The following is a 65,612-nucleotide window of genomic DNA, read 5'->3' as shown; positions in this document are numbered from 1 at the left end:
ACCTATAGTGGTTATTTGAATCAAATTTTAAAGCAATTTTAAGCTAAAATAATATGCAATGTGTTGCTCAGGAATATTAATGTAGAAAATTATTATTGATAAGGTTTGTGAGGTATGCGCGAAGAATGCTATTATGATGTGAACAAAATTGAAACAAGAGTGTTGTGGAGAGGATGCTGAGGAAGGGAGAAGTTGGACAGACCAGACAGGCTGCTAATTCTGTAATTCCAATATATTCAAGACCCTGGAATTTATCGTTTAAATTGGGTTATCATTTCATTTGTGGATGTAAATGAAATATCCAATTTAGCTCAAAAACTATACATCAAAGCATAGCCGTTTATCCCATCCGTATAGGGATAGCTGTTTGATATCAGATTCAGGAATTCATTCACCAGGATTTTACTTTGCAATAATGGTCTTCAAAGCATTATAACGGTCTAATGTATATTCCCTATCAGTGTCTACTAAATGTTATGCTACTTTATCATAAATCTTCATAATATTATAATTTATATGTGAAGCAATATTATGTGTATATCCTGCTGTAATGGCTATTAATGATTATTATGATATGATGATTAAAAGAATAAAACAAAAGTTTTTTGGGGTTTTTAAGTATCCAAATAATGGTGCATTTTGAGATTGTAAGAAATGATAATGCCATGGCCTTATGCATCTATAATAGCACTGTTAAGTTAATGCTGTATACTCCTTGCTCAAATTCAGAAAACTGCTTCCCTTCCAATTTAGTTGTTTTGCCTGGTTTCTGTCATGCCCCGAATTCGGTCCATGACACGGCTGTGCTATTGCAAACCTTTGCCCGCAATAATACGCAGCCACTTCAAAACTTCAAATCAATTATGAACAATTTTATTCATGAATGTCATCAAATGTTTCATGTATTAGAATCGATACAGAGCTTCTAAAAAAATATCAACATTTAACATTCCATTTTTTCCATAACACTGAAGCATGTCGAGCTCCTTGCTCCTAATCCTATTTATCTAAAAAACTTAAATGAATTGATGTGAGCTATAAAAGCTCAGTAAGTAACCATATACATTCTTACTAGATCAAGCATAATGTACTTCATGCTAGTGCATTAATTTGAGGAATTAGCAACTATAGCAAAATAATCATTGCATATAACATACATTCAAACCATACATAAAACAGTAGATGCCCAATCATACAAGTTCATAAATATGAATACGCATCATAAAACATTATTGCCATTATTCATGCTTTGAAATCCGTACTCGTCATTATTCATTCTTTGAAATTCGTACTCGTCATTTATTCATGCTTTGAAATCCGTACTCGTCATTATTCAGCTTTGAAATCCGTACTTGTCATTATTCATGCTTTAAAATCCGTACTTGTCATTATTCATGCTTTAAATCCGTACTTGTCATTATTCATGCTTTGAAATCCATACTTGTCATTATTCATGCTTTGAAATCCATACTATTATTATTCATGCTTTGAAATCCGTGCTTGATATTATTCATGCTTTGAAATCCGTATTCTCAGATGATAGTGCAACTATGGTCACTATTATTACCTGTGACAGGGCCGTAATCTTTACCAACTATTATTCCCTGTTGGCAGGGTCTAAACCTAGCTATTATAACCCACTGGCAAGGGTCATATGCCGAGCTACTATAACCCGCTAGCAAGGGTCATAATCTTTGCTAACTATTATTCCCCATTGGCAGGGTCTAAACCAAGCTATTATAACCCGCTGACGAGGGCCATATACTGAGCTACTGTAACCTGCTGACGAGGGCTGTATGCCGAGCTACTATAACCCGCTGGCGAGGGCCATACATAGCAATCTGAGAGTTCATAAACCATATCATGCTTTTTACGAATCTTATTTCATAGATACATTGGAAAGTGAATAATGGCGTCATAATGTATAAAATTCATGATCATATTGAAAACTTTAATTTTTGTGCAGCTTCTACATCATCATAAATTTATGTACATAGCATAATAATCATGATGAATGCCATCTATTTAAAATCATGCAACATTTGCTGACACATGCTTGATCCTAATTTTGTGAAAACATAAATAGTCATATACAATTTCAAATCCAAATAATTTTATGTATTTGACAAACAATAAAATTGTGTCATGGTCACTTACCTAAATTCGCTCACCAAATCTTATGCTTAGATACCAATTCTCTCATGCCTAGCAATATCATTTAATTACATATCACTTGCACATTTAATTTCTATTTATTGATATCTTAAAATTATTTACAGCCCAACCATAGGACTCAATTTAATTTTCGGGTCCATAGTCAAATTCAATTTCTAGTTCAGGCCCATGGCCCAAGTCCATTTCTGGTTCAGGTCTAATTCTAACTTATGGTTCGGATTCGATTCAATTTCTGGTTCAGGTCTGGTTTAGCTTTTGGTTCGGGTCTGATCCAATTTCTGGTTCAAGTCTAATCAATTTTCTGGCTCAGATTTGATTCAATTACTGATTCAGGCCTGCTTCAGCTTCTGGTTCAGACCTGATTCAACCTCTGTTTTAGGTCTAATCCAGCTTCCGGTTCAGATCTGAACCAATTCCAATTCTGGTTTAGACCCAATTTCCCTCTAGTTCAGGTCTGGGCCTATTTGCATTCAGGCCTGAAGTTTAATTAAATTCTGGATCAGGCCCTTCGCCTTATTTAGTTAGTGGGCCCATTTGTATCCATGCCCAGTAACATAATTAATTAATTTATGATTAAACCCTATTAGTCCTAGTTAATTTAAAAGGAACCTAGCCTCAAACTATATTCGATTTAGTTCTTCTATTAAAATTTGTGTCCTTCAGCCTAGTTAATTTTGGGTTTAAGAATACTGGGCTCGGACCAGGGCCTAGCCCGACCTCAGGCTTCTAAAGCCAAATTCATTTGAAGCCCATTGCCAAAACCAGACCCATTTCGGCTCAAAGCATTATTATTATTATTATTATTATTATTATTATTATTATTATTATTATTATTTTCTTCTTTTCTCTTTCCTTTTTTTCTTCTTTCCTCTTCCTTCCCAAACCCTCTTCTTCCTTTTCTTCTTCTCTTCTCCTTTCTTCTTCCCTTCCCGATCTCCTCCTCTTCTCCTCTTATCCCATGAAGCAACGAGGTGAGCTCGGAAGAGGCCGGCCTGAAACCGGTGGCGTTGCGGCCGACTAATGCGCCTGCGACGGCTGCGGTCCGACCAGCAGCAGCCGTGACCCGGCTGGTCACTCTCCTCCACCGGAGGTGGAGGAGATGGAAGCTCAGGCACCCACCGAGAAGGAGGAACCAGCCAAAGCCAGTGGTGCCCGCATAGCACACGGCCGACGCCCGCGGTCGGCCCAGTGGCGTCCACAGTGCCCCAAGCCGGCGGCGTCCACGGTCGGAGGATAGAGATCCTCTTCCTCTCCTTCTTCTCTGATTACCTTCGGTTGAGATCAAGCCGGTTCCACCCATGGAAACTGGATTTTGCTCAAGCCCCCAAGGACCCTTCTATGAATCGGAAGATAGGTATGCATTTTAGGATTTTTAGATCTAGAGTTTGATGGGAGAGGAAGCCATAATCGAATGGAAGGGAAGGCTCTTCGGCATAGGCTGGTCATGGCCTTCGATCGACCGAGCCAATGTTGGATCACGGCCGCTCACAGGTGAGATCTTCCCTTTCCTTCCACTACATCTTATTTCTTTCTTTCTTCTTTTATTTCCATTTTGATTATTACATTAGATCGACCGAATGTAACTCATGAACAAAGGTGATAAGAAATTTACCTAGCTCCAAGGAGCTGTGAGGCTTTTCCGGCAAGCTACTGTGTCTGCTCCGGTGGCTCAGTACGGTAACGAGCAGGAGGTCCCTCCTCCTCCGGCGCCGCTGCTCCCGATCTGGCTCTTTTGCACAGAAGGAAGAAGGGTGAGGAGCAGTGAGAGTGTAGTCGATGGAGTCCCTTACTGAGGACTCTATGAGCTTTTATAGCTCTCGATCAAGCTTAGAGGGGTGATGATCGTGGCTGTCAAGTGGTTATAACCGCCTCAACAGCTGCCGATCTCCACCACCATTCCTCCCAAAGTTTCTAGATGGGCTGCTAACTATGGTCCAGGTCGGCCCATCTGGCCTGGTATTTACGGTTTCTGTCTCGTCAAGGATTTTGCTGTTAAAGGCAGACCAAGTCAGCCTCAGCCTATGATCTGGATACAATATATAGCCTTTTTAGTTCTAGACATTGCTCATTACATAGACTCATTTTAATTTTCTTTAGAAGTTGCAAGGCTTCTCAAATACAGTTAAAACAGGAATCCCAGAATCAGATTCACTAAAGACTGGTATTTCTGAAGCTTCCAATGGAAATCGGTCAGAACCAAGTAGTAGTTCATCAACATCCAGCAGGGCTGGATGGAAGAGCTGCCCATCTTCAGTGTTCTTGCAAGAACCCACAGCGCTACTAGTTAATCTCTTCATTTCATTTTGGCCTTCAATATTATTTACAACCACCTTCAGGGTTTTACACATCGAGCCATCAGTTTTCTTCTGTTTACAGCAACATAAGTTATCAAATGGATAGTGCTCTACAAATGATAATTCAGACTAAGCGCTGAGATTTTGCAGGCATATAGATTTTCTTTTTTTTCAAACCGAATAATTTTATATCATTGCTTCTTATACTTGAGGTGAATTTTGAAGTAGAAAAAGAAATAATGTTGTTTGGAATGGCTGTGTGAGCAGCTTTGTTCCTATTGAAAGATGACAAATTATCTTGCAGCATTTCTTTTATGACAGCCGTAATGTATCTTGCAGCATTGTTTTTATGTCAGCCATTCAATTTACTGCGGTCCCAGAAGGACATGTTTTATTTAATAGATCTCTGAAATCTGAATTGTGAGCTAAGTTGCAATAATATTTTTTCTATGTTTAAAGTTCATCACATAATGATGTAGTGGGTAGGGTTTGGAACGCTTCATGATATGCAAAACTTATCGCTTTGAAGAATTATGAGAAAATTGTTTCGAAGATGAAAGGACATTTTCCCAGATTGATGTGGCTCTTTGATGCATGCCCTGCATTTATGTCTGAGAGGTTGCTACCCATTCATTGTGCCTGATGTACTGCCTGAAGGAAGTAAAAGTCTTGGCTGCATGTTATCTGTGACTCTGTGTTTTATGATTCTTCATTGGAATAGGGTTTGAAGTGTTAATCAAATTGGTGATACTTTATAAACCACTAAAAGGCTCGTTATATATATATATATATATATATATTAAAATATTTTTTTGAAAAACTAATTTTTAAAAATATGATGCTTGAAAAAATGATTTTGCTGATCATAAAAAAGTAGTTCATTTCAAAATAACTTATATTTGGTTGAATATTTGAAAAAGTTGTGTGAAATATTTATTATCCTTAATAAAGAAAAGGATGGGTTTTGATGGATTAAGAATAGTTTTGGAAAAAAATCATAATTTTCAACCGGTGGAAACGTAAATTTTTCATGTCTCTCATTTTTTTTTATGAAGCATGAAAATCTTATTCTCATAAAAATATTACTTTTCTATCTCTGTCCTTTGAAAACTCCAATCAAATAAGAGGCATTTTTTCGTTTTTCAGTTGGCCACACTTTTCTTCTTCCTTTTTCTGCGAACCAAACGAATCCTTAGTGAAAGTATAGACAATTATATCCATGCATTCACAACGTAGTTTTTCCATACATATGTCATTGGTATTGTAGAAAGCTTGTATACTGATACTCCCTATTTCGATGCTGATTTATACTCTCATGTAATCCACAACATTGTGATAAACGTAGACCATCACTATGGGCCCTTGTATGTAGCCATGATGAAGTGGGTAGCCATGGTCGCAATAGGCTGTGCATATCGATTGCAGTGTGCTGACCAATTCCTTTAAAATTCACTCATGCTAGTCGTGTACTGCAGTGGGATGTTAAACAATTGAACCTAACTTCCATCTTTCTAATATACAATGGACAAGTGGGATAGCTGGCTGCTGCAATGGAGTTCGAGTTCCGGTGAGAATTAATGGTGTTACAAAGATTAGAGGTAATCTATCTATTTCCCGATTAGCTATTCGATCTCCAAATGCAAAGATTAGAGGAAAGATTTGAATGGCTAAGATGAACTTAGTTACCACAAATTATTTCTAGTTTGATAGCAGTCAAAATCCATAAAAATGTAAAAGGATTTATCGATTTAGCACTTACTATTGGCAGCAAACACAATAAGGGCCGGTAGCCGCACCCCTTTGCATTTGAGGGCCCTGAATTGATTGTTGAAAGATATTTATGTGCCCGGAAGCCCACAGATCTTCGATACTTCAATCATCAGTGCTAAGCTTAAAGCCATATGGAAGGACATCATCGATACGAGCTTTGTTCTCGATACGGACTACATCCTCCTCGAGAAAAACTCTACCATGATGATTAAGTGGATTCGAGATCGGCGCAACTCTACTGGCGCGATGATGCTGTTCCACGACATGCGTACTCTTGAGAAAGTATGATTTCTTTCGGACCACTCATGTCTTCCTCTTTTTTGCCTACTCTTTTTTCTGATTTTATTGGCTATACTAACATTCATCGTGTGTGCGACATCGTTGCAACAAAAAAAAAATATATTTATCAATTTTCTTTACAAATATTTTTATATAAATTGAAGAAAACAAAAACCCTTCTAAGAGAGAAACCTCAAGAAGACAGCCACCATGCTATCAGGAACAAAACAGCAATCTCCAATCACACTAATTCTACCCACCAGGCCAAAACTCGCTCCACCTCTCACCCACTGCCATTTAAATATTCTAAACTGGAAACAATGTCACTACTAAACAAAACAAATGTAATGTTATTAAAATGTCACTACTAATCCCGAAATTTTTATTATTATTCATGCCTGTGGATCCAGAACTAAAAAGTAAACAAAACAGAAATAAAATACTAGGTTTAAATATAAATTAAGCAACTGAAAAAAATGGAGGCCAGCTCAGCTCAACGCGGAATCCCGACCCCCTCTTACACCAAGAAAACGCCAAAAAAGCCCCAAAAAGCAAGTCCGCAGACCCCGCCACCGATCACCCTCGCCGGCGAAGCCCCATTGTAGAACCTCTCCCCCTGGTCGCTGGTCCCCGGGATCGTCGACGACGACGACATCGGCGGGGGCGACGGGTCCTTGTACGGCGGCGGCGGTGGCTGGCTGAGCGCCGGCGGCAGCCCTAGGCCGTGCGCCACCGAGATCTGGAACCGCATCCCCTGGAAGCACTGGATCCCGTCGTCCGCGTCCGAGAAGAAGTAGTTCAACCCCTCCTCCGTCAGCGGCACCGCCAGCGCCGCCGCAGCAGCCCCTCCGGGGCCACCAGCGGTGGGGGAGTAGACGAAGGTGTCGTCGCCGTTGTCCTCGTCGGTACTGCATTTCTGGTACGTCGTCTCATTCTTGGTCTGGATCACCCTCGCGTTCGCATTCGTGTTAAAAACTGCCAGACATTGGGGGAAAAAATTAGCTAAAAGCCGGATTTTAAAAGCGATCGATTTAGGACAAAAGGGGATGGAGGATTCTGGTACTGAGGTAATCGCCCAGAAAGAATTTCTGGGATTTGGCCCAGGCGGAGTAGTTGGTCGCGGAGGAGTTGGAGGAGGAGTTGAAGAGCCAGCCGGCGACGCCGCCGACAGTGTGGTTGGTGTAGGCCGGCGGTGAGTTGGCGGCGGAGGCCAGGGGGGCGGTGGCGGAGAAGAATACTGCCACGGCGAGGGCGGTTACGGCCAGCGACAGCACTGGGGAGCGGTGGGCCATCAAACCCTCGCTCCGATTCATCAGTGACGATGAATAGATCTAATGAGAAGGAAGTCTATTTAGTAGTGGGGGAGAGAGCTCTCTCTGGTGCTTTATTATATATATAAATAAGTTGGTGTTATTTTCCTACGAGTTTTTCAAAGTTCTCACGGTCATGAGGTAGGAAAGAGACTTGGTTCACGAAAAAAATTACGAAATTTGATTAAAATTTTAAAAAACAAAAATTAGTATTTTTATGAGAATAAAATTTTATATTTTATAAAAAATATAGGAAATATAAAAAAACTATTTTTAAGCCTGTATAAAATATTTTTACTAAGAGTACAATAAATATTTTATATATTTTTTTAAAAAATAAATACTCAACCATGTGATATTTTTTATAATTAATTAAATATACTAAAATTATTTTTTGAGACATTATATTTTTAAAAATTATTTTTTAAAAAATAAATATTTTAGTAAAAAAAATTGCTGACCAAACGAGTCGGGCTGGCTCAAGTGGGAGGCTAGTGAACGTGACGGCCCAATGGACCTGCTCCACCGGCGGGCCGGGCTCTGCCTAGGATACCATGTGGTTTTGTCAGACCCGAGTCTGATCCGGCCGTGGCCTTTGGGCCTACTTTTCAGGTCTGAGACGATTGCTTATCGGGCTTCGGACTTTTGGGCTTCGGATTTCCCCCGTCTTCTCCGCGATGCCGTCCGTCTCCTCTCCCCAACCCAGGGAGCACATCCTACCGACGACGACGCCGCCATCTACACCATGGGCGACGGGCGAAGAAGATGAGGAAGGGAACCACGGCGAAGGGTTTGGAGAGGGGGAGAGATGGGAGAGAGGTTTGAGGGGGTTGAGGTGGTGGTGGGAGAGGGATTGGGAGAGAGTGGGGAGGAAACGGGAGGATGTGTGGGCGGGGCGGAGGGAGGAGACGGGAAGAAGATGAAGAAGGGAACCGCAGGTGGAGGGTTTGGAGAGGAGGTGGATTTTGGGATTTGGGAAAAATTAGGGAGAAGTTGAAAGGAGATGGGAGGAGCGGGTGGAATGAAGATGAAAAGGGTATATTTTATGTGATATTTTAATTATAATATATATATATAATATTATAGAAAACTAAAAATACTGGATTCGGGCCGGGTCGATCTAAACTCGAGACCGGCCCGTTTAATGGGCGGGCTCTATTTTCAGGCCCGGCCTGACCCGTCGGGCTTAAAAACCAGGGCGGGGCCCATTTTTGACAAGTCGGGCTCAGGCGGACCTTGCGGGCTGCTCGAAGGATGCGCTTTAGGTACAAATTTGCAATGCAATCTGATACCATGTCTCTTTGAACCCACCTGCTATGGACAGCATATCTTTAGATTCGAAAATCACTCGTTAACCAGTTTTTCATGAACCAATTAATATTAGAGCTGATCATAGGCCAAGCTTCAAGCCTAAACTATATTTATTTGTTGTCGAATTTCAGACTGGGTAGGGGTGGCAGTCTCGTTGGGTTGGGTCGGATCGAATACTGGTTGAGTTGGATGTAAGTCGGGTTAAAAATTTGTGGGTCCTAACCTATCATGTCTATTAAGAAGGTCAAATATTCAAATCTAAATATGGCATACTTATTATATACGTAACTCGACCCGACCCACATAACTTGTTTATTAAACAGATTGAGTCATATTCAATAGATTAAACATGTTAATTGGAACTTTAATGGATTAAATAGATTTCGACGGATTAAATAGGTTAAACAGGTAAGGTTAAATGGGACAAAAATAAGTTAAGCAAGTTTTAAATGAATCAAAAGTCTAAATATGAACTTAGCCCATTTAATAAACAAGTTTAGAGAAGTTAACCCATTTATGATCCAAATTTATTTATGTTAAATCTAAATCTGCTTAAAGCAAATAGTTTGCCGGTCAGTTGATGGATCTGATTATAAATTACCATCTTTAGAATTGGATCTATTTAAAATTTGATATTTTCTGTCCTCAAGCTTGGCCTATGATCAACTCTACCTAATGTAGAATTTTATATTAGAATTCTAGATAGTGTGTTGTATGGTAGGCAGGTTTAAAGTACAAATCACTGTATCCAATTTATGAGCACTTAATATTTAGTTATGGAATAAATTTGGAAATGACAAGAGAAAGCTATTTGGTTAAGTTTGGAGGAATAAAACTTATTCTGTGGAATTGAAATATTATACTTCTAGTTTGAAAAATAAGTACAAAACATGGGTGTGTGCATTTGATATTTCTGGGAATTTGTAACAATTTGAATTTTATCGTACCAACAAAATTGCCCTCTTATTTTTTATTTACCTAGAGAGTGGATAAAAGCAACAAATGCAACAGAAGAGGATAACTTTTTTTATTCTACGGTACAACTCTATTGCACCAACTTATCCCTTGGCCGGGTATAAGGCGATTTCACCGGATAAAAAAATGGAATTTTGTTGCGTAACCATAGAATAAGAACCTGAGCCTTTTTCTGTTGTTATACCGCCCAACACTTACGTACATGGTTCTATTTGCTAAAAATGGCTGTGAATGGTAGGCAATGCATAACAAGGTCTTGGCATACTATAAGAAAGAGATTTTCGAAAGTCAAGTGTTTTCACGATTTGTGAGGGGTATACAAATAGATGGGCATATACATGTATCCACAACGCAAAGTTAAAATATCATTGAGAGTATTTGATTTCATATATTTTTTATTGAAATATAATAATTGATCAAAGAGAAGGAAGAATTTTTTTTTAGCCCATATACACTTGGAAGGATGCAGAAAGAATAAGGGACGTTCGAAAAGTAGGGTTCTATTCTGATCAACTTCTTAGATGCTTTTAATATTCCAGTCAACAGGTAAGCCCCCTAACAGCAAACTCATCATTATCTCGATGACATAACAATATTTATTATATTCTAACAATATTTATTTTATTATTTTTTTGTATATAATCATATTATTCGGTTGTACATCATATTCTTGTTGTACTTAATGCTCTGTATAAATACAAAGGCTCTCCAAAATCTGATGGTGAGAAAGTGATTGCAACTAGGGCTGCTAATGAGCCGAGCTGCTCGGGCTCGGCTCGGGCTCGGCTCGTTGGTCAAACGAGCCCGAGCCCGAGCCCGATATGAGGCTCGTTTACATTCGAGCTCGAGCCCGAGCTCGAGCCCGAGCAGCTCACTAGCCCAAACGAGCTCTAGTCTCCCACTAAAAAATCTTATTTCAGCAATATAATTTATAAAAATCTGACCACATAGAGAAAAATAGTCTGTTATCGAGGGCTCGAGCTCGGGCTCGTTCTAAAGCTCGTAATTGAAACGAGCTTTACAAGCTCAAGCCCGAGCCTTTGCTTTGCTAAGCAAGCCCGAGCTCGAGCCCAATATAGAGCTCGTTACCGAGCCCGAGTCCGATGAGGATGATAGTGTTATTTTGATGATTAACAAGCAATTATAAAGAGTATGTTATAAGTTAAATCGATACTTCATTTATAAGTCTGTTACTCTCAGTATATTTGTATAAATTGATAAAGATACATTTCATTGTTTATATGAATGAATCTAACCTTGAGATGCAGCAAAGTGTGGATTGAGTCGACCCAAAGGATGATTGGGTCGACCCCGGCACATCAAGAAAGCATTTGGCACACTTCTGCAAAAATGGCACAGATGAACAGTAAGTTGGGTCGACCCAAGGAAAGCATGAGTCGACCCAAACTTCAAGCTTCTCAACAACTCAGAAAATGGTTCTCTGAAAATACTGAGAGGGTTGACCCAAGATAAAGTTGAGTCGACCCAAGCTTGAGTCGACCCAAACCCTGAGAGGGTCGACCCAAAGGCAAGACAGAACAGATGACAGAAAAGGTTCTCTGGAAACCCTGAGAGGGTCGACCCAAGAAGAAGTTGAGTCGACCCAACTGAACCTTGAGTCGACCCAAAGAAATGTTGAGTCGACCCAAGTGAAGGAAGGCTGAATTGCAAGTTTCTGTGGTTCTGAGAGGGTCGACCCAAGGAAAGGTTGAGTCGACCCAAGTGAAAGTTGGGTCGACCCAAGGACAGGTTGAGCCGACCCAAGCACGGGCAGAAGCATAACGGCTAGTTGTGCAGAAGTGCTTTTTGGACTCCCAACGGCTATAAACGACTAGTTTCTTCAATCCAACGGTCAGGAAGGACTATTTGGAGGTTGGAGAAGTATTTAAGAGTAAGTATTCATCAAAGGAAGCAAGCTTTGGAAAATACATCAAGTGCATTCAAGAGAAAACCCTAGCAAGGCAAGCTTCATTCAATTGCTTCATTCCAAGAGCCAAAAGAAAGTGGTTGAGCAGATTCCAAGAGACATTAAGAGCTCCACCAACCCTTGAAGAGTGAAGCAATCTTGACAAAGAAGAGAAGAGCCTTATTAAAGGGATAACTATATTCTAAACTCTTCTTTGTTGCTCATAATTGTTTTATTTGCTCATTTAGGAGCTTTCATTCTTTACTTATCTACTCTTGTTGTAAGGTTTGTTGGTAAGCCCGTAAAACCAACGGTGTAGGTTGTTGGTAAGCCCGTAAAACCAACGTAGGTTGTTGGTAAGCCCGTAAAACCAACGTAGGTTATTGGTGAACCTGTAAAACCAATTGTGAAGGTTCGTTGGTGAGCCCGTAAAATCAACATAGGTTTTTGGTGATCTCGGAAAACCAAATTGTAAAGGTTTTGGATTGTGAGCCCGAAAAACAATCCTACTGTAATCTGAGGGATTATAGTAAAATTTTCAAGGGGACGCTTGGGGAGTGGACGTAGGTGCCTTGGGGTACATTGAACCACTATACATCGTGGTGTTTGTGTTGTGGATTCACTTGTGATTATTCTTGCATTATCTTTCATCTTTGCTATAGTTTAATTCATTGAAGTAATTTAAGAAAGCATTCACCGCACTCAACAAAGGATGTTTATAAAGCACTAAAAATTTAGAAAAACCCAATTCACCCCCCCCCCCCTCTTGGGTTGTCACCTTGGGCAACACCCGAGTCCGAGCCCGAGCTTCTGTGAAACTAGCCGAGCCGAGCTCTCCCAGGCTCGGGCTCGGCTCGGCTCGTTAACAGCCCTAATTGCAACTTCTTGCTTGGTATACAGAACCTATTGACTTGCAGCAACCTATCCAATGCATTTGGGGGCCTAAGGCGAACTCACTAAGAGGGGTTTTTTTCTTTCTCTTTTATCTTTGAGGTCTTTTCTTGGGCTGGCCTAAGGCAAACTCACTAAGGGGGGCGTTTTTTTTTTCTGTTTTGTCTTTGAAACTTTTCCTATGATGGGCTTTCTTTGGGCCGGGGCCTTAGGCGACCGCCTCAGTCGCCTAAGGATGGGGCTGGCCCTGCAACCTATCTAGCAGGCACCTTGTCTTCATCTATCGCATCATCTTCTCTGGAGACAATACACACCCCTACATTACCAGCTATATCTTCCATGCCACTACCATCCCCTACCTCTTTTCTTCCATTGGTCGATGTTCATCTTGATGGCCCCAACTATTCAGTCTGGAAGACATGCTTCAAGCCTTTTCTTTGTGTTACTCCTTGATCAGCTATGTGGATAGATCAATTTCCGCACCTTCACCTTATCTGCAATTAACTAATTCTGATCAAAATGTAAACAGTAAAAAAAAGCCCCAGTCTAGAATACCATCAATGGCTTGTATAAGAGCAGCTTATTCTTGAATAAATATTAAATTCCAAGGATGAAAATGGGTCAAGTCTACCCGTGACCTAACTTGGTATTGGCACGATTAGACTCCACCCAATTCATACTTGAAGACCATAGGTTGTGTTCAAAAATGGGTTCTAAGTCAAGTCGCAATCCAACCCAACCTGTATACTCGAGTGATCCAAATCCATTCTAAATCAGAACATTTTGGGTTTGGTTCGGTTGAGTTCATACTTGACCCTGACCCAATCTGAATGACTGAGTCTAAAATTCTTTCCATAGATTCGATCCAACCCAACTTGGTCGATTAATGGATTAGGTCTGGGTCCAAAATCATAACTTAAATATAAAAATAAGATCAGGTCGGGATCAAACATGTCTGGTCCAACCTAATCTATTTTCTATCTTTGATCCCATTGTTGCTCAAATGGTGGAGAGGCGGAGCTTCTAGTGGAGGATGACCCTCCTCGAGCTCTCAAGCTTCTGCTCCTCATTTTTGTGGTTTTCGAGGGCTTCGCCATTTATTGTGAGGTCAAGCTAATTGAGGAAGAATGGGAGTGTGAGAACTAGGGCTGCAAATGGGTCGGGTTGGGTCGGGTCCTAGGTGACCCCGATCCGACCCGGTTGCATGTTCGGGTCCTAATTTTGGACCCAGACCCGACCCGGTTGAAAAACGGATCGGGTCGGGTCGGGTCCATACCTACCCCGATGGGTCATTCGGGTCGGGTCGGGTCCGGATCTGGTCGGGTCCGGATCGGGTCCGGGTCGGGTCAGGGTCGGGTCCGGGTCGGATTTGCATTTTTAATTCAATATTTTGTCAACTCCAATACTCCATCACCGATTCACCAATTCACCATCAGGTGAAGCCTTTTGCAAGCTCAACAATTCCTCCTGAAAGGCTGGAAGCGTGAAAATAAAGATTGCAAGCTCAACAATTCAATATCTATTACATTCAAAACCGGTTCAGAATACGTTTCACCAAAAAAATTGAAGGCAAACTGATCAACCAGGTTTAGATCTAGCTTATTCAAAACACATTTATCCATCTATTACATTCAAAATAGGTTCAGATCTAAAACAAAATCAACTTGTCCAACATTGAGACTGCAAGTACCTGCATCTAAAACATTTGAACAGATGCAACTTTCCATCTAAAACATAAACATTTGAACAGTTGCAACTTGGAATTTGTATTCATAAAGAATCAAAGCTGGTTACAGTATTAGCATCACAGGATTTTTCAAAGCAAAATTCAACCCCATATGACAAAGGACAATCCAAACAACAGCATTACAACCTGGGTCACAGTTTTAGGATCACAATATTACAATTTACTACATCACAGCAAAATTCTACCCCATATGACAATCCAAAAGGATGCATCACAACATCAACATCATGTTCAGTGAAGATGACTTGTCCCATTAGTTAAGATAGATTACCACCATCCTGCATAAAGCAAAGAAGCAATATCAGTTTACGATCATTATACTATAAAATTATAAAATTTAAGCAAAGAAGCAACATCAGTTTACGATCATTATACTAAATTTTGAACATGAACTTCATGAATTCTACTAATTCAACTCAGTGCCTTCTGTTAACTTGATTCATCATAAATTCCCAATTGTATTTAGATACCTATCTCTTTTCAGCAGACTTCAGTCCACTTCGAGTTGATGTTGCGAAGATTAAAATTTAAGCACAATTTTCTTACTTCATAACGAGCAATAAAAAAAGTATTTTGCAGTCAACATATAATAAGATAATAATCAACAACAAGATAGTCTCAACTCTCAATGCAAGAGATGAGATGATACCTTTCCACAGAACTCACAGAAATACTTGGCATGCTGGGAGACTTCCATTTTCTTGATTTGCTTTCGCAAACTAGCACCATATCTGGTACCTGGATCCCAAGACATGACAATGAATCGGAGAAAATAGGCAACAGCTACTGCAATGGTAGAAATAGACAAGCAAAGGAAAACAGCTATGAAGAATTTGGTTACCATATTTGCCAACAATTCCAGCCTTCTTGGTTCACTTCGTCTGCATGAAGAAAAGAAGAAACAAAAAACACACTTGTCAGGAGGAGTCAAACACCTAAAGAATTATAACAACTTCTTTCTCAAACCATTCCAATTATTGATATCCACTAGTAAACATGAGACATACAGGACAAAGGCCAATAGACACTTCAATTCCACCACCTATGCACTAAGATGTAAGTTTATAATCAAAGCTGGTTACAGTATTAGCATCACAAGATTTTTCAAAGTAAAATTCAACCCCATATGACAAAGGACAATCCAAACAACAGCATTACAACCTGGGTCACAGTTTTAGGATCACAACATTACAATTTACTACATCACAGCAAAATTCTACCCCATATGACAATCCAAAAGGATGCATCACAACATCAACATCATGCAATTAACATCAACATCAAAATTCAGTGAAGATGACTTGTCCCATTAGTTAAGATAGATTACCACCATCCTGCATAAAGCAAAGAAGCAACATCAGTTTACGATCATTATACTATAAAATTATAAAGTTTAAGCATCAATGAGTACACTTTTATGTTTGTGCAGGAGCTTTGAAGTTATGCTGTCTTTGCTGGTTATGTAAACAGGTTTGTCATGCAATGTATACATCCTTCTAACTTGAACACATGGAATCATAAATTTCTCTTTGCTTGCACCTACATCTGATAGCAACATATATAATGAATCAATGATGCAAGTAGGTGGTCATGTCACATGAAATGATGCAAATCGGAGAATTCAAATGTAAGCATAATAATGAAGATGAACTCTACTACTTACCAGCATAAGTTAATCATCGATATTAATATCAACAATAAAATTCAACCCCATATGACAAAGGACAATCCAAACAACAGCATTACAACCTGGGTCACAGTTTTAGGATCACAACATTACAATTTACTACATCACAGCAAAATTCTACCCCATATGACAATCCAAAAGGATGCATCACAACATCAACATCATGCAATTAACATCAACATCAACATCAACATCAACATCAAAATTCAGTGAAGATGACTTGTCCCATTAGTTAAGATAGATTACCACCATCCTGCATAAAGCAAAGAAGCAACATCAGTTTACGATCATTATACTATAAAATTATAAAGTTTAAGCATCAATGAGTACACTTTTATGTTTGTGCAGGAGCTTTGAAGTTATGCTGTCTTTGCTGGTTATGTAAACAGGTTTGTCATGCAATGTATACATCCTTCTAACTTGAACACATGGAATCATAAATTTCTCTTTGCTTGCACCTACATCTGATAGCAACATATATAATGAATCAATGATGCAAGTAGGTGGTCATGTCACATGAAATGATGCAAATCGGAGAATTCAAATGTAAGCATAATAATGAAGATGAACTCTACTACTTACCAGCATAAGTTAATCATCGATATTAATATCAACAACAGTTTCGTAATCTTCAATCTTGTATTTTGTATGAGAAGGTGGATCATCTACAAATGAAGAAAATATGAAATTAAAAATCTCAAAGTTTTAAAGCACTAGTACAACTGATGCATGATAAAATTTATGAATGTTATAGAAATTGAACCTGCAAGATGAGGCAAGCTGTCTCGAAGCCAATCCTGTGTGCACACCAATACCTCAACCGTATTTGGAGATAGACTACTACGAAAATCATCCAAAACCCTGCCAGCAGTGCTAAAGGCAGACTCAGATGCAACGGTAGAAATGGGAATTGCCAAGATATCACGTACCATCCTAGACAATATTGGATATTTTGATTCATTGAATTTCTAATACTGTAGAATGTCAAAATTTTGATCTTCTAATGGATGAATCTGCTCCAAAAAATTAAATGGCATGTCATTTTTATTAGTATTATTGACTAATATTTTAATGTAAGCATCCAAATTAGAGATCGTAAAATACCTTCTCTTCCAAATAAGTCTCTAATTCTGACTTAGATGGTTGGGTAACTTGTACTCCATGGATGAATTCTTTATAGCCATGCAGAAAACGATTCTCATCTCTTCCACCATGGGATGTAGACACCCTCTCATCCACTTGATTAAGAAAGACATTTGTGCCATATAAAATTGCATAATTATCATACAAAGTTTGAAGAACATCATGCACTTTGTTGATCTCAAATGAAGCACGATCATCATTACCATGGATTGTCTGAAAGCAATATCTAATAAGATTCATCTTATGTCTTGGATCAAGGACAACCCCTACAGCAAGAATGTGAGAGCATTCCTTCCAATACTTGTCAAATTTTTCTTGCATCTTTAAAGCCATCATCATCACAACTGCATTTGAACTCCTAGATTCTTCAATCAAGAGCATATTTATTCTCCAAATCTCATAGAAATACAAATTTGCAGTTGGATTTTTTGTTTGTGAAAAAACTTCAGTTATAAGATGAAAAACCTTTAAGAAGTCACAAATAATGATGCCTTGAGACCAATCTTCCTCAGTTGGCGCACCTTCAAAATTAGGATCCCGGGCCACAAGTCGCATAAATACATCCTTGAATTGTATAGCATCATTTAACATGAGATATGTAGAATTCCAACGAGTAGGTACATCTAAGCATATCCGTTTTTTACCATTCATCTTGAATTGTTTCACAATTCCCATAAATAATTCCAACCTTCCTTGAGATGATTTTATATATTTAACAGCCTCGCGGATCCTATGAATAGCACCCTCCGCTACCTTCAACCCATCCTTCACAATCAAATTAAGAATATGTGCACAGCAACGCACATGAAAGAATTTACCATCCAAAAGTAAATCTTTTTTAAATTGTTTTTGAAGTTCTGTTGCTACAACTGTATTTGCTGACAAATTATCAAGAGTGATTGAACCCAACCTTTTCTCAATATTCCAAGATAAAATACAGTTAGCTATAGCATCACTAATGACTAAGCCTGTATGTGGTGAAGGAACCAACTTAAAATTGATAATATGCTTTTTCAGTTTCCAATCATTAGTGATATAATGTGCAGTGAGACACATGTATCCCAATGTTTGATTTGATGTCCACATGTCCGATGTTAAGCTGATTCTTCCACAGTTCATCTTGAACAAATCTTCAAGTCTTCGTTTTTCCTTTTCATAAATTTTAAAGCAATCAGAAGACAATGTTGTCCTTGAAACAATATGAAATTCTGGTCTAAGGTTCCTAACAAAGGTCTGAAATGCTGGATGTTCAACTGTTGTAAATGGCATCTCTTGTAGAATTACCATCTTTGCAAGGTCCTCACGACTTCTTTCCTGATCAAATGAATAGGGAACTAACTCGTTCAATGGAACACCATCTTTTGAAGTCACGGTGCCTATTAATATTTTCTGTTTCTTATTATTATATTTTTTTGCCTTACAAATATTTGCATGTTTGTGAAGATGGCTTGTCCCATTTTTAGGATCAGCTGAAAAAATAAAATGACAATAATTGCATCTAGCCTTGTCTTTTTGATTTTCTACCTCACAATAATGATTCCATATCTCCGACCTCCTTTTTCTGTTCATTTTAGAGCTATCTGTATTAGAAGGCTCCATTACTTGAGAACCACTACAACGAAGTACACTTGAAACTTCAGCCATGTTTTCATTGCTATCCATCTCGGACATTAACCTATTTTGCATGCAAGCATTAAATAAAGATGTATGAGCATAAAATGCAACTTTATACAATGAAAACAAAAAAATTAACGGCTTAATAACGATGTATATCTATGACAAATAACTGAATAAGCAACAAATATTTTAAATTTATATAAGGACAAAAATTTGCCACCAAAAATATAAATAAATAAATTCCTTCTTCAGAGTAGAAACTTCAACTTGAGAGTACAGATTTCAATTGAATAGTTACACACTTACACTGTTACACAGTTACACTAGCAGGAGCTAATTAATATACAGGCATACGGACAATCTAAACTTATTGTGAGCTAATTAATATACAGGAGCTAACTAATATACAGGCATACGGACATTAACCTATTTCATAGGCTTATAGCGTATTCATTGAATTTCATTCTCCACCATCCATGTTTTTTCATAATTTACAGAATTACAGCATGCAAAGCCAACTATAGAAATACCTACTGTATGGATCCTCCAGTCAAGACCCAAGCAGAGAAAGTAGATCGAGGAAGACCACAGCACTGTTCAAAACCTCTTGCAGAATATCACAAGTTATGCAAAAAAAAACAAAAACCACAGCACTGTTCAAAACCAGATCAAGGAAGACTTTAGCAGAGAGAATGTCGTGCATATAAAATCTTGAAAACTATGATTAAATCTCAAAAAAATTGTGCAAACTAGGTTAGATCTCACAGATTGGTAGAAAATAAAACAAGTAGGCCGAAATGATGCTCCCCAAGTGTGGCACGCCCCTCCTCCAAATCTTCCGACTATCCCCGAGGACCCCGACGACCCCCACCTCTCCCTCTCCCTCTCCCTCAAGTCCGGCGTCGTTGCCCTGTTACAAGATAAGCCCCCTTCGCCGGAACCATCTCCCGGCCTATGCTAAAAAAAATACGGAGGACTGGAGGAGGGACATACCTTGGGACGCCGAAGAATGGGAAGAGGAAGATCCGCGGAATGGGGAGTCGGAAGTCGAAAGATCTAGGGCACCGAGCACGGAAGCGGGCTACTCTTCTCCAAATGATCCTCCGCCGCAGCTCAAGATCTAGGGCACAGCCGCACGGGAGATCTAGGGCACCGAGCACGGAAGCGGTCTACTCCTCAACGTCCTCGTCTCCTCCAGATGATCCTCCGCCGCACGGGAGATCTAGGGCTAGGGCACAGCCGCTGCGCCGCACGGGAGAGAAAAAGGGAGGAACGAACCGTCCAACAGGTGAAGCGGTCCAGCGGATGATTTATATATCATCCGTTGCAGGCTGCGGGCAAAGCACAGAGGCCAGAGCACAGTAGTCAGTAGCACTGCGGGCCTGCGGCCCAATGGGCTGCATGTCTTAAAAAATGATCCAAAAAATTGGGTCGGGTCGGGTCGGGGTGCGGGTCGAAATTGGGCAGACCCGACCCGACCCGAAAAATAGAACGGGTCCAAATTTAGGACCCGACCCGGCCCCGCGGGTCCTAAAATGCGGGTCGGGTCGGGTCTTAAGCGGGTTGGGTCGGGTCGGGTCACGGGTCGACCCAACCCATTTGCAGCCCTAGTGAGAACCGGCCTCTTGGGCCATATATGGACTGAAGTTGGCAGGCCTAACCGGTTTCAGGACTTCAAAAAAAAAAAAAAATGAAGAGCGAGGTTTTCACCAGCAGAACTAGAGGGGCCTTTGGGTGGGTTTCTTTCTGGGAAAGGGTTTAATGTCGAATCCCTATTCGAGAGAGAGAGTAACCTTGCAATTAACATGAAGTTAGTAGTTAAATGGTGATCCATTATCATAAAAATCTAATAAATTGGGCATATATTAGGACAAAGATGGTCAACAATGAACCATGGAAAAAGGCAACATCTCATACCAAACTACACAAGTAAACTAAACACGATACCCTTTTCTGAATTAATTGAGGCAAAAATATCAAAACGCTAAACAAATGCTAAATACCAAGTTTCTCATTCAGTTAGTCAGTATCGATTTTAGTATAAATATACCTTGAAAGTAAATAGCATTGGAGGAAAGTGAAATCCATGAAGCCAGCTACAAAATTCAAAGCCAATCAAAAATATCAAACCCTTTTGGTCTTTTATTGAGAAACTATTCATTTTACGGGCATTTCACGACATAGGTAAATCAAGTATTAAAACTTATGAAATTTTATTTATAGATAATTAAACATAATAGATCAGAATGTGTGGTGTAGATTATCTATTTGTGTGTCCCATCACATACTACAATTAAAAGGCATAGCTCGTTTAGTTATGCCACATGTGTGGTCTTCTTCTTCCAAGTGCTTAAAGTATTCCTTAAGATATTCCGCGACTTCGTCCTGAAGAGGTTCGACTACGCACTTTCCATGCTCTCTTTGGTACCTTTTAAATGAAATGCAACAGCTTTCTTTATTAAGGAATTGGGTGCTGCGGTTGGCAAATTATTATATTAATCAGATAGGCAAACGATTTCTTTAAATATATTCAGATTTGATACATATAAATTTGGATAATAAATGGATCGATTTGTATGAACCTATTTATTAAATATATTTTGATCTATTTACCATTTGAGTAGGATGATGATTTGATCTATTTAATCTATTTAAGATCTATTTGATCTATTTGAATTCATTTAATCCATTAAAAACTATTTAACTTATTTAATTTGATTCAACCTGTTTGATAAATATGTTATGTGGATTGAATTGGGTTATCTATTTGATAAACAAGTTGGTTCAGATTTTAATTTTTAACATATCCAATAAACAAGTTAGATTTGAGTTGATAAATTTTTGGCTTAACCTATATTTAATCCATCCCATTGGATTAACACCCCTATTGGTTGCTGTTGTTCCATTATTTCATAGCGTATGATAGAAGAATCAGTCCAACTAGACTTTCAAAATAACCAGCAATGAGCACAACAATTGCGCAAGAGGACAAGGCATGTTCTGTCTTATGATTTAAAGTTATTCTAAATTTGTGGTAGATGGACTTATTTTTTACTGCTATATTGTTGTTATTTGTCCTAGAAGCAGAGAGAATTTAGGCAGCTGAATCAAGGCAGGTGCAAAACTAGGAACCACAAAATACCCTGAAAAGGTGCGGGGGAATAGCCGTACCAGTTGCATCATACAACTAGGCCATCCGAATTCTGGCTCTGACAGTCTCAATGGTCAGAGAGTCAAAAGATCCACAAAGCCTTGAGCATAAAAGGCTTTCATTCAGATTGTTTCAAGACAGCAGGAACAGGACAGGCAATAATGTCATATTATATGGTATTATCACATTTGAAAACTATCCAGGCAAAGTTTAGAGAAAGAAAAGAGGCAGGCTAGTTTAGACATTGTGCTATTTAATCACATACAACAACAGGGCTCTGTACATTGCTCAAGAAGTCATAAAATGGTCAGATGCCATCGGATCAATGGTTTACTTCAGGGAGTAACTGCTAGGTCGCCGTTGGGCAAAGACAATGGTAAAGTTCGAAGTTGGATGACCTTCCACGAGCTTGCAATGGTGAGGCTGAAAATTAGTGAAAGCTGGCGAATCCATTTCGACAAGCATTCATATACAGTACACATCACCACCTTGTAAGCCTTCCTCTGTATTTATTCTCCAGCATCCTCATCCGACCCTTCTGCTGCGTCTTCTTCTCCTCCAGCATCCTCGCCCGATCCTTCTGCATCTTCTTCTGCTCCTCCAGCATCCTCGCCCGATCCTTCTGCATCTTCTTCTGCTCCTCCAGCATCCTTGCCCGATCGTTCTGCATCTTCTTCTTCTTCTCCAGCATCCTCGCCCGATCCTTCAGCATCTTCTTCTTCTCCAGCATCCTCGCCCGACCCTTCTGCATCTTCTTCTTCTCCAGCATCCTCACCCGACCCTTCTACATCTTCTTCTTCTCCAGCATCCTCACCCGACCCTTCTGCAACTTCTTCTTCTCCAGCATCCTCTCCCGACCTTTCTGCATCGTCTCCTCTTGAAGCATCAGCATCATTGTCTTGATTATCCTCTTCATCATCGGTGAACACATCGTCAATGATGCGCCTTACCTCTTCCCATCTGTGACTTAGGTCCATTTTGAAGTAAGCCTCTGCAGATGAATATATGTTGCAATGTCAAAAATCCAAGACCCAGAATATGGGAGGGGGAGAAAAAAAATAAAATGTTCATTACGAGCCGACATGAAAAAGGATCACTAAAAGCTCCAGGAGTAACAACATACCTAATTGCCTGAAGATATCACCCGCACTAATCTGCATCCAAACATTCAAGTTCCCATATATCATACTCAGGAAAGGCAGAAAACAACACCACCGAGTTGGAGAATACTCACTTTTTGGAACTCGAATTCGTCCGCAAAATCCATGACGACAGCCCGCATCTCTTCTTCTGTGGGTTCCGGGGGAGGCTTCCTGCCAACTTTCACTTTTCCTGATGTCAAACCAGGAAAAGAAACATCTTAGAAGGAAAAGTGCATACTTGCTAATCTGTTGCAAGATTTTTAAGTCAAAACTTGTTGATTACCAATATAACAAATCAACACTGACTACTCATGATGCATAATACAAAATTCTTTCTATAAATCATGGTTGATATGCAATATATACAAATACTACTGTTATGCTTACATAAATATAAAAAAATTAATTAAAATTCAAACCAATATGTACACCTCTTATCTCCTGTTAAATAACAGCCATATTTCCAAACCTTTTCACCCATATTATATGACAACTGGTAACAACCATCATGTTGCTTGGAAATTGTGGGCAAGGAAATGAATATGCACGAAAATTGGATTGGATTATGCCTAGGTTGATAGATTTCAGCTGATTTTTTCAATTTCCCACACTTTCTCAGAATCTGAACATGGACTTGATAACACCTGTCACCAGAACCATTAATAATGTGACCACATTTTATAGCATCCACCAAACATCCGCATCATATCTTTCTTTTTTTTTCCTAGGTAAAGGGGAGGTTAAAGACCACCCAGCTTGTGAAGAGAAACGAAATACAACAAAATTAAAAACACTACAGAAATAAGCCTCACGACTTTCGAGGCAAAAACAGATCTTTTCAAGTAAGGACTCTAATTCTGCTTTTTGGAAGATACTTGGCTGGATAAAATCCTTTAGGTTCTCTTTTTCCAGCACTTTATACAGCATGTCAGAAAACTAGTATTTTGATTCTACAATGTTAGAACTGCATGAGTTGCTGGAAATTGCCTCTAAGAGTGCTGCCCCGTCAGCAGGAAGATCTTGAATGGAATGAATTATCAATTATGCTGAATGGCTTAAGACCTAATGCTGGACCTAACCTTCATAAATGGAAATTCAATGCTAACAACAATAACAGTCAATACTTTCTTTCTGAATAATGGACGTCTAAAGAGCCATGTGTATAAATTGTTATTGAAAGCAGCAGTCCCTGAAAAGTTTCAGATTTTCTTATGGTTAGCTGTAGAAATCGTCTACATAGAGGGGAAGTACTCTCAAAAAAGGTGGGGAATGTAAGTACTGATTGCCTTTTCTGCAAGAACCCAACTGAAACTACTAGTCATATTCTTCTCTCTTGCCCCTTTACCAAGGTCTGGAGTTCAATTAAAATAAGAGTAAAAATTCAGAGGTCTTCCACCTTCCATCATCACTCTGAACAAATTGGAGAAGGAAAAGAATGCAAAAGAAGATAAGACTATGGAATCCGCTGGCAGTTGCTATATACTGGTGCATATGGAGAGAGAGGAACAAAAGAATTTTCTTAAGGCAAGAATATGACTGGAAGACCATCCTATGGGATGCATTATTTATTCTAAAGGAATGGAGCTTGCTAGGCTATTCAAGAAGTAGGAAATCTTTTCAACTACTTTAGAATAAGGTTGCTTCTCTACTACCAGCAAACGGCCTCTCTCGTGGATGAATGATCAGGTTTTGATGTTGGCAGGAGCTAGCTAGTTTTGAATTCTTCAATTCTGGCCTTTTTTCCCTTTTCTCCTACACTTTTTAACTTTCTCCTTCTCTCCTTTCTTCCTTTAGCTTTGTAACTGCTCCACTTTTTCTTCTCTTTAATTATATTTGGTGGATCTAACCCTCCTTTAACCCTCAAAAAAGACTTGAGGCAAGAACAACCTGAAAGAACAGAATGCAAATCACTAACCTATCCATCAAGGATTCAACAAAGTGCTCAGAAGATTGAACTGCTGGAGTCTTTCCTATTGCAAAGAGATGCCCATGCATCAAAAGTTCGAGGATGTATGTTCCTTATAACTACCTCAATAGATCCTTTCTTTGCGAGGAAAATTCTTTTGTTTCTCTTTCCATAGCACCCAGCTGATTGGCATATTTATAACTAGTCCCATGCAAATCTCCACTGACGAGGAACAACCACATCATATCACCTTAATTAGTCTCACTTAACTAAAATATATAATCACCAATCTCTCTCTCTCTCTCTCTACTGTACTCTACTAGATTGTGCACATTCAAACGAGCATATCTTTTGCACGGACACAAAATTAGTTACAAAATAGTGCTATAGTTGAAAATGCTATGACAAATAACCCACATAAATCTCCCCCATTTGGAAAGAACCGTCCCAAGCAAGCGGGACTTCTAGCATCATGACACTTCTCCAAAGAAAGAAAGTATTGCAGCAATATTTGTCAACATATAATTGCTACTAGTCATACAACCACCTTGGAGGCTATTCCACTTGAAGCAAAGTTGCCACATGCCGTAAACCTCGGTTAGCATCTTGCAGGGAGGCTCAGCAAATGCATGTCAAAGAAACTCTTAGCCTTTTCCACACCCAATTGTTTTTGGACTAATTGTATCGGTCATTCATTGGACACAGCTGCCTCCACTCAACATGGGACAGTCTCAGAACTTAGCGATGCAGGAACTGCTGCATCCTATGCATGAAATGAAGTGAAGGTCGATGATACATACTATAAGCAGCTGACCGGGCGGAAGGAAATGGATTTTAAAGGTAAAGTAATAAAGATGACATGCATTATTGCGTACCAAGATGCATCAATGCACATCAGCATGCATGGTAAAAGTTATACATAGCAGTTAAGGGTTCATATCCTAATCTGCCTTTTGGGCCCATGCTCAACCTTTCCAAAGTGTTTTTTTGACAGTTTAAAAATCTTCCTGTTGACCTTTTTTTTTAGCTTTTTCTTGAGGATTCAAAGACCTACTAGACCACAAGTTGGATATTGTGACAACACAAAATAATAGCTTGATGCTAAATCAAAGGTTCAATATGAACGAAGGCCCTATTCTTTTTCATTCTAAGCTGTCTTCATAAAAAGACAATTGAGATCACTTTCTTGAATGTCCACTTGAATCAAATCAAGATCCTAAATCTCAGATCTTTAAATCCACTAAGAGACATGTTGAGATCATGGAGACTATTAAGGCAGGTCTTTGAGTGACTAAAAATCTATCAGACCAAAAGAGTTGTCTCCATTATCATATCAGCATGGATTTTAGACATAAACACATGATATTTGTTTAACCTATGGTTCATTGTTCTATGTATTTCATGATCAAAGTCATAAACACATTTACATGCATTAATTGCATGATATACAATCGAAGGCCAGTAGGTGCGGAACAAAAAACCATAGCCTTCCCCTCATTATGGCTAACCCCTCGAGATCAACCTTATGTAGTATGTTTTCTGGTACTTGAACTAGGAAAGGTGTTTCATGTCCACAAGAATAGAGTATACAGGGTACTTAAAGGCGATACCAGAGAGGTATTGAGAATATATGAGCTTCCCATATTACCAATAGCGAATACATGACAGTGCCACTAATATGTAAACATAGTTGTATGTATCCTTGTAATTCTTACTATAATTTCAGCTTAATTCTACAGTGTATATATTGCTGTATAATGCTTCTCTATGTTTTGAATCATAAATTACCTGAAACTGCAGATTGCACACATGAAAAGGTAATCAGGACAGATATCAGAACAAGAAATGGTGCTAAGATTTATACCCAAGCAAAAAACAATGTATGTTTTTCCAAAAGATGTCCATGCAAAAATATAAAGCAGTTAAAATTGGCTTTGATTGAACGCAATGATGGTAATCGCCAGTTATGAAACTTTTGACATATACTGCATACCTTTCTGGTCAGCATGGGCACAAGAAGCAATATTTTAGTCCTTATTCCCATTCGATCGATGATTTGACCAAATTACTTCCAAGAATCACTTGTATTCCTGCCTCAAGTTAGAAACAACTAGTGCCTACACTAGTATAGCGAGACTACACTCATCCAATCAAGCCCCGCCTTTGTAGGACAATTGTCGTTTGTTTCCTTTCTATAAAAGATCATAATCATCCACTCTAACGACCAAGGTATGCCATACCATACCGAATTAGACGGTACAAAGCGTAATATACCATACCGGTTCAATACCGATACATGGTAGGGGGTGTACCAACACTTGGTACAATGAATTAGCCCCCGTATCAGATGTACCGATATAATAACAAGGTGTCACTGATACAGAGCCTGGTACCGAGATGGTGTACCTTACCAACGATTATACGAAGGTCGGCGGAATCGTCCCGAACTGGACGGTTCCGACAATGAAAACGAAACCATCGCCGAAGCCGGAGAAAGAGAAAGAAAGAAAGAACGAGCGAGGGAGGGAGGGAGAGGGAGAGGGCGGGACGCCGGCGGAGGCCGGCCTCGGCCGCAGCCGTTGCCCCTTCCTCCGCCGGCCATCCACCGAAGTCCCTCCCTTTCCCCCCTTCTCTCTCTCCCATGAGCTGCATGCCATCTCCATCGAACAAACCCGACACAGCCCATACCGAGTCGTGCCACTGGGGAACCGGTAGGGTGCCCGATACCGGTTCTGCCGACCTTGGATTATACACTCCATTTCCACTCCAATCAGCCTTACTTCTAGCACCTCCACAAAAATTGCATGTGTGGAATTCTAGCATTATAAACATTAATCACCAAGATTATGTGCTGCCCTAGCACTCACATATTGCCACATGAAATAATTTAAGATGGGTTGTTCATCTCCTCATCCCTTCTCCTTTGTTCCATTCATTCCTCCACATTAACTAACTCTTGTATATTTGCTGCCAATGATGTCTACAACCTCTCCTCAAAAAATGCCAAGGTCTTCACAGCCAATACTGGAAAAAAGGATGAGAAGTGGAAGGGGATGTGGTTTCTAATATCCTCATGAGTGTCGATTCTACCAAATAAAGACAGAAAGTTGTTGAGGTACTGCAAAACTTACCATTTCATCCCCCCTTCCCCTTTCCCTTCTTTTATCATTTATTTCTCTTGGTTTTCTAACTTCTCACCCACTTCCCTTTCCCTTGGTGAACCACTTCCATATTCTTAATGAATCGGCAATGGATAATTTATCTTTTCATCAAAATAAAAAGGACTCTCCAATCATGAAAATCACTCTATCTATTGTTCAAATGTCATCTTTTTCATGCTTTATTCTTTCTCTAATTTTAGATCACATTAGCTCACTGAATACCCCACTTCACTTACCATCTACTTGGTCCTTCTGCCCAACTTGTATGCAACCCCAACACGTATCTATTGCCTCACACGCTAGTTTGGGTTTGACCCACTAAACTTAGCCCATGTTTTAGATGGGGTGGGCCAAGATATCACCAAGCAAGAAAACTCTAGCCCGAGTTGAAAGTGGAAAGAGCATGGACAACAAACTCCAAGCCCAAAAGCATGATGCAACCAGCCCAAATATGGGATCCAACGCACAATACACTTGTGTAGGAATCTATATATGTGTGTAATATAACATAGGTAGTGACAGCAAAAAAGATAAATTTGTTGACACTTAAACTTTCAGAATGTAAGCAAAAGATTAACTTAGTATTGTCTTAATTTAGTCCAAGGGGCTGTTTGGTTTCTATAAGTTTTTTTTAAACACATAACTATAAACATAATTTCTATAAACGTGTTTTATGAAAAATAAGGGGGATTTATTTTTCATTAACCTCATTTTTCATGTTTTGCAACTTGCCAGTTTTGGCAAAACAGGTTTTATGGAAAACAACCAAACATTTTTGTAAAACTCATTCATTTTGAATTCTTTATAAACTTGTTTTAGTAAAACTTGTCAACCAAACAGCCCCTAAATTGAATAAGAAATAGAATAACTTATTATATAGTAGTCAAACATGCTTTCTAAAATAGGATGATCTTAGATTTACAAGTTGAGATTACTGCTGGCCCCAATCATTTACTTAGTTTGACCCAAGCTCAACCCATGGTACTATGCTCTATGCCTGAAATGCAGTATGTACGATCAGCTTCAAACTACGGTAAACTTGGGCCAAGCTTTGACATTGTTGGCAAAGCCTGAGTCCACTCCCCAACAAGGTTAGCCGAACCAGTACTGAGACCTGTGCCGATCGGCTACTAGTTCAATACAGGGTTAACCGGGCGATTTATCTTGGTTCAACACATTATTTTCAAGTATTTTGAGATATTGAAAGAGGAGGGGGGCCCGAACCAATTCAAATTGGTGTGGATTGAGCAGTTCAAGCTATTTTCTGGAAAAAAGCATCGAACCATGCCGGTTGCGCACCGGCTCAGAGCGGTTCAAGTTATTTTTTGAAAAAACGTACCGAACCCGATACCACGCTGGTTCGATTCGGTACAGAATAAACCGGAGAGCCTGGTTCGGCAAACCATTCACTCTTCCAACAATGTCGGTAGAACCGATACCAAGCACCGTACAGGTTATCCGGTGGGATGAGTCAGTACGGGCCCGCATCATACCATATTGAGTCCGTACCGACACAGTAGAGGAGGCGGGGGAGAGAGAAAAAGAGAGAGAGAAGGGTGAGAGAGGGAGGGAGGCCGACGAAGGGTAGTGAAGGCTGGCGGAGGGCCATCGAAGGCCGGCAACTCGGGCAGGAGGTGGAGGAAACCTCCGTGCCCGAAAAACAGGGCAGGTCTCTTGTTTCGTTCGCAAAGAAAACCTTCACGACCGAAAAACAGGGTGGGTCCCTGGAGGAGCGTCCTCCGCGCGGCTCTTCGGCTGGCCTCCACCTCCCTCTCTCTTCCTTCCTCTCCCTCTCCCTCCCTCCCCCGTGCTCTCTCTTTCTCTCTCTTTCCTTCTCCTTCTTCTCTGCTGGCAATAGATTTCGTTTTCGTTGCCGGAACCATGCCGGTCAGCCACCAAGATGACTCGGTACAACCGAAACCGCCCAATTTGAGACAGTTCCACCGACATTGCTCCCCAGTTTCACCTAGCCCACCTCATGTGCAGTCACGCTCTTGCCCGCTCACCTCCATTGTCATGTAGATCTAATTCTAACACATGAAAATTAGATGGAAACTGCAGTTTACAGAATCATCTCTTTCTCAACATTCGATCTAAAGTAATCGCCTTAGATGTAGAAACCGATTAACACTAGTTTATTCAGTTCAGCTTCATGCAAATTAAGCATATGATTAGATCAACTAAGACAACAAGTGTCTGAACCTAAGATAGTATTAATTTTATTTGACACTTAAATAATCTATAAGGCAGTCATATCCCTGTCAAGTTAATAACCTAAATTAATATTTCCTTCTTCAGAGAAGTGAAAACCTCTGGTTTCACTACTCTTATCTCTTCCTTCTGCTGTAAATACTGCCTGTTTATACCTTAATAAAATCTGGGTGGTTTATTTGCCTCTCATTTCCATCAAAAAAAGAAAACTTAAATTAATATGTATCATCTAACTGATGCAAAACATTATAGCCCAAATGGATTAATATTATCAGAACACAGAGTTGAATGATTTTTGAGTCAAATAGCAACTCTTTCCCACTAATTCAGCCTTCGATCAAAGAGGATGAACCAAACTTAACTACATGTTTAAAGAAAAGTGAAAGAAAAGAGAAAGAAAAGAGAAAAGAAAAAGGACAAAATTTAGTTTCCATATATTAAATTAGTTCATTGGCAGTCACGTATTTTTGATAACTCTGAGTAAAACTATTTTTTCAAGATAAAAATGTGATGACAAATGGCAAAAACATAACAATATCTGCTTCTATTCAAGAAATCAGTGAAAGTTACCTTTTCCCTTGGTGGAAACATTTGATGCAGACTTAGCAGCCTTTTTTCCAACTGTCTTCTTGACCACAGTTGCTTTCTTTTCATCATTCTGGCCATCCTTTTTACCCTTCATTTGGGGATTGAATGTTGAAGACTGGCCAGAATCTCTGTTATTAACAGCAGCACTCTTTTTTGATGTGATTTTGGTGATTTTCACAGAATTTTTTTTGACTGAAACAGCTTTCTCCTTCAGCTTAGCCTTAGAACCTTTTCTCATTGGCTCCTTGGAAGAACCCTTGTTTGGGTGAAAGTTCTTTACTTCCTCGCTGGGACTCCTTTTCTGTTTCTGGACATCAAAATAGTTCCTATCCCAAATCAAAAGACAGCGGCCGAAAAATTAAAAAAAAAATGCTCTAACCAAGAGGTACCATTAGCTTGTAAGAAAGGCTTTATTGCAAACTTTAAATGCTGATGCCACTCACTCATGTATGGGTATCACTATATCCACTGGATTCATGCATGTGTTTCTGTGGCATGCATGTCAAATTCTCAAATTTTAAAAAGGTGACCTTGCATTCAAATGGAGTATGACAGTTTACCAATACCTCTCAATTAAATATAATGGTAGACCAATGATTATGTTATACAAACATCTTGATTAATAAAAAACTGCAGATGGGAAAGTAACACTCTATAAGGATGCAAACCTTGTTTTCTATATTAGAAAGTGTTTCTCCATGTGCCTTCTGACTAGACTCTTTGATGCTCTTCTGTTTTCTGCCCCTCTGCAAGAAAAAATCATCAAAATATCTCAAGAAAGTGTCATTTAACTAACAGTCTCATGCAAGTTAATTCAAAAAAAAGCATCTCAATGTCAGAAGAAGCACAGGACCCCTACATTCTCAGCAAGTACAACATGTCTGGTAACATGTGGAGATTCCAAAAATTCCAGTAATCTGGCTGAGACTTCTTCCTGGAAGTACAATGCAGCTAAACAAATTGAAACATACAATATACTTTTACCAAAATCATGACAGTATCATTTACTACTAACCAACCTTTTTTGTGGTGGCTTTCATATCCAGGATGTCAAGCAACTCACAGAAAAGCAGCAATCTTTCTTTATTACACTTATGGAGCTGTTCTTTAACTTTGGCCCTCTCTTTTTCCTGCAGAGGGATTATGAAATGACAGGTCAAAATTGTGGTAATAAAAGAACTTATAATAACAATATCTCTGCAGATGCAGTTGATTTTGTTTTCAACAAAATCTACTATACGTCCATAAAAGGCAGCCTAGTGCACGAGGCTCCTTCTATTACAGAGTCTAGGAAAGGACAAATGTACGCAGCGTTACCCTGCTTGCAGATTGTGTTTCCATGTTTCAAACCTGTGACACCTAGGTCAGAATGGAGAAACCTTAGCATTGTGCCAAGGCTCATCCTCTATTATACGCCTATGCCAACAAGAAATCAATTTAAATTTCTCATAGTTTACCCCACATATGCCATTCATATGGGAATTTAAAATCAAAAGTAAATAAAACAAGCAATAATGCAATATCATCATTGAATGTTAATATTATCATAGTAAGTTGATGGAAGAATACAATAATAGGTAAATTATGGTACCTCATTTTCAGCCCAAACAAAACCAGAAAACTGTAGAATGTTCTTCTTCCAAGAGTATACCTGGAAACAAGTACCCTAACTATGAAACAATATTCAAGTGAAATACATTATAGGTCTAGTTTGCATCTACACTAAAACAACAGTCTGGTATTCAATTCTGGTTCTAAGTAAAACAATTTAAAAAGGTAGCCTTACATTTGATTTTCTTCCATAAAGAATTGTGTGAAGAACTTGAAGATTCTCATCAGACTTTCCCTTTGACAGCTTGAAGACCACTGGAATTTAACACAATTAGAAGAAACCACAAAGCAATTGACTGTTAGCAACATGACTGAATGAGGACATTACACATAAGGAAATGCACTTCATTACTAATATTGCAAATATTTGCGCCTAATTAACATAAATAAATAGGGTCTTCTTTTTCTGAATGTAAAACTAGTTAAAAAATATTTTAAAAAAATAAAACATCACTTGGTTCATACTGATATGGTTCAGTACTAGTTTAGGACCAATCATAAGCTAAAGCAAGAAATATTGCACTTGCAATATTCCCCTAAGTAATGAATCTTTACTCTGGGAAGATGGGAAAGCAATAGAGTCGCATATAAGGCAACCAAAAGGATCTGAAGAAGATTTTAAGAGGTGAAGTATAACAGCCATCTGAAATGGATCTGTTGGAACAGGTGAAGATATTGTCAACAAAGTACTGAAAAGGAAGAATGCATCAACTCATTTCCATTTGACCAATTAAACTCCCGAATATCTTAATCAATCAATAAAACATAAGCAGAAATGTTGACCAAAGATAGTAAAGCAGCTTCAAGGATGATTGTCGAATAGGACTTTAAGCTGGCTTCTCACCAAGCTTAATATTGCAATGCTACAGAAACTTGGTGAGAAACGAATCCCGTAACTCATGCCTGCAACCCTCTGAATAGTTATCCATGAGTGCAAGCAAAAAAAAAAGCATGAATGGCATCAAGCGAATAAACATGCTCGCTTCTTTGATGTGGTAAGCAAGAGAAGAGAATGTATGATGGGTTTCCCCTGACTTCCCCTCTCACTCTCATACCTTTATAACACTCTGGTCTCTTGAAATAGATATGCAATTTTCATTGACTAAAGCATCTTTCACTTAAACGGGGGAGAAAGGAAGCATGTTTCTTGATTTCATCATTGTGAATAGGAACAGGTACCTCAGTTTTGAAGACACAATTCTCAGATTTAGTCACGGTCCAACCTACATAGTTCACTAGCAGCATAAAAATTGCAGGAACCCAAATTAAGTTACATTGAAAACAGGAAAAGGCATATAAAGCAAATATTTTTTTCTCAAAAGTGGCTTATTTGATCAAGGAGGGCAAAATTTGATGAGAGAGATGATCTTATTTATGAAACCTTATAAAACCAGGTCGGTTAGATAATGGCTCGCTCAGTTATCCACTTTCGATGGTTCGCCCCTCTTCTCCCCCACCCCAAACCTCATGATGCTTTGAGAGTCCCCCCAACTTTGCGATAGCTCGAGAGACCTCTTCCCCCCCCCCCCCCAGCAACTTAACCCTTCACCTCTCTTTTGCTCTTTCTATTCAAAACCCTAAAGCCATGATCGAGAACTGCATTGCCGGATTCATCATCCACTCGCCAACGGACTTCACTGCCCAGATTTTGCCCCCATCCAAGCTAATGATCTTGAGTCTAAATGATCTCCCAAGAGGTGGATCGATCCCATCTTCAATCTCATCATGATGGCCGAGAATGCGTCTGCTATGCCCTCCCTTTCCCACCCTCTCTCTCTTCCTCTCTCCTTCTCTCCCTCCCCCCTCTCTCTCTCACTATTTTCGGTCTAACTCGGAATGGCATGGTGCAAACCTGTACCATACTGAAATGGTCCCCAACTGGTACGACCTCCATTACTAGTTCGGCGAATCTTGGTATATACTTTCATTTTTGATTAAACTACATTCCTTCTTATACAACCACCTATTTTCCTATAAATTTCATAACTAATTATCAAGGATCGTCGAACCAGTATCCGGTGCCCTACCGATCGGCACCCGATACAGTTCGGTACTAGTTCGGACCAAACCAAACTAGTACGAACTGGTTGGGCATGCCGGTTCACACACCGGCACACCCTAATTTTTTTGGGAAGAGTTCTCTCTTTTTTCGAATATTTTCTATAAATTTAAGTCTAATTTAATGTTTTCTTGATGTTATTTTTTTCATTTTTTTGCTAGGCCCTCGGGCATGCATAAAAGGTTACTTATTTCTCAATTTTTTTTCAAATTTAGGTCTAGGCTACTGTGCGCATAATCGCATCAAAACTTAAATAAATGGACACCAAATTGTTATATAAAATAGCTTGCCTGGCCCTAAATACGTTTCTGATTTTACAAAAAAAAATAATTTTTATTTTTTAAAAAAATATTTTTTAATCCAAAAATATATTTATGATTTTAAATATTATATATACTTAGTCCATAGATCTATAACATATAAAAAACTCAAGCCCAAATCAAAAAATTTGGCATGATCTCCTCTTATTTTTGCAATTTTTGAGCTATGTCCTACAAAAAAAAGAAAAGAAGAAGATAAAAAAAAGGAAGCACACCTTATTTACCCTTGGCTCTTCCTTCTGATATAACATGAATCAATGTTGTAGATTTTTTGGAAAAAAAAAAGAAGGTCCAGAATCCACTTGCGTGGCATTGGGGAAGGCCTTCTTTGGCCTTCCCCTTCAAGGGTGTTCGGCTTTTAAAGCCAACGCCATGCCACGCCACAGCGGGATGCCATAGCCTGCTATAGTAAACCCCATAGGAGGCCCCGGATTCGGTGCGAACCGGTCGAGCAGGATGGAGTCGTCCGGTTCCGGCCGGTTCTGGCGGATCCAATCAAGTTCCGGCCACGTTTTCTAATGGTGAACCGGCCCGATCGGAGACCAGGTCGATTCGGTTTAGGCTGAACCACCCGATTTGGCTCGGTTCAGCAGTCCCTGCTGGTAATTGCATTAGTCAACTACATTGCTAGTATATGTGCCCTACAACTCATAGGAAAACTCAGTATGAATGAACAAAAAATAATTGTAAAACTATGTTTAATATGTAGTTCCATTTTCTAGGAAAATTTGCTTGCTATTTAAGAACTCGGGATCTAGCATTTACGCATACAATGGAAGAGAGATTTGCCCATGATATTAGTAAAATTAATCATATGGTAAGGACAAGTCAGGACACCTTAGTTATACAATTAGAAAAGGTAAGGGATAGCTGGTGTTTAATGAATTGATTCACTATGATGATCTTTCCAAATGCACAATCAGGTACATGCTTAACTAGTGAATCTTTTTATGTCCAGATACACACATTTTTATGTCCAGATAACTAGTGAATCAGGTACATGCTTAACTAGTGAATCTTTTTATGTCCAGAAAAAAAAGTGTCTTGACGCATGAACTTTGAAGATAATTGGGCATTAATTTATTAATAGGGTAAGACATCACAGGAAGAGAAGCTTAATTCTATGATATATCCACAAATTCAGCAAATTTGTTTCTTGATAAGTTTTAACTATAAAGACAATGACAATTTTTTGCATCAAGCATTATGCTTGAGGGGTAGGAACACCATGAGGATTATCCAAACATCAAATGGAGTGCAGGCCCCTTCCAATGAGTTGGAATTAGGATGTTCTAAAATCACCATATCACTAATTAGAACAAAGGATTTATATTTGCTATCTTTCAGCTCCCATCAGGGGTTGTGCAATGTGAAGGGACTGCCACGACTATCTCTATCTCAATTTCATACAACTAAAGTTGAAGCTGACCATGTTCACAAAGGCTAAACTTGAATAACCAGTTTTTCGAGAATCTATAAACGCTCATCCCAAAAGTAAATCTAAGTTTTATAGCTTGAGTAGCCTGAATATATGGAAAATTTTAATGTTATAATTAATCATTTATATTACCCTAGCTAATCATGAAAATGGAATAAACAAGATTGTATCATATAAGAATAAAGGAAAAGTAAAGGCAAGATTCAGATCATAAAAGTATGAACCAAAAAATATAAGGAAATGTATAGATAAATATTTGAAGGGACCTTACAGAGCCTCATAAAGATTTTGGAGAAGTCTATTTGAGTATTCTAATTTTAAGTTTCAAGTATAGCTTGTATATGAAACTTGTTGAATTTGTGTTGCAATACAGTTTGCCATACAGTGGGATACATAAGAGAACTATGAAGTTTCAAAATTAATTCCTAAAAAAAGAAGGCATACCTGGGTTGGGATTTGAAGACAAACTATAATATTAAAAATATGGACATGCTATGATAATTAGCAGGGGCTAAATCTAGATACATTACGTTACAGCCTTCAAACTATAAACTGTAGGACTAGTAGTAGTATTCAGCGAGATATTGGCTGCTCATCCTTTCACTTTGAGTAAAAGTGAGACCACATGAACTGTAATTTTGTTGCCACTTCTACAGGCGGAACAAGGAGGAAGCAAAGAACAGCAAACACCTGAACCATGACTACTATTTTCCCTATAAATGGATAGGCAGCCTGCTAAGCAGCGGCCCCTAGGTAAACATCTCAAAATATCCCCAGCAAGAATTTCTTCCTTGCCCTCCAAATATACAGTGCAGAAATTATGGTATCATCAACCTCCTCTTCAACCATTAAACTCTTTAATTCCTCTCTCCCCAATCATCCAGCAAATAGCTTTGTTACGTATTTTATTTTATTCAGCTTCAGAGTTCTTCTGTTGGCGTATAAATTAATAAAATTAAGAAATATGCTCTCCAGGGGGCGGGACTTTGATTAACATATTTCTGCAGAAAAATGCTCCATAGATCCACACAATAAATAATCCACCAGTATTTCATTATCCCTGTTGCACGCAAAACAATCCCAGAGTAAGAATTGCAATTGGATTTCTCTTTGATGACCAGCTGTGTTGCAAAAACATTCAACTAATAATTCCACTAAAGACATCCATCAACCTAAGCCCATCAGTCACACTATCAGTTGGAAAACTCTGCAAGAATTTCAAGGAGAAACACTGCATCTTAGTCCACAACCATAAGCTACCACAGATATTGTTTTTCCTTGGTGTCCTGATTCTCATTTGGTTGAGGATTTACAGAAATTCAACAAGACCATCATCTTTCAGATACTCCTGAGAGCAGGATCCCAGGAACCCAAAACAAATTTTAAGCCCAAATAATCCTTCCAACCAGCTAAACTCTAACTCCATTTTGATGACTCAAGCTCACAATAAACTACAATCTTTACCAGTGCACGTTGCTACATATCTCAAACAGAGCAGTTCTGCGTAATAAACAACTCAACCTTCATCCTAAACTAAATGTTTCTTTTTGAGTGACAACCTATGCAATCATGGATTTTTTTTTTTTACTCAATTAGTTTTTGCCCTGAATCAGTTAAAAGCACTCCATAACAAACTATTAGATCTAAATATGAAATCATGTCTTGCTATCTGTTAGATAACAGACTCATACAGATGGAGTTTTAGAAGCAAACATTTAGATCAGAATTCAGGAACAAAAACAGGATCCAATGTCATGGTATAGAGTAGCATGATAAAAGGGAAGATGAAACGAAATCAAAATACTAGACCACTAATGAGGCCTTGAAATGGATATAACACCATTTATGTGGCAAGCGCTGCTTCTATGGATGGAACAGGGATTGTCAATCAAGAAGATTTATGTCTTTACTGAAGATAAGGAATGAATTGATGTGATCTTTAACAATTAAGCAACAATCATTACCTGATATATTCAGACAAACATTGAATACAAAAAAAAGCACAGAATTTGATAGAGAAAACAAAATGAAACCATACAAACATCAAGAATTTGAGGAGATTTCGAACAAGATAAGGCACAAATTGCCAATCGAGATGACTCCAACCTTTACTGAAGACAAGCAGTGAATTGATGGGGCCTTTAACAATTAAACACGCAATACATCTCTCAACGTATTCAACAACAGAGGACAAGTATTGAATAGTAAAGAAGCACGGAAATTGGAGTAGAAAACAGAAGCAACACCAGGAATTTGAAAAGATCCCAGACAAGAAAAACAGTATGCGATGATTAGGAACGCTGCAAAAGGCAATGAACGGATAGAGAGGTAGATCGAAAGGTAGGGTCGGTACCATTTGGTATGTCCTGTAGCTTAGTTCCGGGGCCCTGAAACCCAGAGGAAGCTTCAGTAAAACCCTAGCTCTCGGGAATCAAACCCCGCATCAAGAAACTCTCAAAGAAACAGAATCCACCTCAAATCGAGAGCCCCAGTGTCAAGAAACGGATCAAGAACGAGAAATCAGCTAAAGATTTACCTGCTCAATAGAAAAGACCTTCGGTTCTCGGACCTTCTCATTCGGCTGCGGCCCCGGCACAAACCTATCCACGGCCTTTCTCTCCCTCACAAGCCTAGAGGCGGGCACTTCTTCCTCCCACGACACGGATCCTGTCTTCCGCTTCCCCGCCTTCTGGGCCACGTCGTGGGCATTCCCCGATCCCGAGGCTTCTGCCTTGCCTTCCCGCTTCGTCTTCCGTCCTCCTTGCGCTCCCGCCATTAGCTTCTCTCTCTGATCCTTGACTAGTTGACTTCGCGTTCTCGACTAGGGTTTGAGGGAAAGAAGAGAAGGGGGAAGAAACCCTAGGTTCTTGGCGGAGAAACCCTGGATTTCTTTTCGAGAGCGAGAGAGAGAGTAGGGGGCGAGAGTGGAGAGCGAGCGCGCGCATCCGAGGGGACGCATATTCCAGTTAAGCTTTCAAATGGGCGGCGGTTTGCGGTTTCAAAAGTTTTCTTGATGGGTTTTGGGTCGGTGAGCGGTGAGCCCCGTTCCCCCGGAAAAAGAAATAATAATAAAAAAATCTGGGGCCGTTATTATTTTTTTTAAAATTAAAAATAATAAAATTGTTTAAAAAAACAAGAAAGAAAAAGAAAACCAAACATATATTTATATTTTTTAAAAAACAAAGAAACAGAAGAAAAAAAAAGTACTAAATAGGTGTGGCTTTCTTTATGGCGTACAGATAATTGGCTTCTGACATGGGTCCGCAGTTAAAATTTGGGTACAAGTACCTAATCTTCTTGAGGATATATCACCCTTCGCCCAAAAAGTACCCGATGGGCTACAAAGCCAGTTTTAGAGAAAAAATAGAATTTTTGTTCCAAATTATTAAATTATTAATATTACAGACCAGAAATCGCACCAAGGATCGGGTTTACACTTTTTTTTTCTTTTTCTTTTTTTTTTTTTTAGCAGTTCAGCGTACAAAGCGTGTACGAATACATCCAATAAAATCAAAATACACAAGCTTACGGAGTGTCTGAGGCAGCTCCCTCTCTTCTAACCACAAGATGAACCTGAGCAGTGAGCCGCATAGGCACCCCTCGAAGATGGAGGGTTACAAAGAAAAATTTTGGCCAATTCATTTTCAAGACCTCCCAGCCATCCTCGATCGTTAATTATAAAGGAAATTGCCGCAGAGAAAAGGTGAGGAAGGGTGAGGCCCCATTACTTACCAAAGTAGCACAAGTACGAGAGAAGAGGAGGGGCAATGGTCAAGTGCTCCTGCATCAATAGTGGAAGTAACGGCAAGCTGCCGGGTGAGCGCGCCATCCTCTACGATGCTGAGGTCAACCTCATCGTCTTCTCTCCCAGTGCCGAGGTCAATTTCCATTCTCTTCTCTCCGATGGCGGTTAAGGTGGTGAGGAAGAGAGAGGGCAGCATCGGCATTGCCAATGTTTGTGCGTGCATGATGTTGGAAAAATATTGTCTAAAAATTACTATATTATTATTTTATAAAAAATAATTTACTAATCTGAATTTAGTAAATTAAAAAGAGCTTACCTGGATTGAGACGTATGATATATACTGTCCTAAGAGCATGATTCACTTTCTACTAGTTTGCAGCGATCTCGTTCCTAAGTTACAATAACCTAGCTCAGCCCGATCTTCCTCTAATGAGCACGATCGCTGGAAGACTTGATCCAATCGACTCCTTCAATTGCCTTGAAAAGATAAAAAGTTGAATAGTGAAAGAACTCTGTCTATGGGAGAGAGAGAGTACTAATAAGAGAGAGATTGGATTTTTTTAATTAGAATTAATTTTGAAGAAATCTATTTATGAACCCTATCCAAAAGACCAATATAGTGTTGTATTTCCGAAGGTGCGATATTTCAGAAACATCGCATATCTATGACAACCAGAACCAATAGTTGCAACTCTTCGGAAAAAAAAATGTCCGAAGAGTATAAGAATTTTAATATTTTTAAACATTTAAAATTTAAGAATTAAAGATGGTTTTTTTGGTAAAAACGGCATTCATATAGTTCTCACATGAGTACAACCAGCCAGATCCGAAACAATAAAATGATACAAGGGAGAAGGAATCTTAGTGGCACTCATCCACGAAAACTCTCCCGCGTGCCGAGCAACGTAGGAGACGATCCAATCCGCAGCTCTGTTTACCTTGCGATACACATGCGCAACCTGAAAAGAAGCCAAACTCCTAAGCAGTCTGCGAGTCTCACTGACCAGTAGGTGATTGTTTCTGTATCGATCAACTCCCCATATCCGACCGATCAACACATAATTCGGGCTTCTTTTTTTTTTTTGCTGGAAGCGGGCATTTCATACAATGCGTATACGAATACACCCAAGAAAGTCAAAATACAGCAACTCGGAGTGCTAGTGGCAACTCCTCCTCCCCTGACCAAAGGGTGTACCCTGAGTGGTGGGCTGCGTGGGCCGCCACCTAGTCGGTTGTTCCATTGGTCTCTCCAAATACATGTTTGGCCTGGAAGGCCCTCCCATCTCTCATCATCATCCCTATGTCACGGATCAAGGGATAGTCCGTACCGTCACCCCTCGACCCCCTCTGAATCCACCTGATAACCATGTCCGAGTCGCCCTCCAGAATGATCGAACTGGCCTGCAGCACCATCCGCGCATGACGCAGACCCGCCCAAGCAGCTTGCAGCTCTGTTCTTGGAACCGTCGTGTCGAACAGCTGGCAGCCACCTGCTGCCACCACCCTAGAGTGCGGGCCCCGTATGACAAAGCCTACACCACCCCGCGTACCGCCATCCAGCACCGACCCATCGAAATTAACCTTGAGGAAACTCAGGGATGGGGGCTCCTAAGTAAAAAACACCATCTGAGAAGCTGCCGTAGTAGAAGATAAGTCCCAGGTGTCCCGAGCTGTCAAAGATTTATCTGAAGAAAAGGTAGGCCTGATCTCCGTGGCCTATGCTCGGGCAAGCTCCGCAACAAATCTCGGTGATATTCTGCGCTCACCGAAGGTACAAATGTTCCTTGCCAGCCAAATCTAATGTGCTGCGCAAGTTGCTCTAATGGCCTCCAGACATATCCTCGAACTAATCAGCCACTGCCGTATCACCTGAAGAAACTATAGCCTCGCGCTCCACACCTCCTGCGGAATCCCGATCCACTACCATGTCATCCTCGTTCATGTACACTGAAAAAACACATGGTCTACTGACTTCTCAGCTCCACACGTCCCACACATGATTCGGGCTTTCTGCTGGCATAGCAGAGAAACTAGGGGATTTTAGCCAACCAATTGATGTTGCTTTACCGGATGCTACTGTTGCCACCTTCTATGGAACAAGACTAAAGAGGAGGTGAGCGAGGTGGACGAGGGCGGTATTGAGGATGGTGTAGCATTTGAGGAAGCGACAGATCTTGGCGGTGAGCAAGCGGATGCGCGGCCTTATGACTAGGTGAAAAGTACCATCGCACCTCCTCTTCCTCCCTTTGCTTCCACCGTTCCACGGCACCATTGCCGCCGGCACCATTGCCGTCGGCACCATCACCACCATCGGCCATCGCCCCTACTCTCCCCTTCCCCTTCCTTGCCTCGCTCATACCCTCCCTTTCCTCACCCTCTGCCACACCAGATCATCATTCCTCGCATCACTGCAGCCTTTAGAACTCCCTCGGCCTCCACAGCACCATCACTGCTTGTGCCCTCACCACCATCGCTCCTCATCTCCCTGTCCCCTTTCTCGCCCTTTTAACGCTCTCCCTTTCCTCCCTCATAGCTGCCGACACCACCACCGTTCGAAGCGCCACTAATTTTCTAATTTTTGTTCTAGTTTTTATTCCAATTTCTGTTTTTCTGATTTTTATTCTAATTTTTGATGCTCTTGTCTTCCGTATTTGTAATTATTCTAGATTATCCATGGATACTGGGCATAAATTTGCTTGTAGTAAATTTTTTTTTTGGCACCTTTTCTCTTATTCTTTTCTCGCCCAACTACTTATTTAGTAGGAAGGACAACAAAGGAATAAGAGGTTTCTTTTTTTCGTCATGCAATGATTATATTATAACGATTTCTAATGAAAATCAGCGGTTGGGATACATTACAAAGAAAAAATAAGTTATAGTATTTAATTGAAAAAAAATTTAGTTTTAGGGTCAAAGTATTTTTTGTCTAAACTCGAAGGGACGTCGCTATAATTTTTTCGATGTTATCTTCTTAGAAAGCTTAAATTGTCATTGGCCAATTATAACAACTAATATTTATTTTAAAAATAATTTTCAAAATTTTAGTATTACAATAATCATTGGAATAGTGTTATAAGGGAAAATAATGGGTCATAGCGATAAAATAAAGGCGTTATATTTCCCTTCATTAGATAAAATAATATACTTTAAAAAATACTATTATTTAAGAAATATTAGTCAAAAAGAGTTTGGAAAAAATATTAGTTTTAAGAGATTTTGTACATGTAAAAATAATGGCCATTATTTATATTACAACAGTTTGTTATAATGGCAAATTATTTGCCTCAATAACATAATAACTATTGGTCAAAATTGTTATAATGGCCATTATAATGTTTATAATGCTGTTTTTAAAACTATGCATGCAATGCCAGAACATTTACTAGGTCGACCCATAAGGTAATTTAAATTGAATGAGTCAATTTTCTAGTTTTTTTGATAGGTGTGATTGGAGAAAAATAATCATTTTTGGATGATTGATGTCTCATTATCCATTCACAGGGGAGATTGCTTTGTCTCTACCATCATATAATTTATCATGCCTCATGCATGCAATATTTTCAAGTTCGCCCAACATCTTGTAAATCTGGAAAAGCAAATTTTTATCATCCTTTACTCATGATTTTGATTCTCTTTCTTTACTCCAGTAGAGGTTTTGTCTTGAAGATGATATTATAAACAACTGGAAAAGTGAATAAATTCGTAGTAGAAGAAGAAGGTAACAAAATTATGTTAAAGATTTATCCAATAAATTAATATATATCTTACAAAATTATGAAATGCAATCTTGGAATTGGTCAATAGCGAAAATCTCGCATGAAAAAGACACAAACGATCAATGAAGTACTTACATGTCACAAGCATGCACTACAAAATTATTAAATAAAAAATGATTCTAGAAGTTAGCATAGTTAGAAAGAAGGAACCAGTATACACTTAAAATCCTGTGTTTAAAATAAATTAAAAATTAGAATATAATAAATTAATAAGAGTTTTAATAATAATGTCGACATCTATGTTTTACAAAAAAAATGCAATTAAGATGAGGTTGCTGTAGTTAAAAAAGAAAATTGAGGAGAAATGGGATAATGATTGTTGTAACGTATCCATCATTTTATACTCTCAATAAAACATAGTATTTATTTTTATTTGAAAAAGAAAACTGATGAGAAATGGTTTAACTATTGTTGTTACATATCCATTATTTTATATTCTCAAAAAAAATGTAGCCTTTATTTGAATTCTTATTTATATAATATAAGCTTCTAATGGACATCCAACATCTTATTTCAATGCTGGATTATTTCAGGATCAATCATGTGCATAGGGAGACAAATTTTTCTGCTGATTGGCTGCCTGAAGATGTTTTTATTGTGAGCACTCTGCAACCAATCATCTCCTTTGGAACTTGAACTGCTGCTACAAATGGATGCTATGAGATTTTCTTACTTTCCATTCTCCTGAGTAGTTTGCTTAGTGTTTGTTCTTCTGTTCCTTATCATCTTAATCACTTGTACTGAAAAAATAATATAAATTTGGAAAGAAACATTATATTGACAGCATGAGCAAACATCAGTACAACTCTAGGGTAGTATAATTATCTCATCATAATGTGGTCGAGCATGGCTATAGATATCCATTGCCAGAATATTAAGATGGTTGATAACTTGATGACAGGAGAGTTGATGACCAAAGCACCCCCGAAGGGTCCGAACTATGACTGTGTCTATAACAGTTGTTGTTCATGACTAATTTTGTAAATATTAACTAATTTGCTAAGTATATACTATTTGATAGAATATTTTGTACGATAAACACCTAAAAACTGTATATCGATTTATTTAAACCTATATATTGATTTGCTAAATGGTTAATTTGCTTGGTGTATATTATCTAGCGTGTACCAGTAAAAATCATATTTAAAAATAATAAAAAATACTATATTTTAATTAAAAAATAATTTTTATATTTTTTATTAAAAAATACAGTAAACTAGAAAGTTTATCCTTTTTTTTGTGCTTAGGAAGGGAAGAGGGGGGTAAGGAGAACCTCACCCGTGTAGCAACCCCTACTGGACTCCCTTTCTGTCGGAAAGTATTCGATACGGACAGATGAATTTTATTCATACCCTTCCTATCCGCAAAGGAGCCCCACCAATGTGGCAGCCCCTTATACATGTGAGTACGTCATACCAGCACTATTCAAGTACTCGCAGACCAGATGGCAACTCCACCGAATAAACTAGATTGGAGGCATCCGATCTCCGTATTTAATTGACGTCCGCATGTTTTAAATTTAGGCCACTTTGGTGAAATTTTAGCTCTGTGCCAACCGTGCTACCACCCTGGTGGTTATCGATTTTTTTTTTTTTTACCCAGATGCAAATGCAAGGGGCCTTAATTGGTAATCCGTGCGGGCATTCCCACGATATTCGCGACTCCCGCATTTACGTTGGCTCTGGGGAACAAGAGCGCTGCTTCCCGTCCCCCATAAACTTAGGCTGTCCTCATGCCCCAGAGCCTAATAGTAGGAACCTCAGTACAATGGGTCCACTCTGAGTTATGGTGCTCCTTGTCTATTTATTTTACTCCCTGCATTTATAGGATATTTCCTTGCAAAGACTAGTTTTTGGTTGGAGTGACGAACCTTTTGACTGACAACTTGATGTCCTAAACCTTTATAAAAAACAACTTGGGCTGTAAAAGATTTTCCTATTTAAATAGAAGATAATGATGCACTTAGAAAAAAATTACCATTCACTTATGTCAAACTCCATAAGATAAATAACAACATTTTTCTATATGCTAGTCTTACCAAATTTTAACCTACACTAGGACTTTTGATGGGAGATCGTGGTGTGATCAGCCACTAAACAAGAAGAGGGTCACAGCTCGAACAAATCAGCTCTTTTTTTTTATTTTTTTCTAGCTTCGCTTAAAATAAATTTTGAGCTTGAATTGTTGGTTCAACATTGATTCATTTACCTTCGAATCGAGCCTAACACCAAGCCTATTTTAGGTCATGTCAGAGCTGATCAAATCATTTAACATTCCTATGGACCACTATGGTATACTAAGGTTTTGTTTGGCCTACAATCCTCCCCAAACTTGTCATTAACAAAGGGAGAGATGTTTGTTGTGGGCATAGCAGAGAGAGATTAATTTCTTAGTTTAACTAATTATGTTGCCTATGGAGAGTAATTCAAAATTTCACAAACCACATTTTTTGTTATATATAATTAGCAGAGTTATCCACCCAAACTATGCCATCTACCAGCCCTAATCGTGAGTAACAATTATCAAACAAATATTAGGGTTTATTAAGACTTAATTATAACCATCATTAATAACAATTAGCATCACTTTTTCCAATTATTTGTGGTCATTTTCATATAATCTCTAAGCAATATAACACATTCTAGAAACACTCATCAAACAAGTAATGCTAAATAAAGTTTAGAATATATAAAAGTAGATCACTTTAGGAGTGCTTAATTACAAGTAAGCATTGGAGAAGAAGGATCTCAAACTAAAGAAGCTCCCATTGCTTCCACCACCCTCACCGGCGGTCTGGCCACCGCCGGTCACCCCGTCGCTATCGTCACCTCTACAGCTCACCTGGTTCCGATGCCCAATGCAGGCGTTCACATTCAAATTGAGCGCCCTAACTCCACCTCCAATCCCACTCCCTTTCTTACCCTCGGTGACCTTATCCCCCTGGTTCGCCCTCTCCGGGCCCCGGCCGGCCGCCGGCTCGATTCGCTTCTCGCCCCTACGGATCTACCGGACCGGGTTGGTCCGGCCCAGGTGGACCGCCCCGCTGAGCCCGGCCCGCCCAGGGCGCGCTGCCCACCTCCTCGTCGGTCCGCCGGCGGCGGCGGCTGCGGAGGGTTTGGAGGACTCGCCGCGGGAGTTGCTCCGGGAGCAGGGGGCGCTGCTGACCTTCCGGCCGGCCACGGCGGATGCCCTGGGCCGGCTGGCGGCTGCGCCATTGGCAGCGGAGCGGCTCCGGGAGAAGGGCCAGATGTTGATGTTAAGCTCCGCGGCGCCGCTGCCCCTCCACTCCCGCCGCTGCGCCTCCTTCTCCTCCCCCTTCTTCTCCCTGACTTTGAATATATCCTTCCACCGCTTCGACCCGGACGACGGCGACGACGAGATCGACACAGGCTCGGGCTCCGGGTCCGGTTCGGGCCGGGGCTCAGGTTCGGAGTGGACGACGGAGAGAAGGTGGAGGGGGAGGAGGACGCCATCGACGAAGAGCTCGTCGGCGGTGAGTAATTCCTGCTGGGGATAAGAAGGATTACCGACCACCCAGAACTCGAACTCCGGCGAGGACGAGTCGGAGCTTCTTCTCTTCGGAGTCTCTGTAGATACATCCATATTTATTCCAGGAATAACGGCGATGGAATAAAATAGAACAAAAGAGAGGCATAAGAGAAAGAAGAGAAGTACATGAGAGGAATAAAAACAATGGGAATGAGAGAGAGGAGAGAAATAAGAGTTTTGGTGGGAGTGGAGAGTGTGAGTGGTTGGAGCTTACAAGACGCACATAATAAGCGTACTCTTCTATAGTTCTATGTCTTCCCTATGTCTATTTCACTCTCTTTCTATCTATTCTCATCATCAGTTGAGAGGAGCACATGGGGAAGAGGCCCACACTATGACAAAGAAGGGGCAATAAATGAAGCGGTGGGGAAGTAGGTTTAAGTTATTTAAAATAAAAGAAAATAAGAAGCGAGGCTGGTTTTGGGTGATGATGGATTGATGGGCTACTAAATACCGAATATCCCAAGCCTCCGAAGGTGGGGATGGGGATAGGAATGGGACAAGGGAGGTGAGAAGGGGGCATATGGGGTGGATAATGGGGATAGGCGAAAAGAGAAAAGATTCGAGAGAGAATTGAAAAAGCAGGATAGGTATTATCTATGTGAGGCATGTTATCTCGTTGTCATTGAGGATGACTCAGCTATAATGATCGGATAGATTTAGAGTCGGATAGAGTTAACGGTCGCTTATCTGCTCCTGCACGATATTTCTGAAGAAGCTCGAGGGAGTGTGGATCTCTAGTAGCCAGGTATATTTACCGAAAGGCGAATAATGATGGGGACTATGGTGGAGCATTCTCAAAAAAAAATTTGGGATCGATTTGTGAGCCTGCTTATTGGATAAATTGGGCATCTCCAACTAATGTATATATATGGTTGGGATGGTTGGGTTGGGTTAATAGATCCTTTGATCTAGTAGATAAAGAATAATATTATTAGCACAGTTTTGAGTGCATACTTAATATTTCTTTTGCCACATTGTGTACAAGAATTAGTTTCGATTGCTGAAAGAGCCTTTTTCAGTTTGGGAGAGTACATGCCATCAGGACAGGATGAAACCAATTAAAAGGATTGGTCTGACTCATAAGAATGTATGTAATATACCTAAAGCGATTAAAGTTACTAACCAATATTAGTGTGGTTAAATATTAAGTTGCTAAGCTAGTATCAGTGAGAACAAGTAAATCTGCATGCGCCAATAATGAAAATCCCGAAGCAATTTCCATTGATAAAAGTTTGACTCAAATCTAACCTTAATTGCTAGAATTTCATTATGATTCATACATACTAAGTGATAACTACAGCAAGCTGATCTAGCTAGCTCATTTCATGTTCAATGATCGAGCCATCCTACTTGACTTTGAATGGAGTATCACGCTTGTATTGACCCATGAAGACATCCTATTTGACCCAAAGGCAGGTCCGTTTGAAATTTTGGAAAGGAGGCATGGCCTAGACATAATAATTGGGAAGAGAAGGGGGCCCATCAAAATGAGCACATAGATACGGATTCCCTAATGACCACTACGGGAAAAAAAAAAATTCGACGGTTTTTAATGCATATACTGTTGCTTATAAGCATCGGTATTTTTAATGCCGATGCATTTTAAAACATCACAAAAGCATCGGCAATAATTAAAAAAGTAGCATAAAGAAAACTATATGAGGCACACTCTGATTGCAGCCTGCATCCACCTCGAAGAGGACTCGGCTACGGTAATCAAGTGGGTTCGAGATCGGCATGCTATAACGGACGGACAATATCTGCTCTATGACATTCGGAGGCTTGCGGGAGAATATGAGTCCTTCTATGCCGCACATATTTATCGGAAGACGAATAGTGCAACTAACTGAGAAGCCTCCTTTGTAGCACAATATTCTGGTAGGTTCCTCTGGATGAACCAAGTAAAGATTTCTTACTCTCTTCGCTAGCTTCTTTTTTCTGACTTTGTTGCCTATACTCACGCACGTATTGTGTGAAGCGCCGATGTAAAAAAAATAAAAAATGGTACACTAGTTGTGTAGAAAAGACAAAATATACTAATGATAACAAATCAACATTCAAGTTTCCATCACTAATAATCATTCAAGATCTTCATAAAAATGGATATAGCATCATAAGCAATAAAATCTACTTTACCTGATTTTTATTAAGGGAGAAGAATACTGAACAAAGTCCAAAAAAGCAGCCTAAAGAAAACTAAACTAACAAGCTTTTAGCAACAAGGGTGGCAATCGGGTCGGGTCAGGCATAAACAGGTCGGGTCAAATACAAGTCGGGTCAAAAAATTATAAACCTGACCCGACCTGTTTATTAAATAGATCGATCAGGAATTACAATCTGAACTCAACCTGTTTAATAAATAGGTCACCTGACTCAATCCGTTTAAGACCCGTTTAAGGAAAGAAAAGGGTGGGGACCGGTGGGATGGGAGGGGAAGAGACGAGAGAGAGAAAGAAAGAGAGAGAGAGAGAGAGAGAGAGAGGAGGAGGAGGAGAGACCGAGACCGAGAGAGAGAGAGAGAGAGGTGGGAGGATAAAGGAAAAAAAAAACTGCTCATCTTTTTCTCCAATCGGTCTCCCTAGTCACGGCTGCGCCCGAGCCGCCACCCCGCACCGCTCGCGACCTCTGCCTTGCTACGTCGCCGCCGGAGCTTCACCGATTGAACCACCGCCTCGAGATCTGCCGCGAGACCCGCGACCGCCGTTATGCCGCCGTTGCAGCGCCGCATCGAGCCGCCACCGCTGAGCGCCGCTACCTCCGTCGAGCGTCGCCACTTCTGCCGCTCCGCCACTCGGATCCAACGCCCCCTCTCCTTCTCGGTCGGACGCTCCATTGCCTTACCAAGCCGCTCGCCTTTCCGATCGGTACTCAGGATTTCTTTCGACAAGAGAGGGAGAGCCAGAGAGGTGGGAGGCCAGGAGGTTTCGACGGAGAGAGAGAGAGAGCCAGGTCCATGGAGGATTAGAGGCTTGGAGGGTTCGACGCGATGGAGGGAGAGATGAGGGACGTAAACGCGATGGAGAGATGGGTTCCCTGACGGCCTGACTCCCTGACCCCGTCCCATCTCATTAAATCATGCTGGACCTGTGGGCTAAGCAACCTATGGGCTGTGGAGATAGGTAGTAAACAACAGTTATTGCTTTCCTTTGGGCCGAGGCTTGGGCCGGCTCTATCTGATCCAAGCCGACCCATATATTAAACAGGTTAGATAGGTTAAACGGGTCAGACATTTAAAATATGTATCCGATCCAATTAATAAACAGGTTAAATGGGTTAACCTATTTAGGACCCGAACCTGTTTATGGCGGGTCGAACATGGATTGGGTCATATTTTTCCACCTCTACTTAGCAACCTTAAACATCATTTCTAGATTATTCAAACTATATGATCATAAGACTGGATGCAAACATCACTGACAGTTAAATCTTCCCTAATCGAACTACTAGTATTGAGTAATAATCCCATATGTTGACTCTAATAGTGCTTATCCTCAGAGATTCTTAGGGAATCCAATCAGTTAGGTTTTGTAGGCCCCTCTTTTCTTTTTGTTGCACATCAACTCATTAAAGGGCATAAATAAAAAATATTTTTGGCCTAGTCCATGCATTTGATAGGTAGGAGGGATGCAGGGAAGTCGATAGGAACCTTCCCTTCCTTGGCCATGAGTATAAGTTGAAATTTTTTGCGTGGCAGTTGTACCTCCCTCTATCTTCTTTGCGTCCACACTACTGGATGAATTATTAGATGTACCAACGTAAAAAGAAATGAAAAGGTCTTGCTTTACTTCATGGCCCAAATCAGTCGCAAAGTAGGCTCTCAATTGAGTTACATAAAAAGATAGCACTCAGCAAATCCCCATCAGGGGAAAAAATTAATTCAAAAAATGGATTCCCACATTAAGAAAAGAAAAATGAGATACGAAACTAACCATATCATATGATCACCATCACTAAAGTCATCAAAGTTGACAAAAAAGAGTTCAAAGACCCTAGCATTTCATGTAGGAATCATATACCTACCATACTCTTCCATATCAAACTCCGTTGGTGAGATAAGATCCAAAGACAAAAGCACCAGTACAACGGAAAGCCAACACATCCACCTCTCTCCTGTTGGAGTTTTAACTTAAAAAAAAAATAAATTAAAAAATAAATATATCAACTTTATTTTCTAAATTTTAAATGTTTTAAAATATAGGATAAAGTTCTTATCCTTTTCTTTAGACGTTGGTTCTGGTTTCCCTAGGGCATCTTCAGAAATGTTATATTGTATTGGTTTTTGAAAAATTTACCAAACACAGTTTTTCATCCAAAAGTACTTTTGGAGGGCCAGAAAGTGCTTTCTGGCCCTCCAAAAGCTCCCCAAACAGGGCCTAATTCTTATCTAATCCAATCGCACAGATATTCTGTCTTCCGAGAGTTTCTTTTACAGACAGAGATCTTTTATTTTTCTACTTTCTACTTTCTATCATCTTTTATTTTCTGGACAACTGAAGGAGTCGATTGAGTCAAGCCTCCCAGCGATCGTGCTTATTAGAGAACGATCGGGCTGAGCCAGCTTGTTATATCTTGGAGACGAGATCACCGCAAACTTGCACAGAGGGGTCAAATCACGTTCTTAGGATAGTGTATATCACACGCCTCGATCCAGACAACCTCTTTTCAATTTTTATTTTATTTTAGTAATTTTTTTTATAATACTTCTATAAAATAAAGATATAGCAATTTCTAGGGAACATTTTTCCAACACCATTGATCTTCTAAACTACTTTTTTTTTAACTGATACTTAATTACATGTTTTTAATATGTTTATTTTGGTAGTAAGAATAGTCAGTTAGTCACTACTTGGGTGATGTTTTTAGGTTCTCAATTTGCTAATTTTCTACCCTGATATCCTTCCATTTGTTTTCAAAAGGTTAATAAACTTGAAATCAAATTACAGTTTAAGTTGATGGATATAATTACTTTAGAAAATTTTGCTGACCTGCTGTTGTAAAATGTAGTTCTTTCCATTATCGGGAAATTATTTTCTGGTGTAATACGTTTCTAGGCAACAAAATCTTGATAACCATTGCGCATTACAGTGTTGATCCTTCGTATGCGATACTTCAGGTGTTGGTAGAACAACAGTTTGTCGTGAGTCATCCCATCCATTTTCTTTGCAGACTTCAATATTTAATGCTGAACAATTGGTTATGTGGATGTATAATGCAAAGGACTCATTAGACATCAACTGATTGCAGTTCATTGTGTACTGGCAAGATAGATTAATAAATTTCAAGGCACACTAAGTCTTTGATATATTATTTAGCATATGTATGCTTTTTATAGCAGACCTGATCTAGAATGAAAAATTACATGCATATACTATTCCTTTCCTATTGGCAGGTGGCACTACAATAAAAAGAGGCTATACCGACGGTTAGATGCCGATGCTAGGAAGAAGCATCAGCAATTTTGGCATTGCGCCAAAAGTTGCCAACACTTTTGAATAGCGTCAGGAGAAATTCGATTTAGACAACGCTAAAAAGCGTCGTCGGAAGCCTACGACGCTTAAAAGTGCCGGTGGAAGCCATGTCAACCCCTCCAGCTAGCTAAAACGATGCTTTTTAAAGCATCGTCGGAGGCCAAATACTGATCTAAAATGATGCTTTCAAAAGCGTTGTCGAAAGGTAATCACAGACCCCCCCCCCCCCCCCCCCCCTCTCTTCTCTCTCTCTAATCCCTTCTCTCTCTCTCTCGCACGCGCGCGCGCACGCGAATCCCTAACCCTCTCCCCACAAACCCCCTAAGGAGAAGATCACATTGGCATATAGATGCATGGATAAGTGGTTTTCTGAAGGCAACATTATATATCATCAATCAAGTCTTCTTGCCAGGCAGAAATGAGGAAAGCCATCAGGATTGAAAACAAATCAGGATAAGAGAAGGAAAAAAGAAGAAATTGGGGAGAGTAGATTGACATGTAATCTCTTGCATCTCACCTGCATGTATGTGCATAAGAGGTATTCTGCATATAATTAGATACTATGGCAGGGTTGAAGCATGAAAATGCAAATAGCCTGGAAAAACTAGAATGTCCAATTCAAAGCTCACTTTGTTTCAGTCTTTGGAGTTTACCACCCAACTCAATTGCTGTACGAATGCCCAATGAGTATAATCATATGAGCCTTTAAAAACGTAATAATTGCTAGAGACCGCAGATGCTTTTCCTTTCCCTTCTTCTTCCTTTTGTTGTCTCTTATTGTATTGAGCGGCTCGGGCCAGCATGGGGGTTGGTGGGCATGCATTGTGTAAGAAAATATAAAATATAAAATATAAAATATAAAATATATAGATAAATCTATCTCATCCTATCAGCTTAAGCTTTTAGGACAAGTGGTGATTTTAACATGGTATCAGAGTAGAGGTTCATATACTAGTGGTGATTACACATTGGATGATGTAATGGATAAAGCTAGGGATCAGCATTGCCAGGTAGTAAGTTCATATACTTGTTATGCTCCTATAATTTGCTATATTTGCTGTCCTCTTCTTCCCATTCTCTTACATCAGTGATAATAGAGAAATTGTCAGTTAGCCAGGGCTGGTTCTACCCTTAGGCAACTGAGGCAGTTACCTAAGGCCCTAGCCTCTAAATGCATTTATTATAGTGAGTTCCAAGATGAGCGTCGAAATGCATTGAGACTCTCAAATGCCTCAAATGCTAGGTATCTTTATAGCTATAAATGCATTGAGGCCCTCAAATATATTTATGTTGGAACGTATCTCTTACCAAAAAAACTTATTATCTCTTTTCTTATTTATGCATTGAGGCCTCCAAATGCATTTATGTTGGGCCTTTGAGTTCGTCTTAGGCCCCCAAATGCATTGAGCTGCTCCTATTGTTAGCTTGCACAATGATATTTGAAGCTATTCATGCCACCTCATGTGATACTGGGATTAACCATCCAAACCAGTATTTCAGCGAAATTCAAAAATCCTGAAATCTGGGGCAAGTGCAGAGCAACTTTAACCTGCTATTCTTGTGGTCAGTTACAGAGGCAGTCAGTGGTGCATCCCATCACACTGACCCTGGTTGTTTAAATATTTAACACAATCTAACAACTGCTGAGCTAATTTTCTCTTGTTTCTGAATTCTTGCTTTAGAGAGCCATCCCATAACCTCATAATGTTCCAGGTTCGAGTTCTGGGATCTAGCCACCTTTTGCTTCTACTCTTCCTATCTTACATGCAATATGGCAGGCCCATGTTTTATTATCCATGCTTTCCCTCGAAAATATTTTGCCAAATTAGTCAACCCATTGCTGCACTTGTCGAGTCCATGTTTTGTAAGCCATGCTTGCTGTCAAAAGCCTTCTTTTGGCATGCTTGACTGGATTTTATGGCTAATCAGTTAACCTTCTAATCTTTACGAAGTACCACAAGTGGATGAAACAGTGAAATGCTCTGATGCAAGAGTTGTGGCTTCAATAAATGCAACAGAAGGCTGATGAATGCTTTAATACGCGTTACTCTCTGTGCAATGATGGTCACCATACTGTTGAACTTTATGAATGTGCAATGAGGGAAGTCCATCATTCTATGTACTAATAAGTGTTGCTGCTGTTTTCCCAGAGTTGGTTGTATCTTTATACATCAGACTTAAGCTACTGGTGCACTAATAAGTTGATTTAATTGCTTTGGAGACCGATTCTGCTAATTCTTCAATATATTTGCTTCTATATCTATCAGGCATGAGTACTAAACAGAAGATGGATTCTTCAATATATTCTTTTCCACCTTGTTTTTCCAGTAGTCGGCATCTCATTAAACATGGGCTTCATCCTGCCGATCATTCTGCCGAGTTCAAGTGCTGATTTAAATGCCCAATAGGAGTAATATCCGACATGCAACTCACCACTCATTAAATATGCTCCTTGTGGCCCAGCATATTATTGGAAGAATGTAAGATACAGTATTTTCTTAAAAAAACAGCACAATGTTTTGTAAATTTTAGTCGATTATGTATTTTGTAGTTGTTTAGATCTTCAAAATGCAAATTGATTATGTGGTGAAGATCAATATTTATCATGTTTCGAGACGATAGCTGCATCAGCTTTTAGTCTGATCACCATTTCTTTTCATTAAGTTTTATGTAGTGAAGGTGCTGTAATATTTTGATTTGTAGTTTTGTATATTTCAACCATGAAAACTGTTGTGGATTAAGACATGCTACGATTTGGAAGTTACGTTTTGGGATTTTGTTGTTTGTTGCTTGAGGTTGACAAGCAACGAATTATTTAAGAAATGGCAAAGTTGTGATGCTCCAACAATCTCAATCTTATAGAATTTCGGTTACTATCTTCATTTGCATTTCTTGTGTCATCATGAACTTATCTAAATCATGACAATCAGGTAATATCATTATGTAATTTTATGGTAAATGGATCTACAGAAAAGAAACATATTTGAATAATGAACCTCTTGATAATTTCTGAACACAAATGGTGCTGATCTGAAATCATTCCTGGACTCGATCGCATTGTGAAATCTCTTAGGATTTCTATCATCCACTTTTTGGATCAATGTGGTGTGTTTAGATATTCAAAAGAAGTACATGTGACAAACTTGAAATAATTATTTTAAGATCGAATGATAATTTTTATGACTATTTTTTATGATTATATATGGGAGCTCCCCTCGCCTTTGAAATGCAAAGGTCTTAGCTGCAGTGCATATTTGCACATATTTCAATTCCCTCCCTATGAGCCAGAACAAGAGCCCTCAGTATCAGAAAGATGGGGTGAAAACAAAGTCTTTGTCATTGATTCACTAGCTATGGCTTCTTCCAAATTCTCATTCATTGTCTATGTAACCTCGGAGGGTTACCATTTCAGAACTCATTTCAGATCATAAAGTAAAAATATCTACTAGTGGATACTATGGCAGGCCCTATATTACGATTGAAGGTTCGGCCTGTTCTGGTTCTACCAACAATGGGATTATATTCATCGGTGGTTAGAGCTTCTCTCCAATAGTAGTGTCTCGTTATGCATACAAACAACCTTTGTAGAGGGGAACTAATTATTGATTGGACTAGGTGCACCACTGAGCTGGTGGACCAGTCCAACCGTGAAACAATATGCATAAATGCATGTGTATTGCACATTTTGCTATTTTGTTCGGCTTTGTGCATGCTGCTTCGTGATTGGACTGGTCCACCAACTGAGCGGTAGATCTGGTCCAACCAATAATCACTCGTAGAGGGAAGCTGTAACAACATATCTCATGTCAAAATCTATATATCATAGCGTCTACTAATGTTGGTCAAGTGCAATGAATGAGGGGAAGGAAGAATGGTTATGATCCTAGCAAACAAATTACTGTTTTCTATTTATAATTCCTGTTAATTTTTGTCTCTTGGTAAAGATTCCAAAAGCCTTGTATATATTAGCTCCCCTCGCCAACACCCAAATCTCATGTGGCATATAGTCCTCTTATGCATGCATACGTAATGCAGAATAATACTTCAGGGCCAAGCTTTCTACCAAAAAAAGAGGTTTCATAACTAAGATGCCATGTCATAAGAGATATCAAGTTGCATGGTCCTAGATCTATTGCATGCATAAGTTTATAGAGTAATGCTATTGGGCCAAGCATGGTAGCGAAAACAAAGAAAAAAAGAAGACTCATAAATAAGGTGCCATATGAAAAAAAGGGAATTGGTGCATTCGGGATATCAACACCATACATGACAGACCTGGTGCAAAGAACCAATTCCCCCACGACACTTGGCACCGAAGCTTTTCTTAGCACCAAATTTAGATCCTAAAATCATTTTCAAATATAGTGTATAGTAGCTTGTAACCCATGCAATGAGCAAGGCATGATTTTTTTTTACCTTTATTTCAAACTGATTTTGTAGTACATAATGCACTTGACGTAAGATATGCTTGCCCTTGATATGTTTATTTAAAGCATGTCAGACAATAGAATTGTATTAGATTCATTTTACATGTTTTGAAGTTTAGTTAAATTAGTTCCTATAAAATTGGTTTATATTTTTGAGGTTCTTAGAAGAATAGGGAAAAAAAATCATATATGAATAAGTGATACAGTAATACTTCTAGGGTATTTCTGGTTAGGATTTCTGTCTTCAAGTAATTTTGTGGTATTTGTTGACTTATACTAATTGGACAAATTTTATACCAAACAAATATTTGCTCCTCCTCAATTTTTCTTAATTAAAATTAAAAATTTTATATTTCAAACTATGTGAATATAAATTTTTATACTCATGATTTCAGACTCTTGTTTCCACTTTTTTTTCTCCCCTCTTTGCTGAAGACTAAAGTAAGATATCATTTTTGAGATATGTTGTTTGATTTGTGTAGTGCTTGATCTTTAAATTTACAAAGTATTACCTAAATTAAACTGCCCTCTGAGTTACTTGTTCATCATCCTACTATATTATTTTGTTGTTTGATTTGGTGTAAGGATGTTTTCTTATTATTGGTTTTGCCTTGTTAAGGTCTATTTATAGTTTTAGGATTGTAATATATCTTTTAGCCATTATTCAATAATATTATGTTTCTATTAGATGAATTATCCAATATATAAACGAGATATACAATGAATAATTATATGTGTGTTTGAATTTTAGGTGTCTTGAATATTTTTAAAGAAAATTTTATATAATATATAGCAATAATAATAAATAAATGATGGGATAACTTTACTATATCTGGTCAATATAATTATGTATTATATTATTATTAGAACAATAAAGTTTATATTTATTATATTTATATTATATTATTAAATATCTAAATATAACTAATATGCCGACCAAATTTTCCTATGGGATGCGGCTCCATAGTATGCATGCTCATGAATCCCATCTAGATACAATTTGGAGGGTGTGATTTGGAGGAATTGGTTGGTGCACATAGAAAACCTCCATGAACCATGATGCCCACACATGGATCAAAAAGAATGCTTTCAGTAGCTGAAATAACTGTTAAAAAGTTTGGCAATATAAGAATTCTACTAAAGAGTGGCTTATATTTGGTTGAGTATCTATTTTTCTAAAAAAAAGTTGTATGAAATACCTATTATAACTGTAATAAAAGAAAATATCTTATGGATACTTTTAGATTTTTTTTTTTTAAATTTTCACTGGTGTGAAAGTAGCTTTTCCATAGTTTTTCTTTCCAATTAAATATAAGAATCTTATTTTCATGAAAATACTATTTTTTTATCTCCCTATTTCCAACCAAATACGAGGTATTTATTTGTTTTCTCGTTGGCCTAAGATTGTGTTTGGTATAGGTCATAAATATAGAATAAGTTATTCATTTCAAGGTATTCCTGCCAAACACCACAACTGGGGCAAGCAATAGACTTACACCTTGATAGGGGATAAATACATGTCAGATTGCATAACCCTATTTTCGGGGTGGTGGCACTACAGCTATTATTCTTATTTTTGGACACCTTATTTTGCTTGACCATCATTCTGCCCTTGTCCTTTCTTGTCCCTCTCTTTCTTTCCCAAATCCCTCGCACATGCCTTGCATTAGTGCTGCTCCCTTGCCGAATCTGAGTTTTTGCCGGGTCTCATTTGGTTGCTGATTGTAGGATTGGGTTACGCCACTCTTCAGTTAATGTTTTAGGGTTTTTCCTAATGTAGTAATTATTGAGCCTCAATCCTAAATTGTACCACCGAACCAATACTTTGTTGCAATTCCACCTCTCTTAGTCATATTGAGCATGAGTTTTTATGAGAGAGATTGAATGAAGAGGACTATTGGGTGCAATACTAGAATCAAAGAGAAGAAGTCTTGGAGGACTAATTGTGGGAGAACTGACCTAGGAGATCAATAAGAACGAGGGCATGGTTGCATTTCGTTCTGCTCCAAGCCTGGGGTACTAAAAGACTAGGATGGCTATGCTATGATAATTATCAAAACTTTAGACTAACTAGTGAGTACACTAAAAGCAGGAAAAAAAAAAGGAGAAAAAAAGAGAAGAATAAAGGAAGCATCGTTGAATCGCTATGCCCTCAGTTGGTGTAATACCCAGGCCTTTTAAAGCCTTGGACCAAATTGGGCTAGGTCCATTTGACCGGCCCAGTCTACTTTGGGCCAAAGAAAAGAAAAAAAAGCACGTGCCTGGAAAGAAGAAGAGTCCTGATGAAGTTTTCTTCCTCCTTGAGTTGCTCGGATGGAATTTGACTTCGAGTCGGATTTCGATCGCGGCCGAGCTCTATAAGAGCTCCTCCCCATCCTCCTCCACCAGGAAGCCAGCCTCAATCGGAGCTCTTCGTTGGAGATTTCGACATCTTTCCTCTCCGAGCATCAATCGTTGTTCGCATATTATTATCTATTTAATTGCCTGATCTATCTAGTTAAAGTGTTTATTACTTAGTGAGTTGTTTAGCTCATTATACGATTTTTTTTTTTTTTGATAGATTTAGAGGACTAGTCTACTGAGATTTTTCAATTTGGGAGAGCAACTAGAAGAACTATGGCACAAGTTAGATTAGAGTTTATTTAATTTATTATTTTAGACTAATGTTAGAATTGTGAGATATTGTAAGTTGATAAAATGAAGATTGCATATTATTAGTTGAATTATTTTTGCTGCCTGATTTTGATATCATGATGAGACGCCTTATATGCTTGTGAGAAGAGTTCCCTACGAGTGTGCAGCGATTGTCGCGACCCTCGGCTCATGATCTCGGGTTGGGGGTGTGACAATTGGAATCTCCTCTTCATCCTTTGTTCTCTTCTTCTGGTTGGTCGAAGCATCATCGCACTGTCTATGCTGATGCCAAGGAGCATTTTACCTGCTTCTCAGTTGGTTGTCTTATTTTGGTCTTCCTTCCCTCCATGGCCAAAGTATGACTTCCTTGCCTTCGAGTTGATAGATCTGTATTTTTTGATGAATGTTGATGGATGACTTAAATACTTGGTTGATGTGCTTACGTTAGTTGCTTCCTCTATTCATGGTTCTACATCTTAATTTATTAAATGGAGAATGACACTATCCTATGCTCATGAAATTTTGGGAGGTCGATGATTCTTAGTTATGGACTGGTTCTTTCATGTTTTTAACCTATTTTAGGTAGATTTGCATCATAATTTAACTAGCTTTGTGTCACCCTTGGCCAGCTTGTAGGTTCCATCAATTCGGTGGTTGCTCTAGGGTGCTCCATGCAGGTGATTGTATATCATGCATACTTTGATGTTGGTTGAGTCTATTGAGTAAATTTTGATAGATAGGGTGATGTGGAAAGGCATGCGATCTCACAATTTATAGTATGAACATCATAATTTTGATAGAAGTTGAGTATCTGATCAGTGTATGCATGACCTAACTAGCTCATATCCTTCCATGCAAGATCAATTTGACCCAACGCGGTCTGGATCAGTGTTGCCCAGAGATGGTCACCCAAGAGGGGGGTGAATTAGGTGTCTTAAAACTTTTTGTCCAATTAAAAATAAAACACACAAATGTATGAGCTAAGGTAAAAATAGAGGTATGAAAACAGACAATCGCAAACACAAGGTTTTATAGTGGTTCGGAGCTTCCACTGCTCCTACATCCACTCCCTAAAGCACCTTTGGGAATTTCCACTATAATCCAAGATTACAGTCCGGTAGTTTTGCGAGTGCACTACCCAACTCGTTGTTTTACATCGGGCTAACAACGAACCCTACAACCCCCAATTTCACCTAGGCTTGGGACGCCTTTCCCTTGTTCCAAGTCCCTTGACTGGAACAAGCACAATAACCAAAGGTTTTACAAAAGATTTGAAAGCTCTAAATAAGCAGATAAAACAGTGAGAAATAACAAAACCCGGAAGAACCCTTTTAGCCGTTGGAAGCGTGGGAAATGGTGGTTCTTCCGATGTGGATCGCGTTGTCTTGAATGTGAGCTTTGAATGCCGATCGGGAGAGAGTAGTTGAGCTCGAAATAAGTTGGGAAGCTTGAAAGCACTTGATTTCTTCACTTGAATGCACTAACTCCCTTGAACCTTTTTCTCTTACTTCTCTCTTGAATGATCTTGTGTTGGGTTGGTGAGAAGTTGTTGGAAGGCACTTAAGAGATTCCTTTTATAGCCCAAAAAGCAAATATAGCCGTTAGACACAAAGAAAGAAACATTTGAAATTCAAACAAACCTGCAAAAAGGTGTCAGTCGCGTCCCAGGCGCTCCGGAGACGTCTCCGCTTCAACGCGAGACGTCTCGGCTGTAAGATTTTTCTTTTGACGTTGTTTGGGGTCAACTCGGCGCTTTACAGGGACGACTCTGATGATGAACCGTTTGAATGCTTGTTTTTCTGTTTTTCTGAGAGGGTCGCCTCGGCATTTTACGGGGACGTCTCGGGATGTTTGCACTTTTTGCATGGGGACGACTCCGCTGCCTCGGGGACAACTCCGCTGTTTTATCTTCGAAAAACAAGTCCTCTGGAATTCTCTGAGAGAGTCGATTCCGCTTTTTCAGGGGACGTCTCCGCTGTTTTATCATCGAAAAAGACATCCTCTGGAATACCCTGAGAGAGTCGACTCTGCTACCTCGGGGACGACTCCAGAAGTCTGCTTTTTACTCGCGGGGACGACTCCGCGTCCTGTGGAGACGACTCGCACGCATCCCTTGAAATCGGCCTTTCTGCCGCCTTTGAGAGAGTCGACTCCGACCCTGCGAGACACCTCGCCAGGTGCCGGGGACGTCTCCAGACGTGCCAGTTCTTCCTGTTTGTGCCAGAGACGTCTCTGAGACAACCCGGAGACGTCTCGGCTGTCCCTGATCTATTTTCTTCAACTCAAAAATTCTTCAATAAATTCTTAAAAATTATGAAAACTTGCCTAGACATTTCTTAACAATATTGTTAATTAATCACCTAAAATTCTCAAATAAATTGTTAAGATAAATGGAATTATACTCTAGTGTTTTGTATTCATCAAAATCCATTAGGGGGTCAACAATCTCCCCCTTTTTGATGATGACAAAATACTGAGTATATGCAAAATTTGAAATTTAAACATATCTACAGTATTTGATCAGATGTACAAGTATAATGTTTTGATTTGAGCTAGATACAGTGTGCATAATTCAAAATAGTCAACTTTCAGTTCCATCCTTATGCATAAGATTGATCTTAATAGCTCTTAAGCAATTTTAGCATATCAACTGAATTTGAATCAAGTTAAAATTTAAATTAATGAAATATTGATGCTAAAGACAATTGAAGGCTAAGTTCTTTTTGACTCCCCCTTTCTTTTCCAGAAGGGCAATTATCTTAAGGCCAATATTCTTCAATTATATCTTTTTCTAATTCAATTTTTTTAAGTATGAGTGTAAGTTTTGCATTCCATATTTAGGTTCTACTCCATATACTCCATATATATATATATCGACTCAATACACTCCATAAATTTTGCATTCCAATATATCCAATATCCATATTGGTTCTACTCCCCCTTTTTGTCATCAACAATGAAGGGGACAAATTATCCTTAGGTACTTAAAACTCAATTCCTAGTAGAATTCAGCATATTACCATGAACCACTCAAGGATATTCAAGTTATTTTTATTAAAGAATTCAGCATTCATTTCACTCCCCCTTTGTTTTGGAATTCATTTCAGACTCCTCTTTTTGTTTAAAATAGTTATCACAAGATGTGCTCACCCTGTTTTATATGCATTGATAAATTGTGTCAAATTTGAACACTTAAGGTATGTTATGAGATTTTTATGGCACAACACAGAATCACATACACAAAGTTTGATTCCACAGGATTTGAAACAAACATTTGAAGGCATTTCAAAAGAGATTGTATGTCATTCATATGTCATTGCAATCATTTGAAGGCATTACAAGGTTAAAAAAAAAAAAGAAAATCATTACAAGTATTGATTCCTAATACAAAAGAAGTGTCAAAATGAGCCTAGGGTTTTACAAAGACAGATGAACCCTAGATGTCTACAAAATGTCCCTCATCGGCGACGTTGCTCATAAGCCCTAGCAGCTGCATCTATAAATGCATTAATTGAGTCCAGTAGAGTTTTGAACTGCTCTCCTTGAGATTGATGGAAGGCTGCCACTAGTGCTTCAAATTCAATGCTTGCCCTTTCAATTCTTCCTCTAAGTTGGGCAACCATAGTGCCCACATTGCCTCCAGGGCTTGTCAATTCTTGAAGGCTTTTTGATATGCTCTTCAAGTCATCCTGTAGCTCAATTGATCTGAAGGATTGGGTGGCACTCACATGAACTAGTTCTGTCGCTGTAGCTTCTATCTGGGCTCTAATTTCCTTCAACTCTTGTAGAAGCCCTTCATGTGAGGTTCTGATGGGGGCCAACTCAGCAGAAATCATCGATCTCATCTCCTCCCTCATCTGCTGGCATATTACAGATGCTAAAGTGCGCATCTGTTCTTCTGATAGGGAGAAGGGCCCACTGACTGGAGGAGGAGGAGGCACAAATGTGGAAGGTCCAGCTGAGCTGGAGGGAACATCAGGGAAGGCCATGTGGCTATGTGGAGGAGAGTGGTGGTCAGGCTCCTGATGTGGGATCTCGGGCTCTAAGGTTTGAGATTTTCTTTTTGGTACCTTGACCCAAGACCCATCTACCTTGTGAAACTCCATTCTACACATTGTGCTTTCATTATAGTAGTCGGTGTTTCTCAAGGATTTTGCAGGCTCATTTTCTGGAATTTGAATCTTGAAATGTTTGAATACTAGGGTAAAGATCATCCCATAGGGTATGCTAAACCTAGAATACCTATGACATATAGAAATGTAGTTCAGCATAAGTCTAGGGAGATTTAGGGGAATCCCTAGTAGGATGTGGTGCATGATGACTAAATCTCGCTCCGAAACAAAATCAAAGCGACCGGTTTTTGGAAACAAGACCCGGTTGACAATACTCAAAAGTAGTCTCATCTCGGCATTTAGGTCTTGTGAGTTAACCACATCAAGAGGGCCGCAGTCCTCTCGTCCTAAAACTAGGTTTAGGGCTATTTCCCTTTGGGGATGTGAGGTCGGAGCCTCACCATCTTTAGGAATTTGTAATACACTAGATAGGGTATCCTCATTGATCTCTATCAATGTCCCTCGGACATAGGCAGTGTACCCCGAGTCCCCTAAGGCCATATTACTAAACATCTCTCTAACTAGACCGGGGTAGGTTGATGTGTTGAGAGTACAAAGATATTTCCAACCTTGGGCACGGAGTCTCTCTCCAATAGAGAACCCCTCACTTTCTAAAAAATGGAAATCTATAAACCTACCCGTGGTTACTGTGCGATTCGCACAGAAAATGGTCGTGGTTGGCGGAGCAACCGGAGGAGACGGTGCGGAAGGTTCTTCCCTCCATTCCTCGGCGTCGGTCGCTATCCTAGGACGCCTCCCACTTGTTCTCCTAGCTCTTTTAGGTGCCATGGCTCGGAAATCCTAGGGAAATGGGGAGTTTTGGTTCGGTTTGAGGTGGAGAGAAAAATGGAGGCTAGGGTTTTGTATTTTGTTGGGGACGAAAGAGATAGCTCGGGTCGGCTCGAGCTGTTTCGACCTATTTTAAAAACCCTCGTTCGGTCCCCGAGACGTCTCCGCGACTAACGCGAGACGTCTCGCCGGGGGGACGTCTCTCCGATTTGCCAGAGACGTCTCCGGCACTGAAAAATTTCAGACTGAATTCTATCTTTTTCCAATTTATTTTATTTAACCACACTAATCAACATGATTTCTTTTGGTGAATATAGAGTGAGTTTGTTTGTGATCCTTCCCTTCAATAATATACCCTATAAAAGTTTGATAATGATTTTTGAATTATTAATATTGAAATGAGGAATGTTTGACCAA

The 65,612-nt window shown here is 39.4% G+C and overlaps 4 protein-coding genes across 8 annotated transcripts; all 4 read right to left on the bottom strand.

Annotated features, from left to right (window-relative positions):
* Positions 1-6,868: 6,868 nt before the first annotated feature.
* On the bottom strand, positions 6,869-8,015 carry LOC103715859 (blue copper protein-like). Its single transcript, XM_008803625.4, has 2 exons — positions 7,582-8,015; positions 6,869-7,493 (listed from the first exon to the last, which is right to left on the bottom strand). The coding sequence occupies exons 1-2, from the start codon at positions 7,829-7,831 to the stop codon at positions 7,036-7,038; spliced, it is 708 nt and encodes a 235-aa protein (XP_008801847.1). The 5' UTR covers positions 7,832-8,015; the 3' UTR covers positions 6,869-7,035.
* A 6,639-nt stretch (positions 8,016-14,654) lies between these two features.
* LOC120112191 (zinc finger BED domain-containing protein RICESLEEPER 2-like) lies at positions 14,655-18,881 on the bottom strand. 5 transcript variants are annotated; one of them, XM_039130969.1, is made up of 3 exons: positions 17,109-18,881; positions 16,070-17,010; positions 14,655-14,936 (listed from the first exon to the last, which is right to left on the bottom strand). In XM_039130969.1, exon 1 carries the CDS (start codon positions 18,773-18,775, stop codon positions 17,432-17,434), a length of 1,344 nt encoding a protein of 447 aa, XP_038986897.1. In that variant the 5' UTR covers positions 18,776-18,881; the 3' UTR covers positions 14,655-14,936; positions 16,070-17,010; positions 17,109-17,431. The 5 variants fall into 5 exon arrangements, with proteins under 5 accessions (XP_038986897.1, XP_038986896.1, XP_038986898.1 ...); XM_039130968.1 differs by lacking the exon at positions 14,655-14,936 and adding an exon at positions 15,753-15,992; XM_039130970.1 differs by lacking the exon at positions 14,655-14,936 and having other exon boundaries at positions 15,753-16,203; positions 16,322-17,010.
* Positions 18,882-22,686: 3,805 nt separating this feature from the next.
* On the bottom strand, positions 22,687-39,665 carry LOC103715876 (golgin subfamily A member 6-like protein 2). The gene is made up of 10 exons (XM_039130966.1): positions 39,229-39,665; positions 33,051-33,130; positions 32,856-32,915; positions 32,284-32,394; positions 32,124-32,198; positions 31,933-32,010; positions 31,247-31,571; positions 23,491-23,588; positions 23,380-23,410; positions 22,687-23,247 (listed from the first exon to the last, which is right to left on the bottom strand). The coding sequence occupies exons 4-10, from the start codon at positions 32,302-32,304 to the stop codon at positions 22,766-22,768; spliced, it is 1,110 nt and encodes a 369-aa protein (XP_038986894.1). The 5' UTR covers positions 32,305-32,394; positions 32,856-32,915; positions 33,051-33,130; positions 39,229-39,665; the 3' UTR covers positions 22,687-22,765.
* A 7,134-nt stretch (positions 39,666-46,799) lies between these two features.
* LOC103715877 (translation initiation factor IF-2-like) lies at positions 46,800-48,277 on the bottom strand. The gene has a single exon (XM_017844888.3). It carries the CDS (start codon positions 47,814-47,816, stop codon positions 47,217-47,219), a length of 600 nt encoding a protein of 199 aa, XP_017700377.1. The 5' UTR covers positions 47,817-48,277; the 3' UTR covers positions 46,800-47,216.
* Positions 48,278-65,612: the final 17,335 nt, after the last annotated feature.

This window comes from Phoenix dactylifera, chromosome 10, assembly GCF_009389715.1.
Source record: "Phoenix dactylifera cultivar Barhee BC4 chromosome 10, palm_55x_up_171113_PBpolish2nd_filt_p, whole genome shotgun sequence".
NCBI classification, from domain to species: Eukaryota; Viridiplantae; Streptophyta; class Magnoliopsida; order Arecales; family Arecaceae; genus Phoenix; species Phoenix dactylifera.
This window is presented reverse-complemented; position numbering and strand designations above follow the sequence as displayed.

What these genes read in the sequence shown, in the direction of transcription:
- LOC103715859 (XM_008803625.4), bottom strand. Translation starts at nt 7,831, where the DNA reads ATGAATCGGAGCGAGGGTTTGATGGCCCACCGCTCCCCAGTGCTGTCG. An exon ending in CTTTCTGGGCGATTACCTCA is followed by an intron (nt 7,494 to 7,581) that starts GTACCAGAATCC and finishes AATGTCTGGCAG; the next exon opens with TTTTTAACACGAATGCGAAC.
- LOC120112191 (XM_039130969.1), bottom strand. Translation starts at nt 18,775, where the DNA reads ATGGTAATTCTACAAGAGATGCCATTTACAACAGTTGAACATCCAGCA.
- LOC103715876 (XM_039130966.1), bottom strand. Translation starts at nt 32,304, where the DNA reads ATGAAAGCCACCACAAAAAAG. An exon ending in TGAAAGCCACCACAAAAAAG is followed by an intron (nt 32,199 to 32,283) that starts GTTGGTTAGTAG and finishes TTGTACTTCCAG; the next exon opens with GAAGAAGTCTCAGCCAGATT. An exon ending in TGTTTCCACCAAGGGAAAAG is followed by an intron (nt 23,589 to 31,246) that starts GTAACTTTCACT and finishes GTTTGACATCAG; the next exon opens with GAAAAGTGAAAGTTGGCAGG.
- LOC103715877 (XM_017844888.3), bottom strand. Translation starts at nt 47,816, where the DNA reads ATGGATGTATCTACAGAGACTCCGAAGAGAAGAAGCTCCGACTCGTCC.